Genomic DNA, 72089 nt, shown 5'->3' on the forward strand with positions numbered 1-72089 from the left:
GATTTTTTTTTTATTACTATCTCATGAAATGCATTTAAAAAAAAAATCCTGAAATCTACATTCAGGCAAAATCCTCATTTTTTTCCCATTTTTCTATTCCATTTCCATTTCTTTTCCGTTTGCAAGTGATGTCGCTTTTCCTTTGAATGCTCTCAGATTTAAAATTTTCCAATTAACCTTGAAATATACTAAATAAGGCAGGCCATACACGGGTCAAATTTTCTTTTGTAAATCTTATCTAAGAATTTTCGTTCGTATTTTGCACCGTTAGTGGGCTGCAGCAGTAACCGATTTTCATGCGGCCATCGAATTTGAGTAATCAGACATGTTGAAATTTTTTTTAAATTAACAATTTTCTAATATATGATGGGAGAATCGTGGGAGAGATGTAATTGACATAATCCAATAGTGCAGCGCTCAAAAATTAAATGGAAAATTAATCCAAATAAACAATGTGGCCCGGATTCTCAGATACGCCGTCGTATCTCTGCGTTACACGGTCGTATCTATGCGCCTGATTCTTAGAATCAGTTACGCATAGATTTCCCATAGATCCGACTGGCGTAACTGTGTTACACCGTTGTATCATAAATGCATATTTACGCTGGCCGCTAGGTGGCGCTTCCATCGAATTCCGCGTTGAGTATGCAAATGAGCTAGATACGCGAATTCCCGAACGTACGCCCGGCCGACGCAGTACATTTACGCCGTTTATGTTAGGCTTTTCCCGTCGTATAGTTACCCCTGATATATGGTGGCGTAAGTGCGGCGTACCAATGTTCAGTATGGCCGTCGTTCCCGCATCGAAATTTGAAAAAGTTACGTTGTTTGCGTAAGTCGTCCGTGAATGGGGCTGGACGTCATTTACGTTCACGTCGAAACCAATGACGTCCTTGCGGCGTACTTTGGAGCAGTGCACACTGGGAAATTCCACGGATATTTTTCCGCGGATATTTTTCGGGCCGATGGATTTCCAGCGGATAAAAATTTCTTAGCATGCTAAGAAATCTATCCGCTGGAATCCTGTCCAGTGGATTGATCCGGTGGTCTGTACAGACTCACCGGATCAATCCGTCCGATCCCCTCCCTCGCATGCGTCGTAATGATTCGACGCATGCGTGGGAAGTCTTTACCTTCCAGCGTCGCGCACACGTCACCGCGGATGGATTCCGCGCGGATTTCGATCTGATGGTTAGTACAACCATCAGATCAGAATCCGCCAGAGGATTTATCCGCGGGAACGGTCCGGAGGACCGTTTCCAGCGGATAATCCTCTCGTGTGTACACGTCACCGCGGATGGATTCCGCGCGGATTTCGATCTGATGGTTAGTACAACCATCAGATCAGAATCCACCAGAGGATTTATCCGCGGGAACGGTCCGGAGGACCGTTTCCAGCGGATAATCCTCTCGTGTGTACGGGCCACAAGTCGTCCGTGAAGGGGGCTGGACGTCATTTACGTTCACGTCGAAACCAATACGTCCTTGCGGCGTACTTTGGAGCAATGCACACTGGGATATTCCATGGACGGCGCATGCGCCGTTCGTGAAAAAACGTCAATCACGTCGGGTCACAAGTTATTTACATAAAACACGTCCCCCTGTTCCACATTTCAATTAGGCGGGCTTACGCTGGCCAATTTACGCTACGCCGCCGCAACTTACGGAGTAGTTTTGGGAAAACAGCACTTGCCCGTCTAAGTTGCAGAGGCGTAACGTAAATAGGATACGCTACGCCGGAACAAAGATACGCCGATCTACGAGAATCTGGCCCAATGCGAGTACTTTGGATTATGAGCATACTCCTGGAACGGATTATGCTCGTAATCCAAGGTTCAGCTGTACAATGATTTGTCCAATGCGGTGAAAAGATATAAACAACATTTGGCAAACTTGATATAACAGTAATATTTTATTTATTCTTTTTTTTTGGCACCCCAGATGGGACACGAACCCACAATATTTTAACATCTTACATTAAAGTGATGGGCATTGCATTCTGTCTGTTGCTTTATTGTGAATGTTCCGTTTTTGTAACTGGTGTGAACAAGAAACTAGACCTAAGGCTAAATTGGGACTTTAATTGAGACAATGGCCCAGATTCAGGTAGAATCGCGCAATATTTGCGTGGGCAAAGAGCAAAAATTTTTCTCTGCGCCCACGCAAATATTGCGCTTTGCCCGCGATTCACGGAGCAGTTGCTCCGTAAATTGCGTGGGCGATATGCTAAATAGCCCTGCGTAAGGGCGCCTAATGTAAATGATCCCGCCGGGGGAGGGAATCATTTAAATTAGGCGCGCTCCTGCGCCGAGCTAACAGCGCATGCTCCGTCGGGAAACTTTCCCGACGTGCATTGCGGCAAATGACGTCGCAAGGACGTCATTTGCTTCTAAGTGAACGTGAATGGCGTCCAGCGCCATTCACGGTTCACTTACGTAAACGACGTGAAATTTTAATTTCACGAGCGGGAAGCGCAGCTATACTTTAGCATTGGCTGCGCCTGCTATTAGCAGAAGCAGCCTTATGCTAAAGTGGCCGTACGGAAACTCCGTACCTTGCGTGCGCAGGGCCCGCGCAACTTTTGTGAATCGGTGGTAGTATGCAATTTGCATACTATACGCCGATCACAATGGCCGCGCCCCCTAGCGGCCAACGCAAGAATGCAGCCTGGGATGTGAAGGCATAAGGAGGCTTATGTCTGTCACATCCTAGGCTGCAGTCGGTGTAACGAGGTTCCTGAATCAGGAGCACTCGTTACACCGGAGCAAGTAAGCCCTTGCGCCGCGCAACCTATGGTTGCGCGGGCGCAAGTGCTTCTTGAATCTGGGCCAATGAGTATATATACCTCCATCCTCGATATTTTAAACAGAGAAATTATATTGTGAGACTTCTATTTAGTTTACTGTAGATATTGTATTCCTTTACTCAAATAAAGTTTATGATCTTCTTGCTGTTGTCAGTCGAAAAAGCAAATTCATTTCACAGCCAAATATATGCTGCCAAAATATATTGTCACTGATACTGTCCCCAATAATATTTCCATAACATCTCTCACAGCTTTATGGTATCTCCAAACTTGTAAGTTAAAGGATTTATTTCGAGAATGTATGTATTTACTTTGTCACTCTTGTTGCCACAGGAAAGGGCCCTTCTTTCTGGTGTACCCTTTTGTTTTTAGAAAGGTCGTCCAAAGCTGTGCCCGGCTTGCAATGCCATTTCAATGACAATAATAGTCTAGCAGACATCCAAATGGCCAGTAATGACCATCATACATAGTTCTCCATTGACTTAAACCACTTTAGCCTCAGAAGGATTTGCCCCCTTAACCACTTAAGGACCGGACCAATATGCTGCTACATGACCCAAGGGGTTTTTACAATTCGGCACTGCGTCGTTTTAACAGACAATTGCGCGGTCGTGCGACGTGGCTCCCAAACAAAATTTTTCCCCCACAAATAGAGCTTTCTTTTGGTGGTATTTGATCACCTCTGCGGTTTTTATTTTTTGAGCTATAAACAAAAATAGAGCGACAATTTTGAAAAAAATTCAATATTTACTTTTTGCTATAATAAATATCCCCCAAAAATATATATATATAAAAAAAAAAATTTCCTCAGTTTAGGCCGATACGTATTCTTCTACCTATTTTTGTTAAAAAAAATCGCAATAAGCGTTTATCGATTGGTTTGCGCAAAATTTATAGCGTTTACAAAATAGGGGATAGTTTTATCTTTTTTTATTTTTTACTACTAATGGCAGAGATCAGCGATTTTTTTTGTGACTGCGACATTATGGCGGACACTTCAGACAATTTTGACACATTTTTGGGACCATTGTCATTTTCACAGCAAATAATGCATTTAAATTGCATTGTTTATTGTGAAAATGACAGTTGCAGTTCGGGAATTAAACACAAGGGGGCGCTGTAGGAGTTAGGGTTCACCTAGTGTGTGTTTACAACTGTAGGGGGGTGTGGCTGTAGGTCTGACGTCATCGATTGTGTCTCCCCTATAAAAGGGATCACTCGATCGATGCAGCCGCCACAGTGAAGCACGGGGAAGCCGTGTTTACATACGGCTCTCCCCGTTCTTCAGCTCCGGGGACCGATCACGAGGGGGCGGCTAGAAACGAATAGCCGCGCCCTCGTCCCGGATCGCTCCTGAAGCCACGGGAACCGCCGCATGTACGGGGGGGGGGTCCCGATCCACGTCTAGGCAGGCACGTACAGGTACGTTGATGTGCCTGTCCGTGCCATTCTGCCGACGTATATCTACATGCAGCGGTCCGGAAGTGGTTAATGACCGGGCAATTTTTTTGCGATATGGTACTGCGTTGCTTTAACTGGCAATTGCCCAGTTGTGGCCAAACAAAATTGACATCCTTCTTCCCCCACAAATAGAGCTTTCTCTATTTGTGGTGGTATTTGATCACCTCTACATTTTTTTATTTTTTTGGGCAACAAACAAAAAAACAGTGACTATTTGAAAAAAAAAATAGGGCCCGGATTCACATACATTGGCGCATATTTATGCGGGCTTAGCATATCTAATATACGCTAGGCCGACACAGCGCAAAGAGGCAAGCACTGGATTCACAAAGCACTCGCTCCTAAAAATACGCTGGGTTTCCTCGGCGTAAGCCAGCATAGGTGGGAGTGGGCGTGATCTATGCTAATGAGGCGTGACCCCATGCAAATGATGGGCCAAGCGCCATAGAAGTACTTAAAACGAACGGCGCATGCCAGTGCGCATGCTCAGAATGACGTCGGAACTACTCCCTGAGATACGACGGATCACTGCTTACGACGTGACCGTAACCTACGCCTAGTCATATTCACGAACAATGTAAACGACAAAAGATATGACGGCTTGTGTTCCCTGGTCCATACCTTTGCATGAGTTGCGCCTTCTATATGGGGAATAACTTTACGCCGGATGTACGACTTACGCAAACCGCGTATATTATGCGCCGGGCGCAACTACGTTTGTGAATCGGCGTATCTCCCTCATTTGCATATGTGCATAGAAAATCAATGGGAGCGGCAAATGCGCCCAGCGTAAATATGCGCCCACGATACGACGGCGTAGGCAAGATACGTCGGTCGTATGAAGCCTATTTTCAGGCGTATCTAGTTTTGTGGGCACGGCGCACAGATACGACGGCGCATAGTTACACTTACGTGGCGTATCTCAAGATACGTCGGCGTAAGTGCTTTGTGAATCCGGGCCTATATTTTTTACTTTTTGCTATAATAAATATCCAAAATAAAAAATGTAAAAAACTAATTTATTCATCAGTTTAGGCCAATATGTATTCTGCTACATATTTTTGGTAATTAAACGTATATTGATTGGTTTGCGCAAATGTTTTACCGTCTACAAACTATGGGATAGATTTATGGCATTTTTATTTTATATATATTTTTTTTAGTAATGGTGGTGATCAGCATTTTTTAGCAGGACTGTGACATTGCGGCGGACAGATCGGACGCCTTTGACACTTTTTTGGGACCAGTGACATTTATACAGCCATCAGAGCTAAAAATAGCCAGTGATTACTGTATGAATGGAAAAGAAAAAAGGCGCTCTCTGCAGGGACAACCCCATCTATACACAGTGGTGGCCCGTCCATAGGGACGCACGGGCGCCGCCCCCCCCCTCCCACAGTCACACAAAAAATAAATAAATAAAAACGGGCCCTTTAAGAACTTTTATTCGGCTAAATTGTCATTTTGACATTTTAACCGCAGTTCTGGCGGCCGTTTATAGAGGGCGCTGCAGCGCCACCCCCTCTCGCAAATAACACACATTTGTGCATAAATGCACGAATGTATGTTATTGTTGGTTGCCAGCGCTGCCTGGTCTATTCATATAACCGGACGTGGGTCGCCAGTTACGCGAATAGCGGCAGCTGGTTGGCTGAGGGGAACTGCCTATCAAAGCCAGCGGCTCTGATAGGCTTTTCCAGTACCGCCCTCCGGCTCTCGGATGTCTATACTCGGAGCGCAATCAATCTGCGGTCCTTGCATAAGACAAACGGTCGTTTCAGCCAATCAGGTTCCCGGATTCTGGTTTTAAGGAACCTTCAGCCAATCAGGTTCCTGATAAGCAGAATCCGGGAACCTGATTGGCTGAAATGGCAGAAGACATCAAGGGAGGACATGGAAGCTTCAGGTAAGTGCTTTTAACAGGGAAAGGGGCGACAATGGGCACAGTGGCATCATGGGGCACAGTGGTGACAAAAGGCACAGAGGTGACAATTGGCACAGTGGCATCATGGGGCACAGTGGCATCATGGGGCCCAGTGGTGACAAAGGGCACAGAGGTGACAATTGGCACAGTGGCATCATGGGGCACAGTGGTGACAATGGGCACAGTGGCATCATGGGGCACAGTGGTGACAATTAAAGGGCACAGTGGTGACAATTGGCACAGTGGCAACAATTGAGGGGCACAGTGGCTGCGTTTGATGGCATGGCACAGTGGTGACAATTGATGGAACAGTGGCTGCGTTTGATGGCATGGCACAGTGACTGCGTTTGATGGCATGGCACAGTGGTTACAATTGATGGCACAGTGGCTGCGTTTGATGGCACAGTAGCTGCGTTTGATGGCATGGCACAGTGGTGACAATTGATGGAACAGTTGCTGTGTTGCATGGCACAGTGGTGACAATTGATGGCACAGTGGCTGCGTTTGATGGCATGGCACAGTGGTGACAATTGATGGCACAGTTACTGTTTGATGGCATGGCACAGTGGTGACAATTGATGGCACAGTGACTGCATTTGATGGCATGGCACAGTGGTGACAATTGATGGCACAGTTGCTGTGTTTGATGGCATGGCACAGTGGTGACAATTGATGGCACAGTGGTGACAATTGATGGCACAGTGGCTGCATTTGGTGGCATGGCACAGTGGCTGCGTTTGATGGCACAGTGGCTGCATGTGATGGGCACAGTGAGGCTGCAATTTTTTTTTTTCGTTTGCGCCCCCCCAAAAATTTTGAGCACCAGCCGCCACTGTCCATACACCAGTTCCACTCACAGGTGCTCACAAGCTCTATGTGTCCCAACACACTTGAATGCAACAGTAGTAAGAAGAGCCGGAAAAACTAATCCTTGAAGTGTCGTTTATTGGTACATCAGAGTGACAATAAAACAATAATTCTGATGCGTTTCGGCAATTGCCTTAGTCGTAGCTACGGCAATAGCTAAGGCTATTGCCAAAATGCGTCAGCATTATTGTTCTATTGTCACTCTGATGTACCAATAAACGACACTCTGATGTACCAATAAACGACACTTCAAGGATTATAGTTTTCCCGGCTCTTCATACTACTGATTACTGTATAAATGTTACTGGCAGGGAAGGGGTTAACACTAGGGGGCGGTCAAGGGGTTAAGTGTGTTCCCTTGAAGGTGTTGATAACTGTATGGGGGCTGGGCTGACTGGAGGAGGAGACAGATTGCTGAACTTAATCACTAGGAACAGACAATCTCTCTCTCCTCCCCTGAAAGAATGGGGATCTGTTTGTTTCTTGCCTGTCTCTGGAACAATCTTGGGTGGCTGGCCCACATCGAGTCCGCCAGACTCACTTGTTGGCTCCCCCGCTCATGAATGGGCCCCCAAATCTCCCCCGCTTGTGAAAGGGCCCACAAATCGCAGTGTATATGCCCCGACGTACAAAGACAGAGATTTGCGCAGGCTAGCCAACTTGCCACAGTACAACTGCGGCGGGCAGTCCTTAACTATTTAAAGCAATTTGGAATTTCATCTGTCTAATATTTCTTGCACTTAAAATACTTTGATCAATCCACATTTCGGCAGATGTAACACTAGTCACTGTGTCCATATTGTATCTTCTCAATGTGTATTCAATGAGCCGTATTTACATTCAAGCTCACTGTTTAGGAAATCCATTTATACAATTCTTCTTATTAATTGAACTTTTATATGAATGGACTCAAATTTAAACAGAATTCAATGAATACACTCTAATGGCGCTTACACGCGGTCGGAATTTGCGACAACAAATGTTCGATGTGAGCTTGTTGTTGGAAAATCCGACTGTGTGTAGGCTTCATCGGATATTTGCTGTCAGAATTTCCGACAACAAATGTTTGAGAGCTGGTTCTCAATTTTTCTGACAACAAAAGTTCTTGTTGGAAATTCCGATCGTGTGTCCCGAATTCCAACGCACAAAAATCTCGGAATCAAGCAAAAGAGCAGCACTGCCTATTGAACTTCATTGATCTCGGCTCGTCGTACGTGTTGTACGTCACCGCGTTCTAGACGTTCGAAATTTCCGACAACATTTGTGTGACCGTGTGTATGCAAGACAAGTTTGAGCCGACATCCGTCGGAAAAAATGTTTTGTTGTAGGAATGTCCGATCGTCTGTACGCGGCATAAGAGGATAAAATGAGGACATAGTGCCTCCTCATTGTGTTATAATTTTAGACGATACAATAAATGGATTCTCTGATAAATAGCAAACCCCATTAAATTAAATTGGATTAATCAATTAAATAAAATTAAAGTAAAACATAAAATAATGTTGTGCTCTTTTTTGTAGATTGTTTGGTTGGTCTGTCATTTGACCTGGCAGAGTTTTTACTGCCCACTAAAGTTCTTGCCAGGCTAAGGCCTCGTACACACGACCATTTTCAAAATGTTGGCAGAGCATTTTTGCCGAGAAAAACAGGCGTGTGTATGTTTTTCGTTGAGAAAACTGTTGTGGATCTCGACCAGAGAAAAAAAGAGTACATGTTCTCTTTTTTCTCGTTGGGAGTCTCAATTTCCTCGTTGTGTTCCTCGTCGGGCTGTTTTACGACGAGAAACACGTTTGTGTGTATGCTTAGAAACCCGCGCATGTTCAGAATAAAGTATGAGACGGGAGCGCACCTTCGGTAAAAGTAGCGTTCGTAATGGGGATAGCACATTCGTCACGCTGTAACAGACTGAAAAGCGCGAATCGTCTCTCACCGAACTTTTACTTAACACGCAGTAACATGAGATTAGCAAAAGCAGCCCCAAGATGGCGCCAGTGGAATCGAACTTCCCCTTTATAGTGCCGTTGGACATGTTGTACGTCACCGTGTTTGAGAACAACGAGATTTTGTCTTGACAGTGTGTACGCAAAAAAAGTTTGGCAAGATTCTCGACAAGCCTGACAAGAACCTCGTAGAGGAAAACGACGTTTCTTTTACGATGAGATTCTCGGTCGTGTGTACGAGGCCATAGTCTTACTCCAACTATGCTTCAAAAATACGCTATAACAGTCAACACACCTTTGCTTAACCACTTAAGGACCGGACCAAAATGCTGCCTAAAGACCCAAGGTGTTTTTACAGTTCGGGACTGCGTCGCTTTAACAGACAATTGCGCGGTCGTGCGACGTGGCTCCCAAACAAAATTGGCGTCCTTTTTCCCCCACAAATAGAGCTTTCTTTTGGTGGTATTTGATCAGCTCGGCGGTTTTTATTTTTTGCGCTATAAACAAAAATAAAGCGACAATTTTGAAAAAAATATTTTTTACTTTTTGCTATAATAAATATCCCCCAAAAACATATATACATTTTTTTTCCTCAGTTTAGGCCGATACATATTCTTCTACCTATTTTTGGTAAAAAAAAATCGCAATAAGCGTTTATCGATTGGTTTGCGCAAAATTTATAGCGTTTACAAAATAGGGGATAGTTTTATGGCATTTTTTTTTTTTTTTTTACTACTAATGGCGGCGATCAGCGATTTTTTTCGTGACTGCGACATTATGGCGGACACTTCGGACAATTTTGACCCATTTTTGGGACCATTGTCATTTTCACAGCAAAAAATGCATTTAAATTGCATTCTTTATTGTGAAAATGACAGTTGCAGTTTGGGAGTTAACCACAGGTGGCGCTGTAGGATTTAGTGTACACTTAGTGTGTGTTTACAACTGTAGGGGGGTGTGGCTGTAGGAGTGACGTCATCGATCGAGTCTCCCTATAAAAAGGATCACTCGATCGATGCAGCGCCATAGTGAAGCACGGGGAAGCCGTGTTTACATACGGCTCCGGGGATAGATCGCGACGGAACGGCTATAAACAAATAGCCGCGCCGTCGTCCCGGATCGCTCCCCGAGGGAACCCGACCGCCGCGTGTAGCGGGGGGGGGGTCCCGATCGGACCCCCCACCCACGTCTAGGCAGGGACGTACATGTACGCCAATGTGCCTGTACGTGCCATTCTGCCGACGTATATGTACATGCGGCGGTCGGGAACTGGTTAAAGTGGATGTAAACCCGATTCCTGAAATTTGAGTTGAGCACATATATCTGCAGTATTTTGTTATCTATTGTTAATGAGCTAAGTCCCACAGCTCTCTTCTGAATGGTTCCTCTGTTATCAGCCTGAGAACTCCTGACATATTTTTTTACTTTTTAGACAAAAGCAGCCTGAATCTTTTGTCGAAGGAGGTTGCTAAAATAGAGTAGCAGAGAGCAGCTCCTATTACAAAACAGCTCTGAGAGTCTCTTCCTATGATGAGAGGGGGTGTGTGCCTTTCCTCCAATTAGCAAAGTTAGCTATCTTGGCTGTATGCCCAGACATCACACTCGGTGTTAACCAGAAAGAGAAAATCTCCTAACACAATCTCAACTTTCTAAACAGTATATAAATGGGAAGACAGCAGATATACATATAACACCTATGTAGGGAGATTTGGTTCATCCCTGTGTATCATCAGAGGCTGTTCACTTCACTGGGTGTATGGAGGGTTTACATCCACTTTAATGTTTAAATATGTATATTATAATTTGACTTTGGTCAGTATATGTTTTCTGGAATTTCTCTCTGGTTTAATGATAATGATGTAGAATTTAGGAAAAAATATACATCCCAATAATCCAGCACTGGAGGCCAATATGGCGAATATTTCCACAGCCACCATGTATTTCCCTCTGGTGCTCAGATAGGCCGGGATCATGGCAATCCAGACACTGCAGAAAACCAGCATGCTGAAGGTGATGTACTTGGCCTCATTAAAACTGTCCGGTAATGTCCTCACCATGAAAGCCAGAAGAAAACTCACAGCTGCCAGAAACCCCATATAACCCAACACAGAGTAGAAGCCGATAACTGACCCTTCATTACACTGAATGATAATCTTCCCAGGATAGGAGTCCATGTCATACTCTTGGTAGGGAGGAGACACTGACAGCCAAATAACACAGATCAGAACTTGGACAGAGGAGCAGATTATGACAACAGAATTCGAAATCTTCTCTCCCACCCACTTCCTCCAGTAGCTGCCAGGCTTGGAGGCTCTGAAGGCAATGTAGACAGTAATGGTCTTGGCCAGAACAGAAGAGACAGCGATGGAGAAGAAGATCCCAAATGACATTTGTCTCAGCATACAGGTTATATCCACAGGACGTCCGAGGAACAAGAAGACACAAAGGAAGCTCAGCAAGATGGAGGTCAGGAGGATGAAGCTCACAGTCCGGTTATTGGCTTTCACAATTGGAGTGTCCCGGAATAAAATAAACAATGCCAGCATATAGAGAGTTACGGCAGAGCATAATACAGAAATAATATAAAAGGCTTGAGACAGTATGTCCACCTCATAGGAGAGATAGTCATATGTTTTAGGAATACATTTCACTTTTCTCTCATCTGGCCAATGGTCATCAAGACATTTATGGCAGATCTCACTGTCTGTAGGAGAAAAACTGTATGTTAGAAACCTTCCCAATTATAAAACATCAATAACATAACACATAACAGACATCAGTCCTTATATAATTATGCATTAGTATTCATTACCTGTTACATTAGAGATTTCCCCATCAGAACACGGCACACAGTGATAGCAGCAAGCATGGATTCCTCCAGATGGACCTTTCCTGTATCCTGGAGGACAGGGATCATTGCACTGAGCATGGGGAGTCTAAAAGGAATTTTTTTTTAGGTAAAACCTTGAGTTTTTAGCAAAATAACAAAATAAAGGCAGACATTACAGTTACATTACAATTCGGTACAGGAGGTATAAGAGGGCCCTGCTCATTAGAGCTTACAATCTAAAAAAGGAGGGTCAATTAATACAAAAGGTAATAGCTGTGGGGGATGAGCTGCTGGAGAAAGTAGAAAAGTGTTAGTTAGAAGCAGGATAAGCTTCTTTAAAGAGGAGCGTTTTCAGGTATCGTCTAAAGATGGATAGATTAGGGGACAGTCGGACAGATTGGGGTAGGGAGTTTCAAAGGATGGGAGGAGCTCTGGAGAAATCCTGCAGGCGAGCATGGGAAGAGATGACAAGGGAGCTACAGTAGGTGCCGCCGATTTTTTTATATCCAGCGTGATGTGATCGTGCTGGATACCGCCGCTGTGAGGCTGTGCTTCTCGCGCTCACCGCCCCCCCACGAGATGCAGCGCATCCATAGGAATGTATTTCGGGCGGCGAGCGGGAGGAGCGACAGAGCTTGGCGCTGGCTCCCACGATGGGGGTCCCGGGGTGGCCAATGTCGCGCTGCCTGACTGCGATTATGTATATAGTGGGGTGCCAGTATGACATGAATGGAAGACTGCTATCATTGTAGATAAAGAAGGATCTCGGCTCCCTCCAGTGGTCAAGTTGGTTACAGCGACCCGTTATTTACTTTTGCATTGAGTAGAGGGAGACACAGACTCCCCGCACAGCCTTCTGGGGGAGGTAATTTAAGGAAGAGTACATCCTTGGCTCTGGCTCTCTGGACCGCCTCTCCAAGCAAAAAAATAATACAAACTCGAAAAGTAATTACAGTCAAAACTGTAATAATGATAAATAGAAGGAAAAAGTTAACAATCATGCCAAGTTCTTTAGAGGTCTCATTGAGGGGAATTGCCCTTTCTTCCTGTCCTGGAGAAGATGTCTCTAATGAGGACACATGCAGTAATATAAAGCTAATGAGAGTTCTAGCTTACCTATATTTTCTGACTGTTGGAGATTTGTCCACTTCCAGGAATCCTTCAATGTCACCTTCCACTACTGTATCACAGCCTTGCCTGTCACAGGTCATACAGTGCCTTGAAAAAGTATTCATACCCCTTGAAATTTTCCACATTTTGTCATGCTGCAACCAAAAACGTGAATGTATTGTATTGGGATTGTATGCAAAAGATCAACACAAAATGGTACATCATTGTAAAATGGAAGGAAAATTATAAATGTTTTTCAAAATATTTTACAAAAAATATCTGAAAAATGTGGCGTGCATTTATGTTCAGCCCCCTTTACTCTGATACCGCTCACTAAAATCTAGTGGACCCAATTGCCTTCAGAGATCACCTAATTCGTAAATTGAGTCCACCTGTGTGCAATTTTTTCTCAGTATAAATACAGCTGTTCTGTGAAGCCCTCATAGTTTTTTTAGAGAACCTTAGTACACAAACAGTATCATGAAGGCCAAGGAACACACCAGACAGATCAGGGATAAAGTTGTGGAGAAGTATAAAGCAGGGTTAGGTTATAAAAAATAATATCCCGAGCTTTGAACATTTTACGGAGCTCTGTTCAATCCATCATCGGAACATGGAAAGAGTATGGCACAACTGCAGGAGAGCGTTCATCAGAGAGACAGCCAAGAGGCCCATGGTAACTCTGGAGGAGCTGCAGAGATCCACAGCTCAGGGGGGAGAATCTGTCCACAGGACAACTATTAGTCGTGCTCTCCACAAATCTGCCCTTTATGGAAGAGTGACAAGGAGAAAGACATTTTTGAAACAAAGCCATAAGAATTCTTGTTTGCAGTTTGTGAGACGCCATGTGGGGGACACAGCAAACATGTGGAAGAAGGATCTCTGGTCAGATGAGACCAAAATTTATCGTTTTGACCTAAAAGCAAAACACTGTGGCCCAGATTCCTAAAGACTTACGACGGCGTATATCCAGATACGCCGTCGTAAGTCCAATGGCCGCTGTCGTATCTATGCGCCTGATTCATAGAATCAGTTACGCATAGATTTGGCCAAGATACGAGCGTCGTATCTTGGGGTGCATATTTACGCTGGCCGCTAGGTGGAGCTTCCGTTGATTTTTGTGTTGAATATGTAAATGTGCAAGATACGCCGATTCACGAATGTACGTACGCCCCTCGCAATTAGTTATGCCGTTTACGTAAGACATACACCGGCGTAAAATTAAAGCTGGTCTCTAGGTGGCGCAGCCCATGCAAGGTATGGATGTCGGAACAAGCGTATCTTTTTACGTTGTTTATGTAAGTCGTACGCGAATAGGGCTGTGCGTAAGTTACGTTCATGTCGTAGGCAGTGTTCAACGTATCTTAGGCATTCTATCCGACGCATGCGCACTGGGATACGTCCACGGACGGCGCATGCACCGTTCGTTCGAAGCGTCATTTACACGCCCACTTCTTCATCATTTGAATTTCGCGTGCTTACGCCGGCACATTTACGCTATGCCGCCGTAACTTAGGACGCAAGTGCTTTGTGAATACTGCACTTGCCTCTCTAAGTTGCGGCGGCGTAGCGTTAATACAATACGCTACGCCCGCTCAATGTAACGCCGCCCTATGTGAATCTGGGCCTATGTGTGGTAGAATACTAAGAGCCGGTTCACACTGGGGCGGCACGACTTCGGGGGCGACTTATCTGTGCCCATCCCTGCTGCCCCATCCGTGCCGCCCTATCTGTGCCGCCCCATCTGTGCCCATCCATACCGCCACATCTGTGCCCAACCGTGAAGGAGAAAACTTACTTATTTAAAACGTTTTATAACAGAAACCAAAAAAAGAATTTGTTTTTCAAAATTTTCGGTCTTTTTTATTTTTTTTTGCAGAAAATAAAAACCCCAGAGGTGATTAAATACTACCAAAAGAAAGCTCTATTTGTGGGAACAAAATGATAAAAATGTAGTTTGGGTACAGTGTAGCACGACCGCGCAATTGTCATTCAAAGTGCAACAACGCTGAAAGATGAATATTGGTATGGGCAGGAGGGTGTATAAGTGCCCGGTATGGAAGTGGTTAATTGTAAAACATTTTTTAAATAATTAATAATTTTCTTTTCGCTTCACAATTACAGTATGTGCCACTTTGTGTTGGTCTGTTGCATAAAATCCCAATAAAATACATTTACATTTTTGTTTGTAACATGACAACATGTGGAAAATGTCAAGGTGTATGAATACTCTTTCAAGGCTCTGTATACAGTATATCCTGACAGCACTATGGCCAGGTCGTCCGGTTCTTCCATCATACAGTATGAAGGCCTCCATTAATCGCACAGCCGCTTGTCAGCGGGCAGCACGCTCTGTGTTCGCAGTCACTTCCAGACACTGCAAACACAGGGTGTGCCGCCCGTGCCCCTCACCCGGGCCCGGCAGCTTTGTCCTCTGGATACTGCCGAACACAGTTTGATGTAAAGAGCCAATCAGTGGTTCTTTACTACATGATCAGCTGTGTCCAATCACAGCTGATCACAATGTCAACAGAAGCCGATTACCGTCTCTCTTCACCGCTCCTTCTCACACTGTCAGCGTGTGGAGGAGAGGAGAAAAGAGCTGATAATTGGACTCTACCAAACTGTGTCTGCAAATCGGTGCCCACCACTGCTGTCATTTAGAATCCACCACTGATGCCTATTAGTGCCCACTACTGCTACTAAGCGGTGCCCAACACTGCTTCAAATCAGTGCCCACTACTGCTTCCAATCAGTGCCCACCACTGTTGCCAATCAGTGCCCACAACTGCTGTCTATCTGTGCCCACTAGTGTCTCCTTATCAATGTCACTAATCAGTGCTACCTACCAGTGCCCATCAGTGTCGCCTACCAGTGCCCATTAGTGTTGCCTACCAGTGCCCATCGGTACTGTAACGGTCAGGAGTTAACACCGTTACGTTATTCCATTCCACCAACCCAAGACAGCTTCCGACACGCCACAATCCAGCAGACAGGACCCATTGGATTTCCCCCAGAAGAACGAGACACACAGCTCTGTTCTCTGGTTCCAAACAGAATGACACTTTAATGGAAAACTTAGGCTCTTTTTATACAGTTGAAAGCATGCTGCAGTAATCAAAGGGACAATGACACACTCCACCCAGAACATCATACAATTGGTGCTAACGAGTCCCCCTCAATCCACATCTTAGCCAGACTTTCTGGCACCGAATCTACATGAGTTAATTACTATAGCTGACATGGCAGACGTCATGACTTCGGCTCTTTTCACCTTCTATTCAATACACATTACTTTAGTAAACATAAGTCAGACATCTGACCTTTAGAGGGTGCTAAGTCACATCACATATTATCATCAATAGACTTTCACACAATACAGTGTCAATTAGCATAGCACAATGAAATATCTTAGGAGCCAGACTTAATTAACAGAATCTATATATATAAAACTCAACGTGTCTGTGTGTGTATGTATGTGTGTATGTATGTATGTATGTATCTATGTATGTATGTATGTATGTATGTATGTTCCAGCATCACGTCCAAACGGCTAAAGATATTAACATGAAACTCGGCACACAGGTTACTTATATGTCAGCAACAAACATAGGATAGGTGGTTTAACCCTTACCCACCCCCATTTGCCATGGTCAGGGTTTTCCTTTAAAGTCCCATTCAACTCTATGGGAAATGCATGTTACTTCATAACTTCCAAACGGCTGTAGATATTTCGATAACACTTGGTCACATGTTACTTATATGTCCACTTAAACTATAGGATCGTTAATTTATCCCTTAACTACACCCATTTGTGAGGGTCGGGGTTTTTGTTTAAAGTCCCATGCAAATCAATGGGAAATGTATGTTCCCACATAACTTCTGTACGCCTGGAGATATTTCAATAATACCTGGTACACATATTACTTATATGCCAAATAAAAATATATGACAGTTACATTAACCCTTACCTACACCCTTATATAAAAGATGGGTATATTTATATTACTATGATTTTCCTCCCCAAAAGGTTAAGATAGGAAGACCGGGCAACGCCGGGTATTCAGCTAGTAGACAATAAAATGCAATCACAGCAAGCGTTTATCACTACAGCCAGGTAGCTGGAGGTGATTAACATCAATTAACATCTTAGCAGTATGTGTCCCATCTCATGTAATTCAAGATATAATTTCTCAGTCATCCTATGCCCCTAGTGGACATAGGATGACCCTAGACCCAAGAGTCATTGGTGAAGCTAAACCAGGAGTACCCCGCATCCTTCAAGCGCCTCTGGGTCCCACGGGCTATACCGTTACAAGTACCATCTATCAGTGCTGCCTATCAGTGCCCATCAGTGTCACATATTTGTGCCCATAAGCACCCATAAGTGCCACCTATCAGTGCTGCCTACCAGTGCCCATCAGTGACACCTATCCGTGCCCATCAGTGTTGCCTAGCAGTGCCCATCAGTACCATCTATCAGTGCTGCCTATCAGTGCCCATTAGTGTCACATATTAGTGCCCATCAGTGCCACCTATCAGCGCCAATCAGTGGCACCTACTAGTGCCCCTCAGTGCCGCCTACCAGTGCCCCTCAGTGCCACCCACCAGTGCCTATTAGTGTAGCCTACCAGTGCCCATCATTACCATCTGTCAGTGCTGCCTATCAGTGCCCATCAGTGCCACCTATCAGCGCCCATCAATGCTGCCTACCAGTGCCCATCAATGCCGCCTACCAGTGCCCATCAATGCCACCTACCAATGCCCATTAGTACCACCTATCAGTGCCACCCATCAGTGCGGCCTTATCAGTGCCCACCAGTGGCGCCTCATTATTGCCTATCAGTGCAGATTATCGGTGCCCATCAAAGCCACCGCATCATTGCAAATTAGTGTAGCCTATCAGTGCCCATCAGTTCTGCCTCATCAGTGCACATCAGTGAAGTAGAAAAATGACCTGTTTGCAAAGTTTTATAAAAAACTATGTAGAAGGTGTTTTTGTTTTGTTTTTTACACATTTTCGGTCTTCATTTGTTAATTTAGCAAACAATTAAAACTCAGTGTTGATTAACGACTTGACCACTGGGCACGTAAACCCACTTAATAACCAGACCAATTTTCAGCTTTCGGTGCTCTCACAATTTGAATGACAATTACTCAGTCATACAACATTGTACCCAAATGAAATTTCTGTCCTTTTTTTTTCACACAAATAGAGCTTTCTTTTGGTGGTATTTAATCACCGTTGGGTTTTTTATTTTTTGCGCTATAAGAGAAAAAAGACTGAAAATTCTGTAAAAAAAAAAAAAAATTATTTGTTTCTGTTATAAAATTTTGCAAATTTAGTATTTTTTCTTCATTCTTTTGCATAAATGTGAAAGATGAAGTTACGCCGAGTAAATAGATACCCAACATGTCACTCTTCAAAATTGCACACGCTCGAGTGAGGCCCGGAGCAACTGGAAGTCAGTGTAGGGCCGGCCATGACAGGGTTAACAGAAACCCTAGTAGCTGTGGGGGGAGGAGCAGAGCAGGGGAGGAGAGATCACAGATATCTCTTACTCTCAGTTTCCCGGGCAGAGGCAGCGTGGGGGAGTGAAGTTGGTGGGGGAGTGAAGTTGCTGCTGTGTCTGCTCAGCCTGCAGGGATTTCGCTTGTCCCAAATTGTCACGGCGATGGCTGCGATCGAGGATTTATTCGGGAGATTGAGGGCGGAGGCGGCTATCCGGGGTGAGGACTGGCTGCAGAGGCAGTTGGGGGCGCTTTTATCGCAGGATGGAGGGGACATGGGGCGCATGGCGTCGGGGCCTAGCCGCGTCCAGACCGGACAAGCAGCATCGGGGCCGGAGCACACAGGTGTGGTGCTGGCGGAGTCGGGGCCTGAACGGTCGGTCCGGGGAGCAGTGCGGGCACACGGGGACACAATTCAGGTCGCATCGGGGCCTGATCACACAGGCATGGGAGCAGCGTCGTCGGGGCCTAGTCACACAGGCCGGGGGGCCTCGCGGACGCGCTCGTCCCGCCCCCCCGCCGGTATTCACCCAGTATATCCCCGGGACGGCAGAGGGGGGATAGTGGACATAGCAGGGCCCCTTCGGGCCCCCCCGCGAAGCGGGCGGCGGGTATTGTGTCGGAAGGCCCAGCCGGGGGCACCAGGAGTAGCGTGGGTGCAAGGGGGGGACGGCCAGGGGGCTCAGATGCGGCGGCCTTGCCCGCCCGGCGTGTGGATCAGGCAGTGACGGGCCCGGTGGTGGGGTCTCGGCGAGTGGGATCGCAGGCCACGGTGGCTAGCCCCCCAGCTTCCTCGGCTAGCCACTTGCAGGAGGTGGAGCGCGTCGGCAGCAACAGGGTTACGCCAAGCAGGAAAGCTTCGGCAAAATCGCCGCACGGGTCCAGGGCCCGCAGGGGGAGTGAATGCGGCCCTGGGCCTTCGGCCTCCGGGACCGAGCCGCCCGGTGGGTCATCATCGGAGGAGGAGGATCGGTCGGAGGGAGAGCGGTCGGGATCTGAGGACGAGGTCTTGCCCAGGACGATACCAGCAACGAGGGATTCGAGACGGTCGGCTGATGGGATTGCTTCCACGCAGCCCGGTAAGTCATTTTACACTGATGTTTCTAATAGGCAATGTGTTGATGTGGTTGAGAGGAATGTGGTTGTTGCACCGGCGTCCCAGGTTACGGATGCACAGGTGGGTATTGCTGGAGGTGATGTGGGTTTGCAAAGGTTTTTGTCGGGGTTAGAGGCTCTGGTCAGTCAGCTAAAAGGGGGGGACAGACCTCCCGCAAGCCCGGCGGCGGCTTGGGGGCCGGTCGGGGGAGCTACGGGGGTGGCCGCGGCGGCGGTGGCGGCTGCCACTACGCCGTTGGTGGTAGCTGGAAAGGAGGCAAGTGGGGGCGGCTTGGGGGCCGGGGCATCAGTGCAGCCGGAGGTTACCGCCGAGTCGGCGGGGGCCGCTTCAAAAAAACGGGATTTAGTACGGTTAGCGGATGAGGCTAGGGGACAGGTTTACACCTGTTACGATGCGCCGCTGGGGTCGCATCTGAAACAGGAGGTACGGGAAAAGATCTGGAAGAGCGAGTACGTGGAGATATTCGCGCTGTTACCGCTGGAAAAATTCAATTTGGACAGGGTAAAACCAGAGGATTCTAAGAAGGAAGATGAGGAGAAGAGGAGGTACAGGCTAATACCTCGCACGTTTGCAAACTGGTCGCAGGCGTATTCCATTTTGGCCAGTGTGATTGGCGAGAAGAACCCCGAGCACTGCTCGGCGCTCTTCAGTTACCAGGAGGCGATCAGTGAGGCCTACAGGTGCTATGGGGGCACAGGTTGGCTTAGATATGACGAACAGTTCAGGCAACGTCGGGCGATCAGGCCGGAAATTCGTTGGGACGCCAAGGACATTAGCCTTTGGATGCGGCTTATGACGGCTCCGAGGACGTCGGCGCCGTTTTTTCAGGGGGGGGCCGGCGGAGCCTCTTCCCTGGGACAGTCGGCCGGAAAGAAAAAAGGGGTTTGTTGGCAGTTCAACGAGGGTAGCTGCAAGTTTGGGGGGTCGTGCCGATACAAGCATGAGTGCTCCGGGTGTGGGGGTAATCACCCCTCTTCCCGCTGCTTCAAGCAGGGCAAGGGACGTCCCGGGGATTCTTCAGGTAAGAGGGAGCACCCCGGTGATGGTGAGAAGGATGCTGCCGTTTCTCGGTAGGTATCCGGACAGAGCGGCGGCTCAGCTCCTGGAGGAAGGTTTTACTGTGGGGTTCCGTATTCCTTGTAGCTTGACGGTGGTTCCGCCGCTGTCCAAGAATTTGCGTTCGGCTCTCCAACACCCCGAAGTGGTTTCTGAGAAATTACGGAAGGAAGTGGGGCTAGGCCGCATGGGGGGCCCGTTTGAATCCCCCCCTTTGGAGGGTCTGGTGGTATCACCGTTGGGGGTGGTACCGAAGAAGGAACCAAACAAGTTCAGACTCATTCACCACCTCTCATTTCCGAAAGGGGGGTCGGTAAATGATGCGATTGATGCGGGCGATTGTTCGGTGTGCTACACATCGTTTGACGCGGCGGTGGGATGGGTCAAGAAATACGGTCGGGGGGCGTTGATGGCCAAGTCGGACATCGAGGCGGCCTTCCGGCTGTTGCCGGTGCACCCGGACAGCTTCAGACTGTTGGGGTGTCACTGGGGAGGGGAGTTCTATGTGGACAAATGTCTGCCCATGGGCTGCTCGGTATCCTGTGCGTTGTTCGAACAATTCAGTTCCTTTTTGGAATGGGTGGTGCGAGACGTGGCGGGAGTGAATTCAGTCATCCACTATCTAGATGACTTTCTCTGCATTGGACCGGGGGGGTCACGGATTTGTGCAGTTTTGTTATCTACGCTAGAACACGTAGCGGAACGTTTTGGGGTGCCTTTGGCGCCCGAAAAGACGGAAGGTCCTAGGTCTGTCATTCAATTCCTGGGCATAGTCATAGACGCCGAGAAGATGGAATGTCGTTTGCCGCAGGATAAGCTAGAAGGCCTCAAGGCGGAGGTCAGGGGTATGATGGGAGTGCATAAGGTGCAGCTGCGGGCTTTGCAGTCGTTGTTGGGTAAGCTGAATTTTGCCTGCAGGATTATCCCGATGGGGAGGGTTTTTTGTCGTCGGCTGTCGGCTCGTGAAGGAGCATAGGGAGGACCTGCGGGTATGGCACTCTTTTCTAGAGGGTTTTAACGGCAGGGCCTTGTGGATGTCCGGCCCGGTCAGCAATTTTGACCTGGAGCTGTATACAGATGCGGCCGGGGGTGCGGGCTTTGGGGCCTTCTTTCAGGGTCAGTGGAGCGCTGGCTCTTGGCCGCAGTCTTGGGTGACTGCGGGCTTTACAAAGAATTTGGTGCTGCTGGAGCTGTTTCCAGTGGTGCTGGCGGTTGAGTTATGGGGCACGTCTTTCCGGGATCGGAAGGTGCGCTTCCATGGGGATAACTTGGGGGTCGTGCAGGTGATCAATCGAGTTACCGCATCTTCTCCCCCAGTGATTCGTCTCCTGAGACACTTGGTGCTGCGCTGTATGCAGCTGAATGTGTTTGTGTATGCGGTGCACTTACCGGGTGTGGACAATGTCGTGGCTGACGCTTTGTCTCGGTTTCAGTGAGACAGGTTCCGGGAGCTGGTGCCGGAGGCAGAGGAACGGGGGGTCCCTTGTCCGGAGTGGCTGTGGCAGATTCCATTGGAACAATCTCCACCTGGATTAGGAAATCGTTGAGTGCGGGTACTTGGGCGGCCTATGAGAAGGTATGGTCGGAGTGGAGCGATTTGGTGAGGGAATCGGAGGTTCACCTTTCGGGACCGGAGGTGAGGACACTGGTTCTGTATTTTTTGTCTAGAAACATGGAAGCGGGAGTGTCGCCGTCGGCGTTGGATAAGAAATTGGCCGGGTTGGCATTTCTGTTCAAATGGCAAGGGTGGCCGGATCTTACAAAGGACTTCTGGGTGCGACAAGCTCTGAAAGGGTACAGGAAACAGGGGCGGCGACCTGACGCTCGCCGCCCGGTGTCTTTCGAAGTTTTGAGAGGAATCCTGGCTAAAGTGGGGGCGATATGTTCATCCAGGTTTGAAGTTACATTGTTCCGCGCGGCATTCGCGCTGGCATTTTTTGGGGCCTTTAGGGTGGGCGAGCTGGTGAGCCCGTCGAAATTGGTCCAGGGGGGCATGGGAGTTGCGGATGTCGGTTGGACCCCGGAGGGGGTCACGTTGTGGCTCAGAAGGTCCAAAACGGATCAGAGTGGCAAGGGAAGGGCGGTTCATGTGTTCCCAATTGAAGGGTCGGAGTTGTGCCCGGTCGGGCTGGTAAGGGACTACCTGGACATACGTCCGGGGGTGGGGGGCGCCTTTTTGGTACACGAAAATGGGTCCCCGATGTCACGATATCAGTTTGTGGCAGTGTTTAGGAAGTGTCTGGGGGCATTGGGCCTGGTGGCAAAGGAGTTCTCGGCTCATTCCTTTAGGATCGGGGCAGCTACGGAAGCGGCAAGGAATGGACTGGGTGAAGAGGCAATAAAGAGGATAGGGCGTTGGGAATCCAGGCGGTTTCAATTATATGTTAGGCCGCAGCTGGTGGCTAGTTTGGGTTGAAGGTCTGGGGAGTGGGGTTTTGAGTTACGGGGCAAAGGGGGTGACAGGGATTACTCAAAAGCGGGTTATCTCTATGTGGGTATGTTGGTGACGTGTTTTTTTTTTTTGTTTACTGTTTTTCAGGTACTGGACCGCTTTTGGTCTGGATAATGGGCCACTCCTATGTGGTTCGGGGGGCCAGACGGGCGGATGATCGCCCGACCGGTCGTCAGCTGGGAATATCGAGACAGGAGGCGAGTGTAAGGTGGTTGGGGGTCCCCGGGATGTTATGGAGCAAGGTGGTGCCGGAGGTGCACAAATTTGCACAGCTGGACAGGCCACCGGAGGTTCTGGTGATTCACGCCGGGGGGAATGATCTTGGAGTGAGATCGATGATGGAGATAGCACGGGACATTAAATTTGACTTTCAGCGGATCCGGATGTCCTTTCCGGATACGATAGTGGTGTGGTCAGACATGGTGGCCAGGTCAACATGGAGGATGGCCAGGTCGGTAGAGGGGGTGAATCGGGCGTGCAGGAAGATAAACAGAAATGTGGGGCGGTTTGTGCTCAGGAACGGGGGGCTAGTGGTTCGGCACCCCGAATTGGAAGTGGACACATGGAGATACCTCAGGAGTGATGGTGTTCACCTCACGGACGTGGGGATTGATATGTGGGTGTTGCGTTTAGAGGAGGGGGTACAGCAAGCGATGAGGGTGTGGAGGTGCTCCCATAGGTAAGGGGTTACCTTTGGGTGCTGGTGGCGGGTGTTTTTGGACTTTGCAGGAGAAGATATTACCCCAAAGATGGACGCCAGTACCCAGCGGTGGGAGGGGTCCTGAAGGGGTTTCTAGTTCCCAGTCTACTAATGTAGCTGGAAGGTTGGTGAATGGGGGCACTGCGGTCAATGGTCGTCTTTGAGCCAGCTTCGGCTTGAGGCCTATGACCAGAGGTTAGGACACCGCAGTGCCAAAAAAGTGTTACATAGTTACAAAGTTTAAAGGTTAACGAGTTAAGGGTTAATGGGTCCTGCAAAGTCCAGCACCATGTTAGAGAGGTTATTATCTCAGGAAATAAGTGTTTTTTCTCTATGTGTTATTGGTTTTTGTTATTGGTTATTTATGATTATTTAAAGAGTATTTAAAATAAAGGAGGCTGCTACGGCCAGTTTTTACTCCAACACTAAGTAGTGGACTCATTATTTATTAAAGGTTAAGTGGGGGTATTAACTGTAAAGGGGCTTTAGCGGTCAGGGTGAATTCTGGTATACCATAGTCATGGAATGGCGCCAAACTTCGCTACTTAAAAATCCCCATAGACGACGTTGCAGGGTATTGTGGGGTATTGCGGAGTATTGTGGGGTATTGCGGAGTATTGCAGGGTATTGCGGGGTATTGCGGAATATTGTGGGGTATTGCAGGGTATTGCGGAGTATTGCGGGGTATTGCGGGGTATTGCGGAGTATTGCGGGGTATTGTGGGGTATTGTGGGGTATTGCAGGGTATTGTGGGGTATTGCGGGGTATTGCGGAGTATTGCGGGGTATTGCGGGGTATTGTGGGGCATTGCGGAGTATTGCGGGGCATTGCAGGGCATTGCGGAGTATGGGGGCATTGCAGAGTATTTTGGGGTATTGCAGAGTATGGGGGCATTGCAGAGTATGGGGGCATTGCAGAGTATTTTGGGGTATTGCAGAGTATGGGGGCATTGCAGAGTATGGGGGCATTGCAGAGTATGGGGGCATTGCAGAGTATGGCAGAGTATGGGGGCATTGCAGAGTGTGGGGGCATTGCAGAGTATGGCAGAGTATGGGGGCATTGCAGAGTATGGGGGCATTGCAGAGTATGGGGGCATTGCAGAGTATGGGGGCATTGCAGAGAATTGCACAGGGAGGGATGGATGGCTGGATCTGTGACTGCATGTGTCACAGATCCAGCCCGCAGCAGCAGCAGCTGCTGCTGCTTCCGCTCTCTCCCCTCTCCTCTCTCACACTGTACCGTTCGGTACAGAGAGGAGAGGGAGGAACCCGCGTCATCACATGACGCCAGTTTGTTTACTAGTGATCGCTCCGTCATTGGACGGAGCGATCACTTGGTAAACCGCCGCTATCAGCGGCGATTTACCGTGATCCGTGATCAGCCGGGTCCGGAGGACCCGGCGGTCACGGAGACTCCCGTGTGCGCGCCCCACACGGCGCGCGGGAGCGCGATTCTGGGAGGACGTACATTGACGCCCTCCCAGAGTTAAGCAACCGCCTTGTAGACGTATTTCGTCTATAGGGCGGTTGCTAACTGGTTAAATACCACCAAAAGAAACATCTCTTTGTGAGAGAAAAAAATGATACAAATGTAGTTTGGGTGCACATGGCCAAATCCACAAAGCAGATGCGCCGACTTAACTCGAGATTTCTAATTTTACTCTGCGCATATCTTTGCGCCCGATCCTCAAAACGAGATACGCCTTAAAATCCGTATTTTCCGTCCTACCTAAAATAATTACTCCGGCGCATCCTCGGACGCAAATTACGCTAGTCACGCCGCTGTTTTTGATAGGCAAAGATGCAAATGAGGGAGATAGGGCGATCCACATAATTAAGTGTGTGCGCCGTAGATTACGCCCTGTGCGCACCTGTTAGTTTCCCTGCGCAAATTTACACGTTATAAAAGCAGCCCTAATTTTACACATGCTGTGTAAAGGTCTGCTGAAGCAACAGCATTGAGGAAAAGCTGAGAACACATATTTGCTGGACTTCAAACTGTCTGCCAACATGCCCGGGCCATCCATGATCCTAGCAGCACTCGCTACTTCAGAGGCACAAAGAAGGAGGAGGGCACAGAGGAGGAGGAGGAGGGCACAGGAGAGGGTATACCGCCCACGCCGAGATCTCTTTGGCATGCCTGCTTCTGAGGTCTATGGCAACTACCGATTTAACCGGGAAGCCATCCTGGAATTAACCAGAATCCTGCAGGATGATCTCACCACCCCAACCCAACGATCCCATGCCCTGCCACCTCTCATCAAAGTAATGGCAACACTCCATTTCCTTGCCACTGGGTCTTTCCAACGCACATGTGGAGGTCTGGCTGGGATGGCACAATCATCCATGTGCAGGTGTGTGCACCAAGTAGTCCCTGCAATACTGAGACGCATGAGCAATCAATTTCAAAAACCCACCCAGGAGGACCAGCGATTGCAAACCATGACAGACTTTTACCACATTGCCCGATTCCCATGGACCATCGGGGCCATTGATTGTACCCATGTGGCACTACAGCCCCCCCATGAGACAGAGCACCTGTTCCGGAATCGGAAGCACTGGCATTCCATAAATGTCCAGGTAATCGTAGATGCCCATGGCCTCATCTGGCACGTCTGTGCAAAATTCCCTGGATCCTGCCATGACAGCTATATATTCCGGCAGATCAAAATCTGCAGAGATTTGGAACAGAACAAGTATGGAGACAGCTGGCTGGTTGGTGAGTGACATGGGTGTGAGGTATGTCCCCCCCCATGATGCAGACATCACGAGGGGCACATGCATGACTAACATCCTCCTGTCTTTTCCCTTCCAGGTGACTCAGGATATGCCCTGGGACCACATATGATGACCCCATTCAGGAACCCCCAAACCCCAGGAGAGCAACGCTACAACTAGGCTCACATACGCACCCGGGCAGTTGTGGAGCGTACATTTGGGCTGCTGAAGTCCCGCTTCAGATGCCTGGACAAGACTGGGGGTACATTGTTGGATTCCCCAGACTTTGTGTGCCAGATCATCGGTGCATGTTGTATTCTGCACAACTTTGCCATGAGAAGGTGACTGGAGATTGACATACGTGCTGACCTGACCCCCGACCCAGGCAATCCCCCCTAACCCACTCTACCCGGTCTGCTGAGGGCACAGCAGCCAGGAGACGCCTCGCAGAAGGCATTTTTTCACAGTAAACGCACATGAATAATGTCACAATGAGAATGTTTCTTTTCATAGTAAACACACATGAATAATGTCACAATGAGAATGCATGAATGCACACCACTGTGGTCCCTAGCACAGACACATCACATGCACATCGAATTGGATTAGATCCAAGTACCCCCCCCCCTTTGGTACTTGGGAGCAGTAACGCCACGCCACGGCTCCAATTATGTCACTGTGCATTCATACACCATTCAGGAACCTGGGATCACTTCTCCCTGGTCCTGGGGATCCCTTCTCCACCAAAACTGAGGGTGACACCCTTATTTTATCAGGAATGCCACCCCCCCACATTCACACATCATTCACACACATAAACCAAATCATAAGTACAGTATAATAAACAAAATCATAAAAAAAAAAAGTACCCCTGGAAATTAATTCCGGCGGCGAGTGCTCCATCTGGGCTGCCCAAGGGCACGGCCACGGGCACGGGCACGGCCAACTGGAGGATCTTCACGGGGGGGGGTGTTAGCAGGGGAGGGAGTATCTTCATGGGGGGGTGAGTGAGCAGGGGAAGAAGGAGCCTCCCCTGGTGTCTGTCCTCCTGCTGGCCTGCCCTCCAAGGCCACTGCTATCCTGTTCAGACAGCCAGTGATGGCAGCCGTATTGGCCTGGCCAGCCCGGGTATTGTCCTGGACAGCCCGTGTATTGTCCTGCACAGCCTGGGTCAGGGCAGTCACCTCCTGGGCCACGACTGTTGTGGCGGTCTTCAGGTCCCACAAACATGTGATGACCCCCAAAGAGTTTGTGGCCACATCACCGAGTGACTCCCTCATTGCACCCAGGCTGTGCTCCATCTTGTTAAGAGTTTTTTGAATCTCACCCAGAGTGCGGGTCTGCCAGGCATTGTCCTTCTGCAGACTGGCCGGCAGACGCTCAAACACCCCCCTGGTCACCTGGGTCGCCATCCTGCCTGCCCCTGAGGCTTGTGGCTCAGGAGGAGGGGAGAGAGTGACCCTTGTGGTTTGCAGCCTGTTGGGGGAGGAGTGGGAGGGGCTACCCCTAATGGTGGCCTGACTGCTGCCAGCCTCTGGGGTAGGCTCTGGGGTAGGCTCTGGGGTGGGCTCTGGGGTAGCCTCTGGGGTAGCCTCAAGGGTATCCTCAAATGTCATTAGATCAGAGACCAGAAGGATTTCCCTGCCAAGCTGCAGATCTTCTTCTTCCACCCCCTCATCCTCCTCCCCCTCATCCTCCTCCCCCTCATCCTCCTCATGAGGGGAGGTTTGGCCACTCCCCTCCCCTGGGGACTCCTCAGCAGCCTCCTGTCCTTGGGGTGGTGCAGCAGCCTGGCCTGATGGCCCATAATCCTCCTGGCCTGATGGGCTAGCAATCTCCTGGTCATCTGTGGAGGACACCAAACAATCACAGGTTTGAGGATCCACACACTTGGCACATCTTCCCTTCCCCCTCTCACACATGCTAATCACCAGATAGAAAAACAAAAAACTTACCTGGCCCCACATCAGACATCAGAGCCAAAGCCACGCAGGCCCACCACCTGCTCTGGCTGGAAACACCGGGCCACTGCCCATTCCTCCTCAGTCAGCCGGATAAGGCATGGTCCCCCTCCTCCAGTGCCCCTCCTATGGGCAGTGAGCTTTGCCACCTTATTGCGGACCACGCTCCTCAGATCATTGATCTTTTTCTGGATGCCAGTGGGGGTTCTCGTCTCCCCCCCCAGCCGCATTTATCTGATCTGTAATTTTTTGGTATATCTTCTTCCTTTGGGCCGGGGAGGTGTTCCGGCTCTCAGGGCCATGTAAATATCGGCCATATAGGATGATGGCCCGAGCAAGGATTTGCTTCTCCACATGTGTAAAATTAAGCTTCCTGCGCTTGGGTGCCATCACAGACACCACTCAGCAACAAGAAAACTCACAGGACAAACAAACAAAAATACACACACAACAAACAAACAAAAATCAAAACACACAAGCAGACAGCTACTACAAAGTCAAAAACAAACACACAAAAAACAAACACAAAATCCAAGCAGAAAAAAAAAAAAAAAAACACTTAGCAGAAACAATCAAACAAAAAATACACTTATCAGAAACAAACAACAACTACTATCTAATACTCCTCCAAAACTTCTCTATCACACACAACTCACCAACAAACACTGACAAACGTTCAGAGCAGAAGCAACTTGCTCTAGGAAGGGAACACAGGGAAATACTTTTGCAAGGGAAGTGTGTTTGACTGGGGCTATGTTACGGAACCATGAACCAGACGTACAACAAGAGATAAGTGAAAATAAGAAGGCTTTATTGAAAATCAAGCTGTAAAGCAAAAGTCCAAACGGGTGGTGAAACCAGAGGTCGGAACCAGAAGGGTAGTCAGACGAAGCCAGGATCAGGAACCAGCAGGGAAGTCGGACGAAGCCAGGATCAGGAACCAGCAGGGAAGTCAGACGAAGCCAGGATCAGGAACCAGCAGGGAAGTCAGACGAAGCCAGGATCAGAACCAGAAGCAGCAGCAGTCTTAGAAGCATGTGAACACAGGAGGACCAAGCAAGGAACTGAAGCCACAGACTCCTATATATATGAGCCAGGCATCCAGCTCCTCCCAGTGGGAAGGAGGAGCCGCAGGGTGGGAGGCTACAAGAAACCCAGAAACCAAGATGGCCGCCAGCACATGTCAAACGAAGGAGGACAGCAAGGAGGTAAGACCATGACAGTACCTCCCCCTCAAGGGCCCCTCCTCCGTGGAGCAAAAAACGGTTTCTGAGGGAAGCGTACGTGGAAGGCTCGGAGCAAGGCAGGAGCATGGACATCTGCGGAGGGAACCCAGGAACGCTCCTCTGGACCATAACCACACCAGTGGACCAAAAACTGCACCTGACCGCGAACCAGGCGTGAGTCCAGGATATTGCTCACCTCATACTCCTCATGATTGCCCACTTGGACCGGACGAGGCCGAGGAACCGAGGAAGTGAAGCGATTGCACACCAGTGGCTTCAACAGGGAGACATGAAACACGTTGGAGATCCGCATGCCAGGTGGAAGCGCAAGGACATAGGCCACCGGGTTTACCCTGCGAAGCACTCGGAAGGGACCAACAAAGCGAGGAGCCAGCTTGGGAGTGGGCACACGAAGGTTGAGGTTGCGGGTGGACAACCATACACGGTCTCCGACCTGGTAGGAAGGAGCAGGCGCTCGTCTGCGATCAGCCTGGAGTTTCTGGCGCTGCGCAGAGACCTCAAGGGACTTCTGGATCTGTACCCAAGAAGCACGTAGGACGGAAAGATGATCCTCCACAGCCGGAATATCCTGGGGAGAGAATGCCTCCGGTAACACGGCAGGTTGGAACCCATAATTGGCCATGAAGGGAGACGTCCCAGAGGAAGAGTTCACCGCCGTGTTCCTGGCAAACTCAGCCCAAGGCAGGAGGTCAACCCAGTTGTCTTGGTGATCGGAGACATAGCAACGAAGGAATTGCTCCAAGGCCTGATTGGATCGTTCTGCGGCCCCATTGGACTGAGGGTGGTAGGCCGAGGAGAAGGAGAGATGAATCCCCAACTGGGAGCAAAAGGCGCGCCAGAACCTGGACACAAACTGACTCCCCCGATCCGACACAACCTCCTTGGGCAAACCGTGCAACCGGAAGACCTCCCTGGCAAAAATCGTGGCCAACTCTTGTGCAGAGGGTAACTTCTTGAGAGGAACACAGTGGCACATTTTGGAAAACCGATCCACAATCATGAGAATGACCGTATGGCCTCGGGATGCAGGGAGGTCCACGATGAAATCCATCCCCAGGTGTGACCATGGGCGCTCCCCGGTGGCTATGGGTTGCAGAAGGCCCAACGGAAGGTGCCGAGGGGACTTACTCTGGGCACAAACGGAGCATGCCGCTACATATGCGGCGATGTCGGAACGTAGGGAAGGCCACCAGAACAGACGTGAAACAGCCCAGGACAGCTGATTCTTTCCAGGATGCCCCGCGGTCTTGGAGTTATGGTAGGTTCGCAACAACCGAGTGCGCAACTCCTCAGGCACAAAACATCTGCCGTTGGGTCTCCCAGAGGGAGCACCAGATTGAGCCGCCAAAATCTGCTCACCCAGGGGAGAGGTCAGGCTGGTGCGAATGGCGGCCAGGATCTGATTCGGAGGTATGACCGAAGTCGGAATCGATTCCTCCCTGGACAGCTCGGAGTACTGCCGTGATAAGGCATCCGCCCTGATGTTCTTGGAACCGGGTAGGTAGGAGACCACGTAATTAAAACGTGACAAGAACAGAGCCCATCTGGCCTGACGTGGAGTCAATCTCTTGGCCTCAGAAAGGTAGGTCAGATTCTTGTGGTCCGTCAGGATGAGAACCGGAACCACCGAACCCTCGAGCAAGTGCCTCCACTCTTTGAGAGCCTGCACGATGGCCAATAACTCCCTGTCACCAATCTGATAGTTGCATTCCGCGGGAGACAGTTTCCGGGAGTAAAACCCACAAGGAAGCAGAGGACCCTCTGGTGTTCTACGCTGAGACAGAAGAGCGCCTACTCCCGTCTCAGACGCGTCCACCTCGAGGACAAAGGGCAACCCAGGGTTGGGATGCGACAGAATCGGAGCCGACACAAAGGCGGACTTTAGGGCCTCAAAAGCTCGGATGGCCTCGAGCGGCCAGACCTGGGAATTACTGCCCTTCCTGGTCAGATCCTTGAGAGGCTTGGCCAGCATGGAAAAGTCCCTGATGAACTTCCGATAATAATTGGCGAAGCCCAAAAAGCGCTGCAGGGAACGAAGACCACTGGGCTGGGGCCACTGTAAGACAGCCGAAACCTTCTCAGGATCCATGGAGAACCCCTCAGCGGAAATGATGTAACCTAGGAAGGTTACCTGGGATCGGTGAAATTCGCATTTCTCAAGCTTACCGAACAGCTTGTTCTCTCGTAACCGTTGCAACACTCGTTTGACATCCAGAATGTGGGCCTCCATGGATTCAGAATATACCAAGATGTCATCCAAATAGACCACCACACACTGCTGCAACAGGTCACGGAAAACATCGTTGATGAATTCCTGAAAGACTGCGGGCGCATTGCACAACCCAAAGGGCATAACCAAGGATTCATAATGACCGGTCCTGGTGTTAAACGCGGTCTTCCACTCATCGCCCGCCTTGATCCTTACCAGGTTATATGCCGCCCTCAGGTCGAGTTTGGTAAAGACCGTGGCCCCTTTCAGGCGATCGAACAGCTCGGAAATCAAGGGTATCGGGTAAGCGTTCTTGATCGTGATGCGATTGAGACCCCTGTAATCGATGCAAGGCCTCAACTCACCGCCCTTCTTTTTCACAAAGAAAAATCCAGCCCCTGCCGGGGACGAGGATTTGCGAATGTGACCACGGGACAGCGCCTCCATCACGTACTCCTCCATGGCCGCATTCTCCGCAACCGACAGTGGATAGACCCTGCCGCGAGGAGGAACGGCACCAGGTTGTAACTCTATGGCACAATCATATGGGCGGTGCGGAGGTAGGGCAACTGCGCGTACCTTATCGAATACATCCCGGTACTCCTCGTATTCAGGAGGCAACAGAGAGTCCGAGGAAGTACACAGCAACTTGACAGGCCCATGGATGCACTTAGCCCCACACTGTGGTGACCATGAGAGGATCTCGGCCGATCTCCAGTCGAAAGTCGGATTATGCTTCTGGAGCCAGGGGTACCCCAAGACCACCGAGTAGTGTGGAGACGAAATAACTTGGAAGCAGACCGACTCTCTGTGAGCGACACCAATGGCTATCCCCACTGGAAGGGTCTCATGAGTCACGTGTGACGGCTGGAGGGGTCTGCCGTCTATCGCCTCAAGAGCCAGCGGGGAACCTCGAGCCTGTAGAGGAATGGAATTGGCGGCAGCGAACTCACTATCAATGAAAAAACCACCAGCACCAGAGTCCACCAACGCCTGGGTCGTCACCGAGCCCCCGACCCAGGAGAGGACAACAGTGATCAGTGGTTTATCGACACGGGAAACCGGGGACGAGGAGACTCCACCCAAGATCTGCCCCCGACAGGATCTCAGGTGCGAGCGTTTCCCGGACGGTTCGGACATGCCAACCGAAAATGCCCACCGAGACCACAGTACATGCATCGGCCCTCGCGTCTCCGGAGTACCCTCTCCCCCTCGGACAGGCGAGCAAACCCCAGCTGCATGGGTTCACCCCCAGACAAGTCAACACCAGGAGGCGTGGGAGGAGAGGGAGGCACGGGTGGGACAGCAAACGTAGGCGCCAAACTGTTAGGAGGCCTCCGCAGGCGCTCCTTAAAGGAAGGTCTCTCCCTGAGTCTGGTGTCAATCAAAATCAGGAAAGAAATAAGAGCCTCGAGCTCCACTGGTAGGTCCTTAGCTGCAACCTCATCCTTCAAGGCATCCGAGAGACCATGAGAGAAAGCAGCGACCAGAGCCTCATTATTCCAACCTACCTCTGCTGCCAGGGTACGAAACTCAATGGCGTATTCGGCTACTGATCGTGAACCCTGTCTGACGGACATAAGGAGCTTCGCAGCAGAGGCGGCGCGAGCCGGCACATCGAATACCTTCCGAAGAGAAGCAACAAAACCGGAAAACTCGGCAACCACCGGATTGTTGTTCTCCCATAAAGGGCTGGCCCAGGCCAAGGCCCTGTCCGAGAGCAGCGAGATCAAGAAGCCCACCTTTGATCTCTCAGTGGGAAAGGCATGTGGCAGCAACTCGAAATAAATGCCCACTTGGTTAAGGAAACCTCGGCACTGAGTTGGCTCTCCCCCAAATCGCTGTGGAAGGGGGGCAGAACCGGTCATGCCCCAAAACACCGCAGGCGCAACAACAGGTGTCGGGGTAGACTCTGGCGCAACAACCGGAGCGGCAGTAGGAGCGGGCCCAGGAGCGACAACCGACCCATCGGCAACGGGAGCGACATGAGCCGTGCGTTCAAGCAGGGTTTGCAACGCCACGGCGAACTGACCCAACAGGGACTCCAGCTGATCAAGTCTGGCAACCAGCGTGGGTAGCGAGGATGGCTCTGTACCGTCAAAATTCATGGCTTGGTCCTAATGTTACGGAACCATGAACCAGACGTACAACAAGAGATAAGTGAAAATAAGAAGGCTTTATTGAAAATCAAGCTGTAAAGCAAAAGTCCAAACGGATGGTGAAACCAGAGGTCGGAACCAGAAGGGTAGTCAGACGAAGCCAGGATCAGGAACCAGCAGGGAAGTCGGACAAAGCCAGGATCAGGAACCAGCAGGGAAGTCAGACGAAGCCAGGATCAGGAACCAGCAGGGAAGTCAGACGAAGCCAGGATCAGAACCAGAAGCAGCAACAGTCTTAGAAGCATGTGAACACAGGAGGACCAAGCAAGGAACTGAAGCCACAGACTCCTATATATATGAGCCAGGCATCCAGCTCCTCCCAGTGGGAAGGAGGAGCCGCAGGGTGGGAGGCTACAAGAAACCCAGAAACCAAGATGGCCGCCAGCACATGTCAAACAAAGGAGGACAGCAAGGAGGTAAGACCATGACAGGCTATTTACACACAGGGCGATCCTCAAACCAAGTATGCTTGGCCTTTAACCTATCTCACTGATTGCGCCGAGCAAAGTTCTGCACATGCCCAGTGAGCAGCAGATTCGTGCACGCATGCGCAGTACGGCCGGCCCTTCATTTGCATGGGGTCACGGCTCATTACAATGAAGCATGCCCACTTCCTTCCCACTTGCAATAACCCCGCCTTATGCCTCGGAATTTAAGTTACGTAAGCGCTATTTTGTGCGCAAATGCGCTGTGGATACGGCACTTACGACACCAACTTAGGGCGCCGTAACTTAAATGACATAAGTTTTGAAAAACTTAATTTCCGCCGCTGGCTGTGGATTTGGCCCACAGTGTTTACTACGGTGAGTTAGTTACTGTAATCAAATCGCATCAAAAAGAAATAATTAAAAAAAGTCTTACTTTGCCGTCTCTCCACTGCAACTGTCCCCTCAAATCTTCGGGTTTCTTTGCTGTTTCTAGAGTTTTACTGGTTGCAAAAACGTATGCCTTGTAAAAGAACTGCCCGGGTCTCGGATCGTCGTAGATAATGTTTGTTAACAGCATCTTGGAAGGCAATTCCCCTCTATCATTAAGGAAGATCTCCTCACCACTGGGGCTGGTGTACAGAACTCTCCGGATGTATCTGTTTAGCTTTCAAAAAGTAAAAAAAAAAAAAAATAGTTTTAAAATAATTCAGAATTCACTAGTTTGCAATTAAAGTTTCCCATTCCTAGTTTTCCAGGTCTCATCAACATTTGCTGTACTTATAATTCAGACCTCATGCGCACTGGGTGTTTTTGCAGCTGCTGTTTTTGGCATTTTTTTTAACTGCCTCTAAACTCCCCTGCATATTATCCTGTGTGTTCATGCACACATATAGCTAGATTCACAAAGAGTTATGCCGGCATATCAGTAGACACACCGACCTAACTCGGAATCTGCGCCGTCCTAAATTTAAGTGTATTCTCAAACAGATACACTTAAACCTATCTAAGATACGACGGCTTGCGCCGTTGTATCTTAGGGGTAGATCCACATAGAATTAGATTGGTGCAGCGTATGTGAGATACGCTACGCCGCTGTAACTTACATTTGGCCGGTTCGAATCCCCAAAGAATTTGCGCCGCAAGTTACGGCGGCGTAGTGTATCTCAAGTGGCGTAAGGCGCGGAATTCAAATCGGCGATTAGGGGGGCGTGTTTCATTTAAATGAAGCGCGTCCCCGCGCCGAATGAACTGCGCATGCGCTGTCCCTAAATTTCCCGCCGTGCATTGCGCTAAATGATGTCACAAGGACGTCATTTTTTTTAACATAGACGTGACTTACATACATTCCGATTCACGGACGACTTACGCCCAAAAAAAAAAAAAATTAAATTAAACGCGGAAACGACGGCCATACTTAACCCCTTCCCGACCGCCGCATGTACATATACGTCGGCAGAATGGCATGTACAGGCACATTGGCGTACCTGTACGTCCCTGCCTAGACGTGGGTGGGGGGTCCGATCGGGACCCCCCCCGCGACTTGCGGCGGTCGGGTCCCCTCGGGGAGCGATCCGGGACGACGGCGCGGCTATTTGTTTATAGCCGCTCCGTCGCGATCGCTCCCCGGAGCTGAAGAACGGGGAGAGCCGTATGTAAACACGGCTTCCCCGTGCTTCACTGTGGCGGCTGCATCGATCGAGTGATCCCTTTTATAGGGAGACTCGATCAATGACGTCATTCCTACAGCCACACCCCCCTACAGTTGTAAACACACACTAAGGGAACACTAACTCCTACAGCGCCCCCTGTGGTTAACTCCCAAACTGCAACTGTCATTTTCACAATAAACAATGCAATTTAAATGCATTTTTTGCTGTGAAAATGACAATGGTCCCAAAAATGTGTCAAAATTGTCCGAAGTGTCCGCTATAATGTCGCAGTCACGAAAAAATCGCTGATCGCCGCCATTAGTAGTAAAAAAAAATTTTTTTATAAAAATGCAATAAAACTATCCCCTATTTTGTAAACGCTATAAATTTTGCGCAAACCAATCGATAAACGCTTATTGCGATTTTTTTTACCAAAAATAGGTAGAAGAATACGTATCGGCCTAAACTGAGGAAAATAACAAATTTTATATATATTTTTGGGGGATATTTATTATAGCAAAAAGTAAAAAATATTGCATTTTTTTCAAAATTGTCGCTCTATTTTTTTTTATAGCGCAAAAAATAAAAACCGCAGAGGTGATCAAATAACCACAAAAGAAAGCTCTATTTGTGGGGAAAAAAGGACGCCAATTTTGTTTGGGAGCCACGTCGCACGACCGCGCAATTGTCTGTTAAAGCGACACAGTCCCGAACTGTAAAAACACCTTGGGTCTTTAGGCAGCATTATGGTCCGGGGCTTAAGTGGTTAACATAGCAAGTCTAACTATACGCGACGAAATGCCAGCTTTAACTATACGCCGGAAAAAGCCGACTAGAGACGCTGTAAAAAAATGCGCCGGCCGCTCGTACGTTCGTGGATCGTCGGAAATAGCTAATTTGCATACTCAATGCGGAAAACGACGTGAATGCCACCCAGCGGACGCCGAAGAATTGCATCTTAGATCCGAAGGCGTACGAAGACGTACTCCTGTCGGATCTAACCCAGAAGCCGTCGTATCTTGGTTTGAGGATTCAAAACAACGATACGACGCGGGAAATTTGAAAGTATGCCGGCGTATTAGTAGATACGCCGGCGTACTCGCTCTGTGGATCTGCCCCTTAGGGTGCAATATTTAGGCTGGCCGCTCGGTGGCGCTTCCATTGAGTTCGGGTAGAATATATAAATCACTAGATACGCCTATTCACGAACGTACGTGCGCCCGTCGCAGTAAAGATACGCCGTTTCCGTAAGAGGTACGCCGGCGTAAAGATAAAGCTGCCTCCTAGTTGGCCTAGCGAATGTTAACTATGGCCGTCGTTCCCGCATCGAAATTTGAAAATTTGATGTCGTTTGCGTAAGTAGTCCGTGAATGGGGCTGGACGTAATTTACGTTCACGTCGAAACCAATACGTCCTTGCGGTGTACTTTGGAGCAATGCACACTGGGATATGTACACGGTCGGCGCATGCACCGTTTGTAAAAAACGTCAATCACGTCGGGTCACCGCCCATTTACATAAAACACGCCCCCCTCATCCTCATTTGAATTCGGCGCACTTACGCCGGCCTATTTACGCTACGCCGCCGTAACTTAGCAGGCAAGTACTTTGTGAATACAGTACTTGCCTAGCTAACTTACGGCGGCGTAGTGTAAATACGATACGCTACGCCGCCGCTGTGTGGAAAAAAGGATGTCAACTTTGTTTGGGAGCCACGTCGCACGACCGCGCAATTGTCATTCAAAATGTGACAGTGCTGAAAGCTGAAATTTTGCCTGGGCAGGAGGGGGGGGGGGGTACAGTATGTGTGCCCAGTAAGCAAGTGGTTAAAGTGTATTTTTCCTGAAAATGTTATTAAAGCGGGGGTTCACCCTTAGAGGGCACTTTTTCCCCTTAGATTCCTGCTCGTTTTTACTAGGGGAATCGGCTATTTATTTTAAAATATGTGCAGTACTTACCCGTTTACGAGATGCATCCTCTCCGTCGCTTCCGGGTATGGGCTTCGGGAATGGGCGTTCCTTCTTGATTGACAGTCTTCCGAGAGGCTTCCGACGGTCGCATCCATCGCGTCACGATTTTCCGAAAGAAGCCGAACGTCGGTGCGCAGGCGCAGTATAGAGCCGCACCGACGTTCGGCTTCTTTCGGCTACGAGTGACGCGACGGATGCGACCGTCGGAAGCCTCTCGGAAGGCTGTCACTCAAGAAGGAACGCCCGCTCCCGAAGACCCATACCCGGAAGCGACGGAAGAAGATGCAGCTCGAAAACGGGTAAGTACTGCTCATATTTTAATACAAATAGCCGATTCCCCTAGACCGAACGAGCAGGAAGCTAAGGGAATGCCTTTGCATAAAAAATAAATAAAATAATATATATATATATATATATATATATATATATATATATATTCTAAAAAAAATATGAGGAGATTGTCTTACTTGTCCTAATCCATACTTTGTGTTTCCACTTAGTTGAATATTGTTCAAAGCATGAGCCAGAACATATACTGCCGTGTAGATGAAATAATATTTGGGGTTATTCTTGTTATTATAGTAGTTATCCATCCTTTCTGCCCCAGTGCAGCTGACATTGGGGAGGAGACCTAATGACCGGAATATCTTATTTTTGTTTTTGTTAGAAGAAAGACAATGAAACCTCCTGAGCCAAATGTCTTCCAACAATGGATCAGCTGGACGTTTGGATGGATGTACATTTTGCATGTAAACGTCTAATCCAGGAACGTAGCGGAGAAGATGGAGAGGTATTATGCTTCCGTTAAATGTTTTCCTCAGGCTGATCTCATCATATGAAAGGACGTTCCATGACTCGTTGAGGATGAAGGTGATATTTTGTCTAAGGGCGTTCAATTCCTCAAAAAATGTGATATATGTGAAAATAAAGTGGCCACATACTACAATGACTTGGGTAGTTGACTTCTTGATGGCCACCATTCTCTGCCTGTTAATGTTCACATCGAGGGACAGGTAAGTGACAAATTCTATGCAGATCCCATGGCTTATCATCTCCTTTCTCAGCTCCCGCAGTTCTGTTTCTCCAGTGCCATCGCTTGATGTGATGATTCCAACCCAATTCCATCCCATAATATTCAGGATCTTTACAACCATCTCATACCAAACCAAGCTATTCTGAACAGTGCGGTAAAAGTTGGGGAATCTGTCTCTATCACTCAGGAGAGGATCAGTAACTCGATGATTGATCTGAGGAAACACAATGTAAGAGGCTTATGCCGCGTACACACGTTCAGCATGAAAAAAACAAATTTTTTCCAACTTCATCATTAAAACTACATTGCCCACACACCATTGTTTTAAAATAAATGCTCTAGCAAAGCGCGGTGACGTACAAAACGTACGACGGCACTATAAAGGGGAAGTTCCATTCGCCTTTGGGCTGCTTTAGCTGATTCCGTGTTAGTAAAAGACGATTCGCGCTTTTCTGTCTGTTACAGCGTGATGAATGTGCTTACTCCATTATGAACGCTAGTTTTACTAGAACGCTCCCGTCTCATAACTTGCATCTGAGCATGCATGGGTTTTTAACGTCGTTTTAGCCCACACACGATCATTTTTTACAACCTGAAAAACAACATTGTTTAACCACTTGCCGACCAGCCGTCGTCGTTTTACGTCGCTTTAACTGACAATTGCGCGGTCGTGCGACGTGGCTCCCAAACAAAATTGGCATCCTTTTTTTCCCACAAATAGAGTTTTCTTTTGGTGGTATTTGATCACCTCTGCGGTTTTTATTTTTTGCACTTTAACCACTTAAGGACCCTCCACTGTATATGTACGTCCTCTTTTTAAACATGGATATCTCAGTAACGGCAGCAGCTGCTGCCACAACTGAGATATCCATGTTTTCAGCGGGCGGCCGTGTAAACGATAACGGCGGTCTCCGCGGCGGATTCGCCGCGAGATCGCCGTTATCGGTATGAAAACGGTGTTCAAATCACACAAGTGAGGTATTGCCGCGATCGTTAGAGCGAGAGCAATAATTATAGCCCTAGACCTACTCTGTAGCTCAAAAAATGCAACTCTTAGAATTTTTTAAACGTCGCCTATCTAGATTTTTAAGGGTAAAAGTTTGACGCCATGCCACGAGCGGGCGCAATTTTAAAGCGTGACATGTTGGGTATCATTTTACTCGGCGTAACATTATCTTTCACAATATATAAAAAAATTGGGCCAAATTTATTGTTGTCTTATTTTTTTATTCAAAAAAGTGAATTTTTTCCAAAAAAAGTGCGCTTGTAAGACTGCTGCGCAAATACGGTGTGACAAAAAGTATTGCGATGACCGCCATTTTATTCTCTAGGGTGTTAGAAAAAAAATATATAATGTTTGGGGGTTTTAAGTAATTTTCTAGCAGAAAAAAATGTGTTAGTCTTGCAAACACCAAATCTGAAAAACACCTGAGGTCTTTAAGTGGTTAAACAAAAATAGAGCGACAATTTTGAAAAAAATGAATATTTTTTACTTTTTGCTATAATAAATATCCCCCAAAAATATATAAAAAAAAAACATTTTCCTCAGTTTAGGCCGATACGTATTCTTCTACATATTTTTTGTAAAAAAACATCGCAATAAGCGTTTATTGATTGGTTTGCGCAAAAGTTATAGCGTTTACAAAATGGGGGGTATTTTTATGGCATTTTTATTAATATATTTTTTTTACTAGTAATGGCGGCGATCAGCGATTTTTTTTTTTTTGGTACTGCGACATTATGGCGGACACTTTGGACACTTTTGACACATTTTTGGGACCATTGGCATTTTTATAGCGATCAGTGCTATAAAAATGCATTGGATTACTATAAAAATGCCACTGGCAGGGAAGGGGTTAACACTAGGGGGCGGGGAAGGGGTTAAGTATGTCCCTGGGTGTGTTCTTACTGTGGGGGGGGGTGGCCTCACTAGGGGAAATTACATCCTCTGTTCATACATTGTATGAACCGAAGATCAGCATTTCCCCTGCTGACAGGACCGGGAGCTGTGTGTTTACACACACAGCTCCCGGTCCTCGTTCTGTAACGAGCAATCGCGGGTGCCCGGCGGCGATCGAGCCCGCACGTGCCCCTAGTGGCCGCTCAAAGAGCCGCCGTATAGCTACGGGCTCTCGCCCAGGAGAGCTGACCTGCCGCCGTAGAATGGCGGCGGCTGGTCGGCAAGTAGTTAAATGTATTCTCAAATTGAGATGCAATTAAATGTAGCTAAGATACGACCTCCTACGCCGTCGTATCTTAGCTGCCTATTTAATCCGGGCGCTAGGGGCGTGTACGATGATTTACGCCTAGAATGCGTAAATCAGCGAGATACGCCTATTCACGAATGTAAGCTTGCCCGTCGCAGTAAAGATACGCCGTTTACGTAAGGCGTTTTCAGGCGTAAAGATATTCCACCAAAAAGATGGCGCAGCCAATGTTAAGTATGGACGTCGGTCCCGCGTCGATTTTTTAAATTTTTATGTCGTTTGCGTAAGTCGTCCGTGAATGGGGCTGGGCGTAATTTACATTCACGTCGAAACCAATGAGTCTTTGCGGCGTAATTTGGAGCATGCGCACAGGGATACGTCCACGGACGGCGCATGCGCCGTTTGTTAAAAACGTCATTTACGTCGGGTCATGCTTTATTTACAAAAAACACGCCCACCTCTTCACAATTTGAATTAGGCGCACTTACGCCGGCACATTTACGCTACGCCGCCGTAACTTAGGACGCAAGTGCTTTGTGAATACAGCACTGGCCTCTCTAACTTACGGCGGCGTAGCATATATGAGATACGCTACGCCTCCCTAACGTTAGGCAGGTCTACTTGAAGATGCCGTGTACACACAACCGTTTTTCGGGTTAAAAAAATTACGTTTTTAAGGGTCTAGAAAAAACGATGTTTTTTTTCAACCAGATCATTAAAACGGCCTTGCCTACACACGATCGTGAAAAAATAATAACTATTAACCACTTAACCCCCGGACCATATTGCTGGTCAAAGACCAGAGCACTTTTTGCGATTCGGCACTGCGTCGCTTTAACTGACAATTGCGCGGTCGTGCAAACAAAATTGGCGTCCTTTTTTTCCCACAAATAGAGCTTTCTTTTGGTGGTATTTGATCACCTCTGCGGTTTTTATTTTTTTGCGCTATAAACAAAAATAGAGCGACAATTTTGAAAAAAAAAAGAATTTCTCTTGTCGTCCATGGACGGACACAGCCTCTTCATTCATGACAAAGTGGGTTATGTTCCCTGTTTACAGGAGAGGACTAGGCAGAACATGTTAGATACATATACATGTCATTTTAAAAACAGAGCTGAACAGCCCCGCCCAGGGGGCGGTCCCTCCGGACATAACCCTCCTCCCAGCAGCATGCAGCCTCAGTTTCGTTCTGCCTAGCAAAGGAGAAGGACGTATGGCTCCCTTTGGGCCCAACGCCCGAAGAAGGATTTTGTTTTATTTTTCTATTTATTTTTATTTTTCTACAACCGTCGGCTGAGAGACAGGCTGGATATTATAGATCCTTGTAGTCTTCTCAGTTCGGCCAGCGAGCGTGGGCACACCCTTGCAAAGAGGCTGGGTCTGCCACGACATGCCCCATGACTCCTGGGGTGGCCAGTGAGCTTTGCTCCGAGGTCCGCATATGACTGAGCTGTAGTGTTGTCTCACTCACAGTGGACCGGGCTGACGGCTACCTCCATTGCGGTTGTATGCCTGTCTGGAATGCACCAGTGAGTCGTCGCAAGGACGGGTAAGTACAGTCCCTTCCTCTGAGGTGGGGTGGTACGGCTGGGCATTCCTGGGGTTTGGGTATCCTCCCTTCCCTGCTCCCCCTTTTTTCCCTCTGCTGTGCATGCTGTCGGGATGGGGTGGGGGTGGGGACACCTGGTGGAGTGTACTGTGCGCCTGGCCTATGTGTCTTTTTTCTTTTTTTTTACTTTGGAGTGTCACTTTTTTTAAGGTTTGGGGGCTGAGCAGCCTTTCCTGGCTTTCTCCCCTTTTTAAATGCTGTGTTTGCCGCGTTCTGGCGGCGCTGGAGCCATTTTTTAGTGGGTTTTCAATTAACATTGAAAATCCCATTGGCGGCCATTTTACTGTAGCCGCACCAGGCTCCACGTGGACGCTCGGCGGCCATCTTGCTTGAGTCTATCGGCCTCTAGCGGTGGTTTTCACGGCGCGCAACGCCGTTCTCCTCACAGCATTCCACTACCTCACGACTTCTCCACACATCACACACGCTGTGTGCAGGACACGGGCAGCGGCGCGGAGCAGTTCTTCTCCGGTGGTGAGTCCCCTGTACACCTCCCCCCCCCGGTCAGCGCAGCAGGAGTGGTGGGTGGCTTTTGTGTTCATTCTGAACTGGGCCCTGGGAGCTTTTTTCCTCAGGTTTAAAGGAGTCAGTATCTAGTCCTACTTCCCCCCCAGCATGGCAGAGGCAGCTGGTACCTCTGCTTCTGCACTCACTATAGACTCCTTGTCGGCAGTCCTGGAGACATTTGTGGCCAGGGTGGAAGCGGCATGTGGCAGTAAAGGGGGTAAAAAGCGCCCCCTCCCTCCGCTATCCCCAGGGGAATGTTCAGACTCAGACCAGGACCTGGCTGCGCAGGTGCCTGGTTCTGTTGTATCTGAAGACGTGGACCAGGACCTTCCTGAGGAAGACACTGTAACTGGGTCTGGGCATGATAAGGCACTTGTCAGGGAGCTTATCAATGCTGTAAGGGACTCCCTTAAGCTAGATAGTACAGCTGAGGTATCCGCTGAGGGCTCGGTCTCTTTTGGTTCTCACAAATTAGACCGCTCTGTTAAGGTTTTTCCTTATGTGCCCTTCTTTGATAAATTCATTGATGCGGAATGGGAAAAGCCGCAGAAGGCTTTTGTAGTCCCTCACCGCCTGGCGGTTCGATACCCCTTTGAGGAGAACGTCTTAAAGAAGTGGGCTTCTCCTCCGGTGGTGGACCCTCCGGTCGCCCGGTTAAACAAAGTGACCACTCTCCCTGTAGAGGGAGTTCCTGCTTTTAAGGATCAGACTGATAGAAGATCTGAAGCACTGACCCGCTCCATGTTTACCATGCTGCGGTCTGCCTTGCGGCCTATTGTGGCCACTGCCCTGGTGTCTCAGACACTTACTGAGTGGGCAAAGATTTTGCGCCAGGCTGCGGAGGAGCACCAGCTCCCATCCGAGGTAATTAGACTGGCTGACCAACTGGTCCAGGGCCTTGTCTATGTTTGTGACGCTTCACTAGATGCAGCACCCTTGGTATCCAGGGCCTCTGTCTCGGCGGTGGTTTTACGCCGCCTCCTTTGGCTAAAATGCTGGTCTGCGGACCAGGCCTCTAAGAAGGCCCTGGCGGATTTGCCCTTCAAGGGTGAGAGGCTTTTTGGGTCTTCTCTGGACGACATTATCAAGGATGTCACAGGAGGGAAAAGCACTTTCCTCCCTCAGTCCTCCAAGGGGAAGGGACCCCGCCGCAAGCCGGGTCCTTCTTTTCCCGCACAGAAGCGCTTTTTTCGTCAGTCAGGGCCCGCGGGTAAACCCTCCCAGCCCGACAGGGGCCCAGCTGGGGGACAGAAACGTCCCTGGGTGCGTAAGCCAAACACGCCGGCACCCAAGCCCGCAACTGCATGAAGGCCTGCCCCCGCCCGACTCATGGGTGGGGGGACGGCTTCGCAGGTTCACAGCTCGGTGGACCTCTCTGCTCTCCGACCGATGGGTCTGCGAGGTGGTCTCTTCGGGGTACAAAATAGAGTTTCTTTCCTATCCCCCAAACAGATTCTTTCCCTCAAGTCTCCCTCTCCTACCAGCTCGTCGGGCTGCCCTGTTAGGGGCAGTAAGGGACCTGCTAGGTTGCGGAGTAATTTTACCTGTTCCGCAGGACGAGAGGTTTCAGGGTTTTTACTCAAATCTGTTTGTGGTCCCGAAGAAGGACGGGTTCCGCCCGATCCTGGACCTCAAGGCTTTGAACGTCTTTGTGAAGGTCAGAAAGTTCCGCATGGAATCGATTCGCTCGGTGGTAGCTGCGCTCCACTCGGGGGACTTTCTGGCGTCCTTGGACATCAAGGACGCATACTTGCATGTCCCAATCTGCGCAAGTCACCAAAGGTTTCTGCGTTTTGCTATCGGGGAGGATCACTATCAGTTTGTGGCCCTCCCTTTTGGCCTGGCGTCAGCGCCAAGAGTTTTCACCAAGGTGCTCGCGCCGATCCTAGCCTTGCTGAGACAGCGAGGCATTGCCATCGTGGGCTACTTAGACGACCTCCTTCTGAGAGCAGCTTCTACCTCGGAATTAAGGGAGGACGTGTCTATAACCAGCCAGACCCTCCAAGAGTTCGGGTGGGTCTTGAACATTCAGAAATCGGTCCTGGTTCCGACTCAGCGCTTGGAATACCTGGGACTGATTCTGGACTCCTCGATGGCGAGGGTTTTTCTACCCCTGGAAAAATTGCAGACGCTCCAGTCTGCTGTGAGAGTTTTGACATCCCGAAAGTGGTCGTCTCTTCGGTTTTGTATGCGGGTTCTGGGCCTCATGGTAGCCTCGTTCGAGGCGGTACCGTACGCCCAGTTCCATACCCGAGTACTACAGAGGGAGATCCTGTCCAAGTGGAACAGATCCCCATTGTCTCTGGATCGTCAGATTCAGGTCAGCAATCTGGTCAGGACTTCTCTGAATTGGTGGTTGAGGTCCCCGGCTCTTCGAGCAGGGAAGTCTTTTCTCCCCCTCCAGTGGACCGTGGTTACGACGGATGCCAGCCTCTCGGGCTGGGGGGGCGTCTGGGGGGTCCAGTCGGCCCAGGGTCGTTGGACCCTAGCAGAGTCCCGTCTACCGATCAATGTCTTGGAACTTCGGGCAATCAGGCTATGCCTCTCCTCGTGGTCAAGGAGGTTACAGGGCCGCCCGATCAGGATTCAGTCGGACAACGCTACGGCGGTGGCTTATATCAACCATCAGGGGGGAACCCGAAGCTCGACTGCAGCGTCCGAGGTCGCTCACATCCTAAGGTGGGCAGAAAGAAGCGTGCCGGCTCTGTCGGCGGTCTACATCCCAGGCGTGGAGAACTGGCAGGCAGACTACCTGAGTCGCCAGATGTTGGACCAGGGAGAATGGTCGTTGCATCAGGAGGTGTTTCAACTCATTTGCAGGAGATGGGGATATCCGGATGTGGATCTCCTGGCCTCTCGTCTCAACCGCAAGGTGTCGAGGTTCGTGGCCAGGTCCAGGGATCCCTGGGCAGATGCGTCAGACGCGTTGGTAGCTCCATGGGGTCAGTATCGATTGATCTATGCATTTCCCCCACTGAAGTTGCTGCCTCGACTGCTCCGCAGAGTGGAGGCCGAGGGGATCCCGATGATCCTAATCGCCCCGGATTGGCCCCGGCGTCCGTGGTACGCCGATCTCGTGCGCCTAGTGGCGGATACGCCCTGGCGGCTGCCAGTGCGGGAGGACCTACTGTCCCAAGGTCCTATACTCCATCCTGCTTTACAGTCGCTGGCTTTAACGGCATGGCTATTGAAAGCCAGGTTTTAAGGGACCGAGGTCTTTCCGACTCGGTCATTCCAACTATGCTGCGGGCTAGGAAGTCTTCCTCTAGGAAGATTTACCATCGCACTTGGAAGGCCTACATCTCTATGTGCGAGGAGATGGGTTGGCGTCCACGGACGTATTTGGTATCCAGAATCCTGCTGTTTTTACAGCGTGGCGTGGATCAAAAGCTCGCCTTAAGCACCATTAAGGGTCAGATTTCAGCCCTGGCTGTGTTCTTTCAGCGGCCTTTGGCGGCCCATTCGCTGGTGGGTACTTTTGTGCAGGGGGTTCGTCATATTCTTCCCCCTTTGAGACCACCTCTTCCCCCATGGGTTTTGAATCTGGTGCTCTCGGTTCTTCAGAAATCTCCCTTCGAGGACATCAGAGAGATCCCTCTCTTGACGCTTTCTCAGAAGGTGGCCTTCTTGGTGGCGATTACATCTGTCAGAAGGGTTTCTGAGCTGGCGGCCTTGTCCTGCAAGTCACCATACTTAGTTCTCCATAGGGACAAGGCGGTGTTACGTCCGCGACCTTCCTTTCTTCCGAAGGTGATTTCATCTTTTCACCTTAACGAGGACATTGTACTTCCGTCCTTGTGCCCTAAGCCGGTGCATCCTAGGGAGGTTGCACTTCATTCCTTGGATGTGGTACGCGCCCTGCGGGTGTACCTGTCAGCTACGGCTCCGTTTCGGAGGTCGGACTCACTTTTTGTGTCGGTATCTGGTCCACAAAGGGGCCTGGCGGTCTCGTCAGCCACCATTTCTCGGTGGATCAGACAGATTGTCATACAGGCTTATGCTCTTAGGGGGCGGGCGCCCCCGTTTCCGGTCACGGCACATTCCACCAGGGCAATTGGTGCTTCCTGGGCTTTCCGACATCAGGCGTCTGTCTCACAGGTGTGTAAGGCGGCGACTTGGTCGTCCGTTCACACCTTCTCAAAATTTTACAAGGTTGATGTGAGTGCGTCTTCAGATGCTTCCTTCGGCCGCAAGATTTTACAGGCGGCCGTTTAAAGTTGCATCTCCTCCGTTGAGGAGCTCTGCCTGTTTGGGGTGAAGTTGTGTGTGTTTTTATTGACTGATACTGTTCCCACCCCTCATTTTTTTGACACTGCTTGGGGACGTCCCACTTTGTCATGAATGAAGAGGCTGTGTCCGTCCATGGACGACAAGAGAAAATAGGATTTTTTGTACTCACCGTAAAATCCTTTTCTTTGTCGTCCATGGACGGACACAGCACCCACCCCTCCTTTTTTTGGGTTTGTACTGCTTGTTACGAACTGAGGCTGCATGCTGCTGGGAGGAGGGTTATGTCCGGAGGGACCGCCCCCTGGGCGGGGCTGTTCAGCTCTGTTTTTAAAATGACATGTATATGTATCTAACATGTTCTGCCTAGTCCTCTCCTGTAAACAGGGAACATAACCCACTTTGTCATGAATGAAGAGGCTGTGTCCGTCCATGGACGACAAAGAAAAGGATTTTACGGTGAGTACAAAAAATCCTATTATTTTTTACTTTTTGCTATAATAAATATCCCCCCAAAAATATATAATTTTTTAAATTTTTTCCTCAGTTTAGGGCCATACGTATTCTTCTACATATTTTTCACAAAAAAAAAAAAAATCGCAATAAGCGTTTATTGATTGCTTTGCGCAAAAATGATAGCGTCTACAAAATAGGGGATAGTTTTATGGCATTTTTATTAATATTTTTTTTTTTACTAGTAATTACGGCGATCAGCGATTTTTATCGCTACCGCGACCTTATGGCGGACACTTCGGACAATTTTGACACATTTTTGGGACCATTGGCATTTTTATAGCGATCAGTGCTATAAAAATGCATTGATTACTGTAAAAATGTCACTGGCAGGGAAGGGGTTAACACTAGGGGGCGAAGAAGGGCCCGGATTCATAAAGACTTACGCCGACGTATCTTTATATACGCTGCGTAAGTCCACGGATGGGCCGCCGTATCAATGCGCTGTATTCACAGTACAAGACACGCCTGAATTTTGGCTTCCTACGACCGACGTAAGTCTCCTACGCCGTCTTATCTTGGGCGCATATTTACGCTGGCCGCTAGGGGCGCTTCCATTGATTTACGCGTTGAATATGCAAATAACCTAGATACGCCGATTCACGAACATACTTGCGCCCATCGCAGTAAGCTATGCCGTTTACGTAAGGCGTACATCCAGCGTAAAGATAAACCACCAAATAGCTGGTCTAAGTCGTGTAGGGTATGGACGTCGGAACTGCCGTTGGATTTTACGTTGTTTGCGTAAGTCGTACGTGAACGGGGCTGGGCGTAGGTTACGTTCACGTCTTATGAATTGAGCCGGCGTATCTTAGGGAGTAAATTTGACGTGACTCTGAGCATGCGCGCGCATGCGCGCGCATGCGCTGTTCGTTCGACCATTCATTTACATGGGGTCACGGTTCATTTTAATAATACACGCCCACTACCTTCCTAATTTGAATTAGGCGGGCTTACGCCGGCCCATTTTCCCTACACCGCCGTAACTTAGGGAGCAATAGGTAGATTCAGTAAGAGTTAGGCCGGCTTATCAGTAGATAAGCCAACCTAACTCAGAATCTACGCCGACTTATGTTTAAGTGTATGCTCAAACAGAGATACGCTTAAACATATCTAAGATACGACGGCTTGCGCCGTCCTATCTTAGGTTGCAATATTTTAAATGGCCGCTAGGTGGCGCTTCCATTGCGGACGGCGTAGAATATGTAAATGAGGAGATACGCCGATTCAGGAACGTACGCCCAGCCGACGCAGTACTTTTACGCCGTTTACGTAAGAGATAGGCCGCGTAAAGTTAGAGCTAGGCCCTATTGGAATAGTAATGTCAAGTATGGCTGCCGTTCCCGCGTCGAAATTCGAATTTTTTATGTCGTTTGCGTAAGTCGTCCGTGAATCGGGATTTACGTCGTTTACGTCAATGTCAAAATCAATAGGCCCGTGCGGCGTACTTAGCCGCAATGCACACTGGGAAATGTAGGCGCCCGGCGCATGCGCAGTGAAAAGAAACGTAAACAATGTGAGGTCAAGCGCCATTAACATAAAACACGCCCCCTTCAAACACATTTGAATTAGGCACCCTTACGCCCGCCGATTTAGGCTACGCCAACGTAACTTAGCAGGTAAGTACATTGTGAATCATGTACTTGCCTCGCTAATTTACAGCGGCGTTATTTGCGCTACGCCGGCTCAAATATACGCCGCTCTACCTGAATCCGGCTATATGTGTCCATAGTGTTCTAGGTAAATGATACTCATGACATTTTTTTAAGAAAAAAACAATCTACCTGTGGGTATTGGTAAATGTTTAAGAGTTCCGCCATGGCAAGGGTTGAAGGGAAATTGGTATCACCTACGAAACCGATGACTTTACGGATTTCCATACAAGAGTAGTTTGGAGCTCTCCCCTTATAACCAGTGAGTATCTTCATAATGGAATCTATCGCCTTCATATTATACCCACATGTGTTGAATAAGTGATAGCCCAGAGTAATGTTAGGAAGCAGATGAGGATCCTTGTTAATTTCATCAATTGCAAAGAAAAACGCCATCAGGAACTGATATTCTGCTATATCCAAGCTGTGAAAGATTGAAAAAGCATGAGATTAAATCTTACATATGACGGACTGTATATACTGTATTTATTGGCGCATAGCACTCACTTTTTTACCCTGAAAATAAAGGAGGGCAAACTGTACCTGCGTGTTATACGCAGGGGGCCGTGGAAAGTTTTTTTCCTGAAACTTCCCTCCTAAAGTTAGGGTGCGTGTTATACGCCGGTAAATATGGTAAATTAAGCTTAATTTTATGTTGTAACTTCAGTCAAATTAGGACTTGGTTCCAAAAATTAATGATTAGCATATATACTCGAGTATAAGCCGACCTGAATATAAGCCGGGGCACCAAATTCTACGCCAAAAAAATTGGAAAACGTATTGACTCGAGTATAAGCCTAGGGTGAGAAATGCAGCAGCTACTGGTACGGTAAATTTCTTTAGTGTTCTGAGCAACCAGCATCCAGTATTAGACCGGGTCAGACTTATCCCCTCTATTCCTCTGCAATATAATGCCGCGTACACACCATCACTTTATGTGATGAAAAAAAACGACACTTTCTGTGAAGTAAAAAATGACGTTTTTGAAACTTCAATTTTCAAAGACGAAGTTGCCTACACACCATCGTTTTTCTCACAATGTTCTAGCAAAGTGAGGTTACGTTCCACCACGTTTTACCATTGAAGCTTGCTTCATAAGTAGCTTCTGGGCATGTGTGGATGAAAAAACGTCTTAGAAAACGAAGTTTTTTGCTACACACGGTCAATTTCTGTGAAGTAAAAAGTGCACTTTTGAAAAACGACACATAAAATTGAAGCATGCTTCAATTTTTTTTGGTCGTTTTTTACAAGACATAAAACGACGTTTTCCCCCACACACGGTCAATTAAAGTGACGTTTTTAAAAACGTAATTTTTTTTCATCACATAAAGTGATGGTGTGTACGGGGCATAAGGCAGAGGCATGTACAGACATGGTACAAGGGTCAGAGGCATGTGCAGATATTAGACATGTGCACACTGAAATATTTTGTTTCGTAATTTCGTTTTCGTCCAAAAAATTAATTTATTTAGTTACTCCCGAAATTCATTTTTATTTATTTTGTTTTTCGTTTAAAAAATGCATTCGTCCGAAAATCGAAATTAAGGTCAAATCTGTCATTGAAGGCTTATGGTGTCTGTCGAATGTTCTAAAAAAAAAAAAAGATTCGATAGTGAGTGAGTTTAATAATGCTAAAAGTGAAACAATAAAAGTGAAATATTCCTTTAAATTTCGTACCTGGGGGGGGGTGTAAAGTTATCATGTGAAATATCGCATGTTTCCCGTACTTAGAACTGTCCCTGCACAAAGTGTAATTTCTGAAAGAAAAAAAGGCATTTAAAACCGGACTTGCGGCTATAATTAATTGTCGGCTCTGGCAATTCAGAGCAAATCCATTCATAAAAAAAAAATAGCATGGGGGTCCCCCCAAATTCCATTACCAGGCCCTTCAGGTCTGGAATAGATATTAAGGGGAACCCCACCGTCAATTTAAAAAAAAATGACGTGGGGTTCCCCCCAAATATCCATTCCAGACCCTTCAGGTCTGGTGTGGATTTTAAGGGGAACTCCACCCCAAATTAAAAAAAAAATGGCGTGGAGTTCCCCCAAAAATTCACACCAGACCCCTTATCCGAGCACGTTAACCTGGCCGGCCGCAGAAAAGAGGGGGGGACAGAGTGCGGCCCCCCCCTCTCCTGAACCATACCAGGCCACATGCCCTCAACATGGGGGGGATGTCCCCATGTTGATGGGGACAAGGACCTCATCCCCACAACCCTTGCCCGGTGGTTGTGGGGGTCTGCGGGCGGGGGGCTTATCAGAATCTGGAAGACCCCTTTAACAAAGGGGACCCCCATATCCTGCCCCCCCCATATGTGAATTGGTAATGGGGTACATTGTACAAAAAACACACACACATACACCTAGAAAAAAGTCCTTTATTAATAAAAAAAAAGAAAAAAAATCCAGCAGTGACACTCGTTCCCGACTTCCTGCTCCAACGTTGTCTGTATCCAGCGACGGGTGCGGGTGATCTCCGATCCAGCGATGAGAAGACCCATCCATCCAGAGCGCAGCATCGCCGACCTCCTCTCACCGCTGGACACAGCCCAGCGAATGAGCGGCTGAAGCTGTGACATTTCTTATATAGGGGAGGCGGGCCACCCGTCACGTGACCCCGCACCCTCTGACGCACCCTCTGCTACGTCACTGGGTAAGCCCCGTCTTCCCCAGTGACGTAGCAGAGGGTGCGTCAGAGGGTGCGGGGTCACGTGACGGGTGGCCCCGCCTCCCCTATATAAGAAATGTCACAGCTTCAGCCGATCATTCGCTGGACCGGAGATCATCCGCACCCGTCGCTGGATACAGACAACGTTGGAACAGGAAGCCGGGAACGAGTGTCACCGCTGGATTTTTTTTATTTATTTTTTTATTAATAAAGGACTTTTTTCTAGGTGTGTGTTTTTTTTTAACTATTTACACTTGCTTTGTGAAATGGTAGGGGTACAATGTACCCCATTACCAATTCACATAGGGGGGGGGCATTCCTTTTCTAAATGAACATCGTGAGTGATCGGTAGAGTGTGTTTGAGCTTTGGGGTGCACACTCTAATGTCAAAGGCTTCGCACACCTATGCTGCTGACGTATATTGTCATTCAGCGGACGGCAAGAGATTAAGAGTCAGCCGCTACACTTTTTGTAGCGGCTGACTTTTAACCACTTAAGTCTCGGACCATTATGCAGCTTAAAGACCAGGCCACTTTAAGCGATTCGGCACTGCGTCGCTTTAACTGACAATTGCGCGGTCGTGCGACGTGGCTCCCAAACAAAATTGGCGTCCTTTTTTCCCCACAAATAGAGATTTATTTTGGTGGTATTTGATCACCTCTGCAGTTTTTATTTTTTGCGCTATAAACAAAAATAGAGCGACACTTTTGAAAAATATTTTTTACTTTTTGCTATAATAAATATCCCCCAAAAATATATATATATAAAACAAAAATTCCTCATTTTAGGCCGATACGTTTTCTTCTACATATTTTTGGTAAAATAAGCGTTTATTGATCGGTTTGCGCAAAATTTATAGCGTCTACTAAATAGGGGATAGTTTTATTGCATATTTATTAATATATTTTTTTTCTAGTAATGGCGGCGATCAGCAATTTTTACAGTGACTGCAAAATTATGGCAGACACATGGGACACTTTTGACATAATTTTGAGACCATTGTCATTTTTACAGCGAACAGTGCTATAAAAATGCACTGATAACTGTGAAAATTACACTGGCAGTGAAGGGGTTAACCTGTAGTGGGCGCTGAAGGGGTTAAGTGTGTCCTAAGGGAGTGATTCTTACTGTGGAGGGGCGTGGCTGGGCATGTGACGTCACTGATCGTCGTTCCCTATGACAGGGAACAGGCGATCAGTGTCAGTCTCACTAGGAAGCACGGGGAGAGGTTTGTTTACACTTACCTCTCCCTGTTCTTCCTCTCTGTGACCCGATCGCGGGACACCAGCGGCAATCAGGTCGGCAACAAAAGTCCTACGGTGCAAAATCCTATCGTGTGTACCAAAGTCCATCGGACTTTAGTCCAAAGTACAAACCCGCATGCTCAGAACCAATGTTAAAATCAACCAACAATAGCAGAAGTTGACCAAAGGGTGGCGGAAAAGAGCAGAAAAAACACGTGATTTGGTGAATGTTGGCTGGAAAAGTCCTATCGTGTGTATGCAGAACAAGTGCACGGCCAACGCCCTAAGGACAAAAATCCACGGAAAAGTCCGACCGTGTGTATGAGGCTTTAGTGTCTGATTTGTCCAACCCAATATCGCAGTTCCGCTATAAGTCGCTGATCTCCACCATTACTAGTAATAATAAATTAACCACTTGCCTACTGTGCACATACACCCCCTTCCTGCCCAGACGAGATTTTAGCTTCCGGCACTGTGTCGCTTTAACTGACAATTGCGCGGCCGTGCGACGTGGCGCCCAAACAAAATTGACGCCCTTTTTTTGCCACAAATAGAGCTTTCTTTTGGTGGTATTTGATCGCCTCTGCGGTTTTTATTTTTTGGGCTATAAACAAAAATAGAGCGACACTTTTGAAAAAAAAAAACACAATATTTTTTACTTTTTGCTATAATAAATATCCCATTTTTTTAAAAAAATATATTTTTTTTTCTCAGTTTAGGCCGATACGTATTATTCTACATATTTTTGGTAAAAAAAAAAAATCGCAATAACCTGGTTTGCGCAAAAGTTATATTGCCTACAAAATAGGGGACATAATGATTTTTTTTTTACTAGGAATGGCGACGATCTGCGTTTTTTTTTTTCGGGACTGCGACATTATAGCGGACACATTGGACACTTTTGACACATTTTTGGGACCATTCACATTTATACAGTGCACAGTGCTATAAATATGCATTGATTTCTGTATAAATGTGACTGGCAGGGAAGGGGTTAACCAGTAGGGGGCGGGGAAGGGGTTAAATGTGTATCCTGGGTGTGTTCTAACTGTAGGGGGAGGGGGGTGACTGGGGGAGGTGACCGATGCTGTGTCCCTATGTACAAGGGACACAGATCGGTCTCCTCTCTCACTGACAGGACGTGGAGCTCCGTGTTTAAATCATAAATCTATCCCCTATTTTGTAGACGCTATAACCAATCAATATACGCTTATTGCGATTTGCGAGGAAAAAAATATTTAAACAAATTTGGGGATATTATTATAACAAAAAGTAAAAACCGCAAGAATTGATCAAATACCACCAAAAGAAGCTCTATATGTGGGGAAAAAATGATAAAAATATAGTTTGGGTACAGTGTTGTATGACTGTGCAATTGCCATTCAAATTGCGACAGCGCTGACAACTAAAAATTGGTCTGGGTAGGAAGGGGGTGAAAATGGCCAGTATGGAAGGGGTTAATTTGCAAGAAGTGCAATTCTCAAGCCCAGGGGATTCACCTTGAACCTACAGTCACAGCAACAATGGATTTATTCTCGTCTTGAATGCCAGCTCTGCTTTAGTGCCCGTTCCCACTAATGCCAATGTGATGCATTACAAAAAGCCTAGATTCACATTTCATTCAAGTCACAGCGTGTTCAATGACGGTCATACACATCTATGTGTTGCGATGGGGCTACAAAAAAAGGGTCCTGTGTGAGTATACTGCGTTGCGGTGCGATTTTCCTCTCCATAGACATCAATGGAGAACGACATGAAATCGCATTTTGTGTTCAGATGTGTGTGAATGTTGCTCTTTTTTTGTGTATGTACTTTTTTTACATATTTTCCTCTCACTGAAATCGCAACCGCACCCAATCCCATCTGAAAATGCATTAAAATTGCATTACAATCGCACTGCCTTTATCACAAATCGCAACACAAAATCGCACTGAACTCCAGCAAAAATCAGCATTTGAATCGCATCCATTCCCATCGTATAATCTCATCGTTGCTGCAGTTACAATAGATACATTTATTTATTGAAGGAACCTTAAGACGGATCTCCACCCTAAAGTGAAGTCGCGCTGATCGGCACCCTCCCCCCCCTCCGGTGTCACATTTGACACCTTTCACCTAAAGACAGGTAGTTGCACCCACTTCCGGCCACACGCTACGGGCAAAAGACGGGTTTTTCCTGACATCCCGTTCCGTCCCCCGTTGTGTGCTGGGAACACTCGGCTCCCAGCACACAGCGTGTGAGCCAATCGGCGGGCGCAGCGCGACTCACGCATGCGCCGTAGGGAACCGGGCAGTGAAGCCGGAGCGCTTCACTTCCTGGTTCCCTCACCGAGGATGGAGGGGGGAGCAGCAGGGTGACGAGCGATCGCTCATCCTCTGCTGCGATCGGCGCTGGACTCCAGGACAGGTAAGTGTCCTAATATTAAAAGTCAGCAGCTGCAGTATTTGTAGCTGCTGGCTTTTAATATTTTTTTTTGAGCGGACATCCGCTTTAAGAGTCGGTTCACACTGGGGCGACTTGGGATCCGACATGAGGTCGCCTCAAGTCGTCCCAAGTCGCGCTGTAGAGAAAAACATTGGAAGTGAATCGGAGCGGTGTTAATACACACGACTCAAGGCGATCCGACTTCAGAAATGGTTCCTGTACTACTTCAATCCGACTTCTAGGCAACTTGTACCCATAGATTTCAATGGAAGTCGCCTCCAAGTCTGATCACTGTCTTAACTGAAGCGACTTTCCAGGAAGATAACATACATTTCTCAGGCAAACCCCTCCCTCCCCCTCCCTCCCCCTCCCTCCCCTAGAGCTGATTGTTGTTTGATTGGCCACTGGAAAGTCTCCTGTCCTGGAGTTGTGTTGTAAATCGCCCCAGATCGCCCTGTGGTTCATGCTCAAGTCGTGTTGGAGTTGCCTCTGAAAGTCGTGCTGGAAGTCGTGTCGCCACAGTGTGAACCGACTCTTAAGGAATGGGCGTCCGCTCCATAGGGCAAGGGGGAGCAATTGACCCCCCCTGGAAAATCAAGAAGGTGTTGAAGAGTGAAGAGCGCCGCAGTGACAGGCTGGTTAGAACAGGGAGAGAGAGGTGAGCTGCTGGCTGTGGCATTGCAGGGGGGGTGGGGGGTGGTCTGGTATGGGGTGACGCCACAGCACCTGACCAACCAACCCCTTCTCTCGTGGCCGCGGGCTGTCTGAGCGGTTCCAGGCAGGATTTCACACAGGCACAGCGAGCAGAGTGAAGCCGCCTCCCCCTCCAGTGTTTATGTGTACACAGGGGGAGGGAACCTGCTGTGCTGCCCTGATGGCTGATCTGAGGTACTGAATGGGATGGGGGAGGGAGGGTGTGTCTGTGCTTAAAGGGGGGGTTTGTGCTGAAGGGGGGTCCATCTGTGCTGAAGGGGAGGTCTGTGCTTAAAGGGGGTCCATCTGTGCTGAAGGGGGGGTGCATCTGTGCTGAAGGGAGGGGTCTGTGCAGAATGGGGGGCATCTGTGCTGAATGGGGGGTCTGTGCTGAATGGGGGGGTCCATCTGTGTTGAATGGGGGGTCTGTGCTGAAAGGGGGGTCCATCTGTGCTGAGAGGGGGGTCTGTACATTCTCTTGGCTATATTTATATGGGCATGGAGTGAAGCTGAATTATCGCAAGAGCAATTTTACACTGCCAGCTGGCTGCGTTATCGGTAAATCGCTTTACCATCGTTTTAGCTGCTCTATTCGGTCGCTAGTGGGGCGCTTTTAACCCCCGCTAGTGATTAAAGAAAGGGTTAAATGCGACCGCTGCCGAATCCCCCCCCCCCCCCCTGAAAAAATTTCAGCGGACGCCCATGCTTTAAAGTGCTATAATTTTTTTACATATATACCGTATTTATCGGCGTATAACACGCACGCTAAAGCCGTGTACACACGATAGGTTCGTCTGATGAAAACGGACCGTTTTCATCGGACAAACCGATCGTGTGTGGGCCCCATTGTTTTTTTATCCATCTGTGAGAAAAAAATAGAACCTGTTTGCAAAATTTTTCTTATGGTTAAAAAACCGATAGAAAAAAAAAACGATCGTCTGTGGTGAAATCCATCGGTCAAAAATCCATGCATGCTCAGAATAAAGTCGACGCATGCTCGGAAGCATTGAACTTCATTTTTCTCAGCACGTCGTTGTGTTTTACGTCACCGTGTTGGACACAAACGGATTTTTAACCGATGGTGTGTAGGCAAGACTGATGAAAGTCAGCTTCATCGGATATCTAATGAAAAAATCCATCGGATTAGATTCCATCAGATATCCGATTGTGTGTACAGGGCTTTACTTTAACCACTTAACGCCCGCTGCATGTACATATACGTCCACAGAATGGCACGTACAGGCAGATGGGCGTACATGTACGTCCCCGCCTTTCCGAAGGTCGGGGGTCCGATGGGGACCCCCCCGGTACATACGGCGGTCGATAAGCCTCAGAGAGCGATCCAGGATGAGGGGGCGGCTAGGAACGTTCCTAGCCGCCCCCTCGCGATCGCTCCCCGGAGCTGAAGAACGGGGAGAGCCGTATGTAAACACGGCTTCCCCGTGCTTCACTGTGGCGGCGCATCGATCGTGTGATCCCTTTTATAGGGGAGACACGATCGATGACGTAAGACCTACAGCCACTCCCCCCTACAGTTGTAAACACACACTAGGTGAACCCTAACTCCTACAGTGCCCCCTGTGGTTAACTCCCAAACTGCAACTGTCATTTTCACAGTAAAGAATGCAATTTAAATGCATTTTTTGCTGTGAAAATGACAATGGTCCCAAAAATGTGTCAAAATTGTCCGAAGTGTCCGCCATAATGTCGCAGTCACGAAAAAAAAACGCTGATCGCCGCCATTAGTAGTAAAAAAAAATAATTAATAAAAATGCAATAAAACTATCCCCTATTTAGTAAACACTATAAATTCTGCGCAAACCAACCGATAAACGCTTATTGCGATTTTTTTTACCAAAAATAGGTAGAAGAATACGTATCGGCCTAAACTGAGGGGAAAAAAAATTATATATGTTTTTGGAGGATATTTATTATAGCAAAAAGTAAAAAAAATTGAATTTTTTTCAAAACTGTCGCTCTATTTTTGTTCATAGCGCAAACAATAAAAACCACAGAGGTGATCAAATACCACCAAAAGAAAGCTCTATTTGTGGGGGAAAAAGGACGCCAATTTTGTTTGGGTGCCACATCGCACGACCGCGCAATTGTCTGTTAAAGCGACGCAGTGCCGAATCGCAAAACCTGGCCTGGGCCTTTAGCTGCATTTTGGTCCGGGTCTTAAGTGGTTAAGAGGGAAGTTTCAGGGAAATAAACTTTCTACGGCCCCCTGCTACATTGAGTGCCCCCTGTTGATAGGATAGGATACAATTATTACTGAGGGGGGGGGGGGGGATTATAGAATTCTATTATAGGAGGATACCATTATCACTGGCGGGTGATAATACGATTTTCTTATAGGAGGAAAAATATATTAATGGGGGTATAATAGGAATTAATTATAAGCAGATACAATTAGTACTGTGTGGATGATAGGATTTTATCCCTTTCACGCCGAGCGTACACATATATGCGTCCTCCGCTTTCGGGGGTTATACCGGGATGATAGTATCATCCCGGTACCGTTGTTCAGAACGGGCGATTGGCTATCCAGACATAACAACCGTTGCAGCTAAAAGCCGCTCGGTTGTTATGCCGGAGGAGCGGGAGGGGACATCCCCCCCCTCCCGCCGCCTCTCGCCGCTCTGACCGGGTCTCCTGTCCCACCGGGAGACCCGATCCTCCATCCGGCGCCTCCAGTGTCCAGGCGGAGACTGAAACTAAGCCGTAAACGGCTTCAATACAGTCTCCGCAATGGAAACACGGAAGCGACGTCATGACGTCACTTCCGGGTTTCTCGACTGCCAATGGTGCCGGATTAAAAAAAGTACACAGTATTCAGAATCGCCGTTTTCGGCAATCTGAATACTTTGAAGTGCAAAGGAGGGATCGGGGGTCTAAAAGACCCCCGATCCCTCCATAAAGAGTACCTGTCACCACCTATTACTGTCACGAGGGATGTTTACATTCCTTGTGACAGCAATAAAAGTCATCAAAATGTAAAAAAAAAAAAAAAAAAAACACAATTTAATATTATAAAAAAAAAAAAAAAAAAAAAATGTTAAAGCACCCCCCTCCCCGCAAGCTTGCTCAACAAAGAAAACACATACGGAAGTCGCGCCCGCATATGAAAACGGTGTTCAAATCACACATGTGAGGTATCGCCGCGATCGTCAGAGCGAGAGCAATAATTCTATTACTAGACCTCCTCTGTAACTCTAACCTAGTAACCATAAAAAACAAGTTTAAAGCGTCGCCTATGGAGATTTTTAGGTACCACAGTTTGTCGCAATTCCACGAGTGCGTGCAATTATAAAGCGTGACATGCTTGGTATCTATTTACTCGGCGTAACATCATCTTTCAAATTATGCAAAAAAATTGGGCCAATTTTACTTTTTCATTTTTTTTTTAATTCATGAAAGTAAATTTTTCCCAAAAAGTTATGTTTAACCACTTAAGCCCCGGACCAATATGCAGCCTAAAGACCCAAGGTGTTTTTACAGTTCGGGACTGCGTCGCTTTAACAGACAATTGCGCGGTCGTGCGACGTGGCTCCCAAACAAAATTGGCGTCCTTTTTTTCCCACAAATAGAGCTTTCTTTTGGTGGTATTTGATCACATCTGCGGTTTTTAGTTTTTGCGCTATAAACAAAAATAGAGCGACAATTTTGAAAAAAAAGCAATATTTTTTACTTTTTGCTGTAATAAATATCCCCCAAAAACATATATAAAAACATTTTTTTTCCTCAGTTTAGGCCGATACGTATTCTTCTACCTATTTTTAGTAAAAAAAATCGCAATAAGCGTTTATCGATTGGTTTGCGCAAAATTTATAGTGTTTACAAAATAGGGGATAGTTTTATTGCATTTTTATTTTTATTTTTTTTTTTTACTACTAATGGCGGCGATCAGCAATTTTTTTCGTGACTGCGACATTATGGCGGACACTTCGGACAATTTTGACACATTTTTGGGACCATTGTCATTTTCACAGCAAAAAATGCATTTAAATTGCATTCTTTATTGTGAAAATGACAGTTGCAGTTTGGGAGTTAACCACAGGTGGCGCTGTAGGAGTTAGGGTGCACCTAGTGTGTGTTTACAACTGTTTGGGGGTGTGGCTGTAGGAATGACGTCATCGATCGTGTCTTCCCTATAAAGGGAATGACGCGATCGATGCGCCGCCATAGTGAAGGACGGGGAAGCCGTGTTTACACACGGCTCTCCTCGTTCTTCAGCTCCGGGGAGCGATCGCGACGGAGCGGCTATAAACAAATAGCCGCGCCGTGGTCCCGGATCGCTCCCCGAGCGGACCCGACCGCCGCATGTAGCGGGGGGGGGGTCCCGATCGGACCCCCCACCCGCTAATAGGCGAGGACGTACCTATACGCCCATGTGCCTGTACGTGCCATATTGTGGACGTATATGTACATGCGGTGGTCGGGAACTGGTTAAAGCACCGCCGCACAAATACAGAGAGACATAAAATATTGCAACAATCGCCATTTTATTCTCTAGATTCTCTGCTAATATATATATATATATATAATATTTGGGGGTTCTAAGTAATTTTCTAGCAAAAAATATGGATTTTAACTTGTAAACACCAAATGTCATAAATAGGCTTAGGCATGAAAGGGTTATTTTAGGTAGATACAATTGTTACTTGTAGGGGGTGGTAATATGATTTCATTATGGGAGGAAAAAAAATATTACTGGGGGCGTAATTGGATTTTATTATAGGACGATACAATTATTACTGGGGGAATAATAATAGGAATTTATTATAAACAGATACAATTATTACTGGGGCTACGATATGATTTTTCTAGGTACACACATTTATTACTGGGGGGGGTAACATGATTTTATTATAGGAGGATACAATTATTACTGGGGGGTGATAGGATTTTATTATAGAGGGGGGGGGGGTACAATTATTATTTTTATTTTTTATATTTCTTTATTGTTTTTTTTTTTTTTATATATACCGTATTTATCGGAGTATTACGCGCTCCGGCGTATAGCGCACACCCCTAATTTTGACCCTAAAAGCCTGTAAAAAAAAATAATTATTACATTTTACTACTTACAGTTTTGGGGCAGATCCACAAAAGAATTACGCCGGCGTAATTTTAAATTTCCCACATCGTATCTTTGTTTTGTATCTACAAAAAAAGATACGACTGCATCTCGGGTCGATCCGACAGGCGTACGTCTTAGTACGCCGTCAGATCTTAGGTGCATTTTTCCCGTGGCATTTCCGTCGAATTCCGCGTGGAGTATGCAAATTAGCTAGTTACGGCGATCCATGAACGTACGTCCGGCTGGCGCATTTTTTAACGTCGTTTGCGTTCGGCTTTTTCCAGCGTATAGTTAAAGCTGCTATATGGTGGCGTACTCAATGTTAAGTATGGCCGTCGTTCCCACGTCAAAATTAGAATTTTTTACGTCGTTTACGTAAGTCGTTCGCGAATAGGAATTTGCGTAGAATGACGTCACCGTCGTAAGCATTGGCTTTTTCCGGTTTAATTTCGAGAATGCGCACCGGGATACCCCCACGGACGGCGCATGCGCCGTTAAAAAAAAACGTTGTTTACGTTGGGTCACGACGTATTTACATAAAACACGCCCCCATCTCATCGTTTTGAATTGCGCGCTCTTACGCCGCCAAAGATACACTACCCCGCCGTAACTTACGGCGCGCATTCTTTGTGGATTTGAAAAAACAAATAAGTTACTACGGCTTAGTGTATCTTAGTTACGCTACGCCCGGCGGGAAGATGCGCTGCGCTACGCGGATCTGCCCCTTGGTGTCTTGCCCGCCGTCCATCGGCAGCCTCGTCCGGTCCGGTGTCCGTCTGCGGCCTCAGTGGTGTCCTCCCAGCTTCTCCCGCGCTGTCTTCATGTCGACTTCCCGCGCTCAGTTTGAAGCCTCCGCCGACGTATACCGAGCGCAGTACACTCGGGTATATTCGGCCAGGCTCGGCTTCTCACGCATAAACCTCACAGAGCGTGACTACGAGCGAGTTTCTCTTTTCATCTTCAGCATATATAAACACTCAACAATTATTAATTTATACTTCTTCTCGATGACCTGTCAGCTTTTTGCATGTCTGAATTAGGACCGCCCAGCGCGTCCGTCACACATCAGCTCATCCCAAGAGCCAAACACACCTCTCTATCAATCTCTAGTTCACAATTCATTCATTAAGGGCCAGTTCCCACCATAGAAACGCAATCCGGATGCGTTCCAGGTGCTTTTTTTTGCAATGCGCGTTTTTGATGCATTTTTGATGCGTTCCAGCGCTTTTTTTTACCCCTCTTTTTTTTTAATTAACCTTAGATAAGGGCCGGTTCACACCAGACGCAGTTCCGTACAGTTTTGTGTGCATCTTTTTCTGCACTAAAAATGCATGCACAGGGCCAGATTCAGAAAGAAGTTACGCTGGCGTATCTATTGATACGCCGCGTAACTTCTAGGATGCGCCGGCGTATCTTTTTTCTGTATTCAGAAAACAAGATACGCCAGAATTTTGCTAAGATCCGACCGGCGTACGTCTCTTACGCCGTCGTATCTTAGTTGCATATTTACGCTGGCCGCTAGGTGGCGCTTCCGTAGATTTACGCGAGGAATATGCAAATTAGGTAGATACGCCGATTCACAAACGTACGTACGCCCGGCGCATTTTTTTACGTCGTTTACGTTAGGCTTTTACCCCTGCTATAAGAGGCGCAGCCAATGTATGGACGTCGGGGCTGCGTCAAATTTTTCACATTTTACGTTATTTGCGTAAGTCGTCCGTGAATGGGGCTGGGCGTAAGTTACCGTATTTATCGCGGTATAACGCGCTCCCGCGTATACCGTGCACCCCTAAAGTTGCCCGAATCCTGTGGAAAAAAAAGATTTTTTCTCGTACTTACAGTTTTGGTGTCTTGCGCGGCGTCCATCGGTGGCCTCTTCGGGTCCGGCGTCCGTCTGCGGCTTCAGGTGTCCTCTTCGGCGGGTCCGGGGTCCGTCTGCGGCTTTGGGTGTCCTCTTCGTCGGGTCTGGCGTCCTTCTGCGGCGTCCTCGCGTCCTCCCTGCTCGTTTCCCGCGCCGAGTTTGAATACTGCGCCGACATATACAGAGCGCAGTACACTCGTGTATTGTCGGCAATGCTCGGCAACTCTCGCGATGACGTCCTGTACGTCCAGGACGTGAGCGCGGAAGGAGCCGAGACTGGCCGACTATACCCGAGTGTACTGCGCTCGGTATATGTCGGCGCAGTATTCAAACTCGGCGCGGGAAAGCGGGTATCGGCGTATACCGCGCACCCAGGATTTTGCCCCTTTTTCAGGGCAAAAAAGTGTGCGGTATACGCCGATAAATACGGTACGTTCACGTCGAAACCAATGAGTCTTTGCGGCGTAATTTAGAGCATGCGCACTGGGATACATCCACGGACGGCGCATGTGCCGTTAGTAAAAAACTTCATTTATGTGGGGGTCACAATTAATTTAAATAGAACACGCCCACATCTAACACATTTGAATTAGGCGTGCTTACGCCGGCCAATTTACGCTACGCCGCCGCAACTTACAGAGCAAGTGCTTTGGGAATACTGCACTTGCCTGTCAAAGTTGCGGAGGCGTAGCGTAAATAGGCTACGCTACGCCCGCACACAAATATGCGCTCCCTACCTGAATCTGGCCCACAGCGTTTTCCATGTATTCCAATGGCTCTAGTTGGCTCTGGTTCACACCATGCAGTCAGTTTCCAGTCAGTTTTCGGTGCAGAAATTGACCGGAAACTGACTGCATGGTGCAGGGGCGGACTGACAACTCATGGGGCCCCCGGGCAATAGAAGACTATGGGGCCCCCGGGCTTACAGATGGCCACCACGCCAGGAGGCAGAGGCGGGGCAGCTAAAATCTCGGGATTTTCACATCAGAAGCATGTCGGTTTCAGGCATATCAGGGACAGATCTAAAAAAAAACCACAGATTTTTACATACTGTCCCTGGTTTTACTGAGCCTGGCAACCCTGATGGGGCCCCCTAGTGGCATGGGGCCCTCGGGCAGTGCCCGATTGACTCAATGGTCAGTCCGACCCTGGCATGGTGTGAACCAGAGCCATTGGAATACATGGAAACCACTGTGCATGCATTTTGTGCAGAAAAAATGCACACGGAACGAAACTGCGTCTGGTGTGAACTGGCCCTAAGGACAATTTGTGTGTCCAGTGCGTTTTTGGTGCATTTGGGTGCGGTTTGATGCATTCCAGTGCGTTTTTGGTGCATTTGGGTGCGTTCTGATGCATTCCAGTGCGTTTTTGGTGCATTTGGGTGCGTTCTGATGCATTCCAGTGCGTTTTTGATGCGTTTTACAGCGGTCCAGTGCAGGTAAAATGCAGCATGTTTACTTTTTTTTTCAGAAACTGGAACGCACTGGAACTGCAAGCACGGGTGTAAGCTATGCCATTGAAAATCATATAACCTACTTTCCATGCGTTTTTTGATGCAGAAAAAAAAAACGCACTGGACTGCATATGGTCCTTAAGCCGCGTACATACGACCATTTTTAATGTCATAGAACAAAAAACAACGTTTTTCTCAACGTGATTCTTGTCAAGCCTGCCTTGCATACACGCGATCGTAAAAAATAAATAAAAATGCTGGAGCAAAGCGCGGTGACGTACAACACGTACGACGGCACTATAAAGGGGAAATTCTATTCGGATGGCGCCACCCTTTGGGCTTCTTTTGTGTTAGTAAAAGTTTGGTGAGAGACAATTCAGGCTTTTCAGTCTGTTACAGCGTGATGAATGTGCTATCTCCATTACAAACGGTAGTTTTACCAGAACGAGCACTCCCGTCTCATAACTTGCGTCTGAGCATGCGACGTGACGTGAAAAACAACGAAAAAAAAATAAATAGAGCATGTTCTAAATTTTTAATGCCCATTTTTCACGTCGAGAATAATGCTCTGGGGCCCACACACGGTCGTTTTTAATGACATAAAAAATAAATGGCATTTTTCACCTCATGAAAAACGGTCGTGTGTACAGTACGCAGCATCAGAGATGCATACACATAAATATATATGACTGGCCCAGATTCACAAACGAGATACGACGGCGTATCTCCAGATACGGCGTCGTATCTCTGAGTCCGAGCCGTCGTATCTATGCGCCTGATTCTCAGGCCCCTTACACACGACCGAGGAACTCGACGTGCCAAACACATCGAGTTCCTCGTTGAGTTCAGTGTGGAAGCCGCCGAGGAACTCGGCGGGCCGTCTTTTGCCATTGAACAACGAGGAAATAGAGAACATGTTCTCTATTTCCTCGCCGAGGTCCTCGTCGGCTTCCTCGGCCGAAAGTGTACACACGGCCGGGTTTCTCGGCAGAATTCAGCTCTGAACCGAGTTTCTGGCTGAATTCTGCCGAGAAACTCGGTCGTGTGTACGGGGCCTTAGAATCAGTTACGCATAGATTTCTATTAGATCCGACCGGCGTAAGTCTCTTACGCCGTCGGATCGTAACTGCATATTTACGCTGGCCGCTAGGAGCGTGTATGCTGATTTACGTGTCAAAATATGTAAATCAGCTAGATACGCGAATTCACGAACGTATGCCCGGCCAACGCAGTACAGATACGCCGTTTACGTTAGGCGTAAAGTTACCCCTGCTATATGAGGAGAACATGCCGCGTACCAATGTTAAGTATGGCCATCGTTCCCGCGACAAAATTTTAAAATTTTACGTCGTTTGCGTAAGTCGTCTGTGAATGGGGCTGGACGTAATTTACGTTCACGTCGAAACCAAAACGTCCTTGCGGCGTATTTGGAGCAATGCACACTGGGATATGTCCACGGACGGCGCATGCGCTGTTCGTGAAAAACGTCAATCACGCCGGGTCACAAGTTATTTACATAAAACACGCCCCCCTGTTCCACATTTGAATTAGGCAGGCTTACGCCGGCCGATTTACGCTACGCCGCTGCAACTTACGGAGCGAGTGCTTTGAGAATACTGCACTTGCCCGTCTAAGTTGCGGAGGCGTAACGTAAATCGGATACGTTACGCCCGCACAAAGATACGCCGCTGTAAGAGAATCTGGCCCACTGTATATAAAAATATCTAGCTGGCAGTTGATCATAATAATTGACTTACACCGTCGGATCTTAGGCTGCAATTCTAGGCCGGCCGCTAGGTGGCGATTCCATTGCGGTCAGCGTAGAATATGCAAATGACTAGTTACGGCGATTCACGAACGTACGCTTTACCCGTCGCTCTAACTTTACGTTGTTTCCGTCGAGATATGCCACATAAAACTAAGGCTGCCCTCTAGGTGGACTAGCCAATGTTAAGTATGGCCGTCCTTCCCGCGTCGAAATTTGAAAAATCACGTCGTTTGCGTAAGTCGTCCGTGAATGGCGCTGGACACCATTTACGTTAACGTCGAAACCAATGACGTCCTTGCGACGTCATTTAGCGCAATGCTCGTCGGGTAATTTGACGGATGGAGCATGCGCAGTACGTTCAGCGCGGGAACGCGCCTAATTTAAATGGTGCCCACCCCATTTGAATTAGGCGGGCTTGCGCCGAGCGGATTTACGTTACACCGCCGCAAGTTTACAGGTAAGAGCTTTGTGAGTCAGGCACTTACGCTGTAAACTTGTGGCGGTGTAACGTAAATGGGATACGTTACGCCACCGCTGCGCAACGTATTTGTCTGTAAATCTGGCCCTAAATTTTTAATGCCCATTTTTCACATAGAGTAAAGGGCTCCGGGGGCCTACACACGATCGTTTTTAATGACATAAAAAAATGGCATTTTTCACCTCATGAAAAACGGTCGTGTGTACACGGCATCAGCGATGCATACACATCAATATATATACCGTATATAAAAATATCTAGCTGGCAGTTGATCATAATAAGTGAATATCTCTGAGGTAACCAGAACGGGTTCACTTACTTTTCACATAAATACAGCAAATCATTTCCACTGTGGTCTCCTAGCGGTATCTTGCGTACGAAGCTGTGTACAGAGAAGAGCCCTCCGATGATCACATCTCCAGGCCGGAAATACTCGTACTCAAACAGAGACTGCTGAGGGGAGATGTGACACACAGGTACGCGGCTATCCCTTGTAAATAGAAGGTTATTATCTCCGTGTGATGAGAAGACAATACCAGAGAGGACAATGAGGATCAGCAATCCCTCCATGGTGAGGACAATCACTGACAGCTGTGTGCTTCATAATGGAGGGAACCGTCCCCCTCACGTTATATAGAAAATGGACGATTTATTTAGAGCGGGAAAGAAATATCTGAGGAAAACCACGACGGTTACCTAATTACCAACAGCCAAAATAACATCTTTATTTAAAGGAATAATAAAGTCAACCCTTCGAGCCAAACGTTTAACCGCTTTTTGTCACACGACATTGTCTCATATCACATGAATAGCATTATGCCGCGTACAGACGGTCGTTTTTTGTGATGAAAAAAAACAACGTTTTAAATCATGAAATAAAACAACGTTTTTGAAACACACCATCGTTTTTCAAAATGCTCTAGCAAAGCGCATTTACGTTCAGCACGTATGACGGCACTCTGTTCCATTGAAGCTCGCTTCATAACTTGCTTCTGAGCATGCGCGGGTTTAAAAACGTCGTTTTCAACGTCGTTTTGCCCACACACTATCATTTTAAATGACACAAAAAACGACATTTTGAAGAAATGACACAAAAAATTCGAGCATGTTCGAATTTTTTTTTTGTCGTTTTTCTGAAGACATAAAACAACGTTTTCCCCACACACGGTCATTTTAAATGACGTTTTCAAAAACGTCATTTTTTTTTCAGCACAAAAAACGACCGTCTGTACGCGGCATTAGGGTCAGCTTAAGGCCCTTTTCACACTGGGGCGTTTTTCGAGCGTGAAAAAAAACTTTGTTTTTCAGCATGTCCAAAAAACGAAGTTTTCCCAACTTCATCATTAAAACGACGTTGCCCACACACCATCGTTTTAAAAAAATGATCTAGCAAATCGTGGCGACGTACAACACGTACGACGGCACTATAAAGGGGAAGTTCCATTTGCCTTGGGGCTGCTTTTGCTGATTTTGTGTTAGTAAAAGACGATTCGCGCTTTTCTGTCTGTTACAGCGTGATAATGGGCTTACTCCATTACGAACGGTAGTTTTACCAGAACGCGCGCTCCCGTCTCATAACTTGCTTCTGAGCATGCGCAGGGTTTTTTAATTGTTTTAGCCCACACACGATCATTTTTTACAACCCGAAAGCGCAATTGCTTACTTGCCCCGGCGTAACGAATGCTCCTGATTCAGGAACCTCGTTACGCCGACTGCAGCCTAAGATCTGCGCGGCATAAGGCTCTTATGCCCGCATATCTTAGGCTGCATTCTTGCGATGGCCGCTAGGTGGCGTTCCCGTTGTGCTCAGCGTATAGTATGCAAATTGCATACTAACACCGATTCACAACGTTGCGCGAGCCCTGCGTACGCAAATTATGTCGTTTCCGTACGGCGGTTTTTGTGTAAGGCTGCCCCTGCTATCAGCAGGGGCAGCCAATGTTACGTATACCCGTCGTTCCCGCGTCGCAAAATTTGAATTTTACGTACTTTGCGTCAGTGATTCGTGAATGGCGCTGGACGCCATTCACATTCACTTTGAAGCAAATGACGTCCTTGCGACGTCATTTGCCGCAATGCACGTCGGGAAAGTTTCCCGACGGAGCATGCGCTCTGCGATCGGCGCGGGAACGCGCTTAATTTAAATGATTCCCGCCCCCTACGCGATCATTTAAATTGTGCGCGCTTTCGCCAGGCATTTTGCCGGCGAAAGCCCGCGCAATTTACAGAGCTTCTGCTCCGTGAATCGAGGGCAGCGCAAAAAAATTGCGGGGGCGCAGGGAAAATCATTGCCCTGCGCCTCCGTAATAAATGCGCAAATCTAGCTGAATCCGGGCCATAGTTTAAAACAACGTTAAAAAATGCAGCATGTTCGAATTGTTTTTTTTTTTTTTTTTTCGTTTTTCAGAACCTGAAAAATGATGTGAAGCCCACACACCATCATTTTAAATGACGTTTTTGGAAAACAATGTTTTTTTCATGCCGGAAAATGATCGTGTGTACGCGGCTTTATTCGAGCGAAGCCTCATCTGCAATCCCAATGTGCTGGTAAAGCCCCGCTAAGACCCTAACATTTTAGGGCGTTTTTTGCAGTGCCTCGGTGTGAAAGGGTAAGGCGTTTTTACAGCGCTTTCAATTCATTTCAATGGAGAGGGGCGTTTTTCAAGCCTTATTCGAGCGTTTTTAGAGCGTTATTCGAGCGAAGCTTCATCTGCAATCCCAATGTGCTGGTAAAGCACCGCTAAGGCCCCTTTCACACTGGGGCGGGAGGCGTGGTGGCGCTATAGCAGCGCTATACCGTCGGATTTGCCGCGGGTTTCGGCCGCTAGCGGTGCGGTATTAACCCCCGCTAGCGGACGATAAAGGGTGAAAGGGTAAGGCGTTTTTACAGCGCTTTCAATTCATTTCAATGGAGAGGGGCGTTTTTTGAGCGTTATTCGAGCGTTATGCGAGCGAAGCCTCATCTGCAATCCCAACGTGCTGGTAAAGCACCGCTAAGGCCCTTTTCACACTGGGGCGGGAGGCGCGGTATAGCGGCGCTAAAAATAGCAGCGATATACTGTCGGATTTGCCGTGGGATTCGGCCGCTAGCGGTGCGGTATTAACCTCCGCTAGCGGCAGATAAAGTGTGAAAGGGTAAGGCGTTTTTACAGTGCTTTCAATTCATTTCAATGGAGAGGGGCGTTTTTCAAGCGTTATTCGAGCGTTATTCGAGCATTATTCGAGCGTTATTCGAGCGTTATTCGAGCGTTATTCGAGCGTTATTCGAGCGTTATTCGAGCGTTATTCGAGCGTTATTCGAGCGTTATTCGAGCGTTATTCAAGTGTTATTCGAGCGTTATTCGAGCGTTATTCGAGCATTATTCACGCGTTATTTAAGCGTTATTTAAGCGTTATTTAAGCGTTATTCAAGCGTTATTCGAGCGAAGCCTCATCTGCAATCCCAATGTGCTATTTTTAGCCCTGTACCGCCTGAAAAACTCCTCAGTGTGAAAGGGGTCTAAGACCATAACGTTTTAGATCCCTTTCACATTGAGGAGTTTTTCAGGCAGTACAGCGCTAAAAATTGCGCTGCTATACCGCCTGAAAAAACTACTGCCCAGCAACCTCAGTGTGAAAGCCGGAGGGCTTTCACACTGAGGCGATGCGCTGGCGGGAGACAAAAAAATCTCCTGTCAGCAGCAACTTTGGAGCGGTGAGAGGAGCGGCGTGTATACCGCTCCTTCCCATTGAAAACAATGGGAAACAGTGGCAATACCGCCCGCAATGCGCCTCTATGGAGGCGCATTGCGGGCGGTATTAACCCTTTATCGGCCGCTAGCGGGGGTTAATACCGCACCGCTAGCGGCCGATTCCCACGGCAATCTCGGCGGTATAGCGCCGCTATTTTTAGTGGCGATATATCGCCACCGCGGCTACAGGTCCAATGTGAAAGGGGCCTTAGGGTGTTTTTGCAGTGCCTCAGTGTGAAAGGGCAAGGCGTTTTTACAGCGCTTTCAATTCATTTCAATGGAGAGGGGCGTTTTTCAAGCGTTATTCGAGCGTTATTCGAGCGTTATTCGAGCGTTATTCGAGCGTGTTTCGAGCGTGTTTCGAGCGTTATTCGAGCGTTATTCGAGTGTTATTCGAGCGTTATTCGAGCGTTATTCGAGCGTTATTCAAGTGTTATTCGAGCGTTATTCGAGCGTTATTCGAGCATTATTCACGCGTTATTTAAGCGTTATTTAAGCGTTATTTAAGCGTTATTCAAGCGTTATTCGAGCGAAGCCTCATCTGCAATCCCAATGTGCTATTTTTAGCCCTGTACCGCCTGAAAAACTCCTCAGTGTGAAAGGGGTCTAAGACCATAACGTTTTAGATCCCTTTCACATTGAGGAGTTTTTCAGGCAGTACAGCGCTAAAAATTGCGCTGCTATACCGCCTGAAAAAACTACTGCCCAGCAACCTCAGTGTGAAAGCCGGAGGGCTTTCACACTGAGGCGATGCGCTGGCGGGAGACAAAAAAATCTCCTGTCAGCAGCAACTTTGGAGCGGTGAGAGGAGCGGCGTGTATACC

General features: G+C 48.1%; 1 protein-coding gene across 1 annotated transcript; it reads right to left on the bottom strand.

The window, feature by feature from the left end:
* Positions 1-10742: 10742 nt before the first annotated feature.
* LOC120928287 (vomeronasal type-2 receptor 26-like) lies at positions 10743-50279 on the bottom strand. The gene is made up of 5 exons (XM_040339394.1): positions 49994-50279; positions 38581-39360; positions 34929-35159; positions 11811-11934; positions 10743-11702 (listed from the first exon to the last, which is right to left on the bottom strand). Exons 1-5 carry the CDS (start codon positions 50255-50257, stop codon positions 10795-10797), a joined length of 2307 nt encoding a protein of 768 aa, XP_040195328.1. The 5' UTR covers positions 50258-50279; the 3' UTR covers positions 10743-10794.
* Positions 50280-72089: the final 21810 nt, after the last annotated feature.

Source organism: Rana temporaria, chromosome 1 (assembly GCF_905171775.1).
Source record: "Rana temporaria chromosome 1, aRanTem1.1, whole genome shotgun sequence".
Classification (NCBI taxonomy): Eukaryota; Metazoa; Chordata; class Amphibia; order Anura; family Ranidae; genus Rana; species Rana temporaria.

What these genes read in the sequence shown, in the direction of transcription:
- LOC120928287 (XM_040339394.1), bottom strand. Translation starts at nt 50,257, where the DNA reads ATGGCGTTTTTCTTTGCAATTGATGAAATTAACAAGGATCCTCATCTG. An exon ending in CAAAGTATGGATTAGGACAA is followed by an intron (nt 35,160 to 38,580) that starts GTAAGACAATCT and finishes ACTTTTTGAAAG; the next exon opens with CTAAACAGATACATCCGGAG. An exon ending in TGCAGTGGAGAGACGGCAAA is followed by an intron (nt 11,935 to 34,928) that starts GTAAGACTTTTT and finishes AATTCCTTTTAG; the next exon opens with ACTCCCCATGCTCAGTGCAA.